Below are 72,089 nucleotides of genomic sequence, written 5' to 3'. Positions count from 1 at the left end.
CCACACTCTACTGCATCTGCCCACTCACCAAACTTGTCCAAGTCATTCTGCATTCTCATAGCACCCCCTTCACAGTTCACACTGCCACCCAGCTTTGTTCTCATCTGCAAATTTGCTAATGTTACTTTTAATTCCTTCATCTAATTCATTAATTTATATTGTAAATAGCAGCGATCCCAGCGCTGAGCCTTGCGGTACCCCACTAGTCACTGCCTGCCATTCTGAAAGGGACTCATTAATCCCTACTCTTTGTTTCCTGTGTGCCAACCAGTTTTCTACCCTACCCCCAATACCATGTGCACTAATTTTGCCCACAAATCTCCTGTGTGGGACCTTATCAATGGCTTTCTGAAAGTCCAGGTACACGACATCCACTGGCTCTCCCTTGCCCATTCACTTGTTATATCCTCAAAAATTTGTCATGCATGATTTCCCCTTCGTAAATCCATGCTGACTTGGACCGATCCTGTTACTACTATCTAAATGCACTGCTATTACATCTTTGATAATCGACTCCAGCATCTTCCCCACCACCGATGTCAGGCTAACTGGCCTATAATTCCCTGCTTTGTCTCTCCCTCCTTTCTTGAAAAGTGGGATAACATAAGCTACCCTCCGACAGATGGGACGACAGATTGGGACGACAGATGGCACAATGGGCTAAGTGTTCGGCTGGCGACGGGAAGGTAGCCGGTTCGAATCCCGCTTGGAGTGCATACTGTCGTTGTGTCCTTGGGCAAGACACTTCATCCACCTTTGCCTGTGTGTGAATGTGTGTGAGTGATTGATGGTGGTCGGAGGGGCCGTAGGCGCAGAATGGCAGCCACGCTTCCGTCAGTCTGCCCCAGGGCAGCTGTGGCTACAGAAGTAGCTTACCACCACCGAGTGTGACTGAGGAGTGAATGAATAATGCGATGTAAAGCGCCTTGAGTATTAGAAAGGCGCTATATAAATCCCATCCATTATTATTATTATTACCCTCCGTAATCCACTGGAACTGATCCGTACAAACTCTGTGCAGACAGCACTTGTAGTCAGGATTGAACCTGGGTCTCTGGTACAGTAAGGCAGCAGCTCTACCGCTGCGCCAACATGCCGCCCCTAGTAAGGAAGGCAAACGCAATGCTAGCATTTATATTCAGAGGACTAGAATACAAAAACAGGGATGCAACACTGAGGCTTTATAAGGTGTTGGTCCGACCGCATTTGGAGTATTGTGAACAATTTTGGGCCCCGTATCTGAGGAAGAATGGCTGGCATCCAGGGGAGGTTTACGAGAATTATCCCAGGAATGAATGGTTTAACCAACATATGATGAGCATTTAATGGCACTGGGCCTCTACTCGCTGGAGTTTAGAAGGATGAGAAGGCACCTCGTTGAAACTTACCAAATAGTGACAGGCCTGGATAGAGTGAACGTGGATTGGATGCTTCCACCAGTGGGAGAGTCCAGGATACAAGGACATTCCTTTAGATGAAGAGGAATTTCTTTCGTCAGAGGGTGGTGAATCTGTGGAATTCATTGCCACAGAAGGCTGTGGAGGCAAAGAATAGATATTTTTAAGGCAGAGATAGATAAATTCTTGATTAGAACGGGTGTCAGAGGTTATGGGGCGAAGGCAGGGGAATGGGGTTCTAGAATATTTTGAGGGAAAGAGATCAGCCACGATTGAATGATGGAGTAGACTTGATGGGCCAAATGGCCAGATTCTGCTCCTATCACTTATGAACTAATGAGCAACATGTGCGCTGGCTATTTGGTACAGTATTTAGAAAGTTGCATTCCCAGATGCACTGTAAGAAAAATAAAGACCTGTAAAGACCTGTACATGTGTAGGAAGGAACTGCAGATGCTGGTTTAAACCAATGGTAGACGCAAAAAGCTGACGTAACTCAGCGGGTCAGGCAGCATTTCTGGAGAAAAGGAATGGGTGACCTTTTGGGTCGAGATCCTCCTTTATACTGAGGGTCAGGGGAAAGGGAGGCGATAGATATAGCCGGTGATATGGAGAGATGCAGGAAACATGTTCCTGATGTTGGGAGAATCCAGAACCAGGGGCCACAGTTTAAGAATAAGGGGTCGGCCATTTAGAATTAAAATGAGTGGGGATCTCATAGAAATATATCAAATTCATAAAGGATTGGACAGGCTAGATGCGGGAAAAATATTCCCCATGTTTGGGGAGTCCAAAAGCAGGGGTCATAGATTAAGAACTTCGGAATGAGATGAAGAAAATTAGTTTCACCCAGAGAGTTGTGAGTCTGTGGAATTCTCTGCCACATAAGGCAGTGGAGGCCGATTCACTGGATGTTTTCAAGAGGGAGTTAGATTTAGCTTTTAGGGCTAAAGGAATCAAGGGATATGGGGGAAAAGCAGGAACGGGGTACTGATTTTAGCTGATCAGCCATGATCATATTGAAGGCGGTGCGGGCTCGAAGGGCCGAGTTTTTCTATGAATGGGTGATGCTTCAGTGTGAAGAAGGGTGTCGATCTGAAATACAACTTTAGTGAAAATTATACGGTGAGTACAAACGCCTCTAATTCCTTAGACGGTTTAGGAATTTCAGCACATCCCAAACACCTCCTACGCATGATTCTACACATGCGTCATAGAAAGCATTTTATCTCGACCTGAAACGTCACCCATTCCTTCTCTCCAGAGTTGCTGCCTGTCCCTACTTTCTCCAGTATTTTGTGTTTATCACCAGCATGATATTTGACTCAGCACTGAAATTTGACAAACAAGTCAATGCCGTGGTAAAAGCTAGCTTCTTTCAGCTTCGGACGATAGCTAAAATAAAACGATTCCTCCACTTTGATGACCTCGAAAAGATCACCCACACAGTTATCTCCTCCCGCCTAGATTACTGCAACTCTCTTTACACAGGCATCAGCCAATCTTCCCTGTCCCGCCTGCAACTGGTCCAAAACGCCGCAGCGAGACTCCTGACGGGTACCCGAAAAAGGGACCACATCACCCCGATCCTGGCCTCTCTCCACTGGCTCCCTGTGCGGTTCCGTATACATTTCAAGACCCTCCTCTATGTCTACAAAGCCCTCAATGGGCTTGCCCCCTCCTACATTAAAAGTCTTCTCACCCACCACTCCACCTCCAGGTCCCTCAGATCGGCCAACTTGGGGTTGCTGAATATCCCACGGTCTAGGCATAAGCCTAGGGACGACCGCGCCTTTGTGGTTGCAGCCCCTAGACTGTGGAACAGCATCCCCCTTCCCATCAGAACTGCCCCCTCCATCGACTCCTTTAAGTCAAGACTAAAAACTTATCTATACTCCCAAGTCTTTCCTGACGTCCACTGAGCGAGGGCTACATGTATATATGTATGTAGCTTGTTTGTCTATACTATTCTTATAACAAATGTAAAGCACTTTGGCCAACGAGAGTTGTTTTTTAAATGTGCTATATAAATAAATGTGACTTGACTTGACTTGAGCAACTTGTCCTGGACGTTCCATGGCCAAAAAGCAGGCCGACACCTCTTCTTACTTAAAAGGCTTAGGATAATTGGTTGTTGCATTTAGTTTAGTTTAGTTTAGAGATACAGCGCGGAAGCAAGCTCTTCTTCCCACTGAATCCGCGCCAACCAGCGATCACCGTACACTAGCATTATCCTGCGTACACTAGAAACACTGCAGAGGTGGAGTTTGCACGTTCTCCTTGTGACTGTGCAGGCCTCCTCCGGGTGCTCCGGTTTCCTCCCACATCCCAAAGACGTGCAAGTTTGTGGGATAATTGGCCTGCGTAAATTGCCTCTAGGTTGTAGGGAGTGGATGAGAAAGTGGGATTATGTAGAACCAGTGTGAATAGGTAATCTATAGTCAGCATGAACCTGGTGGGCAGAAGGGCCTGTTTCCATTCTGCATCTCTAACATAAACTAAACAAGAACTTTATCAACTCTAAGTCATCCTGGCACTAAAGAAATTCAAATTCTTTCTCTTTGCACTGATCCCTGCTGCAATCTGTAAGGATTCAATGGCGCAGCATTGGAGTTGTGGCCTAACAGCGCCAGAGACCCGGGTTCGATCCGGAATACGGGTGCTTTGTGTACAGAGTTTGTACATTCACCCTGTGACTGCGTGACGTTTCTCCGGGTGCTCCCGTGTCCTCCCACACTCCAAAAACGTACGGGGTGGTGAATCTGTTGAGTTCATTGCCACAGAAGGTTGTGGAGGTCATCAAAGGATATTCTTTAGGCACAGATAAATAGATTCTTGATTAGTGCAGGTGTTATTTAAGACTGAGGTGAGAAAAAACATTTTCACCCAGAGAGTTGTGAATTTGTGGAATTCCCTGCCACAGAGGGCAGTGGAGGCCAAGTCACTGGATGGATTTAAGAGAGAGTTAGATAGAGCTCTAGGGGCTAGTGGAGTCAAGGGATATGGGGAGAAGGCAGGCACGGGTTATTGATAGGGGACGATCAGCCATGATCACAATGAATGGCAGTGCTGGCTCGAAGGGCCGAATGGCCTCCTCCTGCACCTATTTTCTATGTTTCTATGTTTCTATGTCAGGGGTTATGGGATGAAGGCAGGAGAATGGGGTTAGGAGGAAGATAGACCAGCCATGGTTGAATGGTGGAGTAGACTTGATGGGCCAAATGGCCTGATTCTGCTCCTTTCATTTATGAACTTATGACGGTTTGCAGGTTAATTAGCTTCGGTAAAGATTGTAAATTGTCCCTAGTGTGCTTGCGTACAGAATGATCAATGGGCCGAATGGCCTGTTTCTGCACTATATCTCTAAAGTCTAATGCTTCAAAAACCCATTTGACCCAGAAGCTGTCCCTGACCAGCAGGTTATCTTGTGCTGCACTGACCACATCTCCTGAGCGATCACAGTTCACAGCCCCCAAGAACAAACACTTTGGACATTTATCTTGGACCTCTGGTGACATCAGCAAGCAGCAATCTCTGGCAATCCCTTGCAATCTTTAGGCCAGGTATTGCCAAACTGTTTGCTTAACTCACTTTTAAAAGAGGTCAGGTCAAGTGTGAATGGTGAAGGGTCTTTCACCGGGTTTAATCTCAGCTTCACAGAACACCAAAACCTCTAAGAGAGTCACTGGGACATAGAGTGATACAGTGTGGAAACAGGCCCATCGGCCCAACGTGTCCACACCGGCCAACATGTCCCATTTACACGAGTCCCACCTGCCTGCAATTGGGCCATTAACCCTCCAAACTTGTCCTATCCATGTACCTGTCTAACTGTTTAGTTTAGTTTAGTTTAGAGATACAGCGCGGAAACAGGTCCTTCGGCTCACCGAGTCCACACTGACCAGCGATCCCCGCACGTTAACACTATCCTACACACATTAGGGACAATTTACACATACCAAGTACACAAACCCAAGCCAATTAACCTACAAACCTCTGCGTCTTTGGAATGTGGGAGGAAACTGACGATTTCAGAGGAAACCCACGGGGTCATGGGGAAAATGTACAAAATCTGTACAGACAGCACCCGTAGTCGGGATCGAAATCGAATCTCTGGCGCTGCAAGCGCTGTAAAGCAGCAACTCTACCGCTGCGCCATCGTGCCGCCCTAAAACGTTTCTTAAATGTTGGGATAGTCCCAGCCTTAACTACCTCCTCTGGCAGCTTGTTCGATACATCCACCACCCTTTGTGTGAAAAAGTTACCCCTCAGATTCCAATTAAATGTTTTCCCCTTCACCTTAAACCTATGTCCTCTGGTGCTTGATTCACCTACATTAGGCAAGAGACTCTGTGCATCGACCTGATCTATTCCTTTCATGATTTTATACACCTCTCTAAGACCAGCCCTCACCCTCTTGCGCTCCAAGGAATGGAGTCCCAGCCCACTCAACCCTACAGCTCAGACCCTCTAGTCCTGGCAACATCCTCGTAAATCTCCTCTGTACCCTCTCTTCTTTTCATTTCTTTAAAGACATTGCATGGAAACAGGCCCTTCGGCCCATTGTCCACTGACCCCCGATTCACATTTTCTATGTCCATGTAACCATATAACCATATAACAATTACAGCACGGAAACAGGCCATCTCGGCGCTTCAAGTCCGTGCCGAACACTTATTTTCCCCTAGTCCCATCTTCCTGCACTCAGACCATAACCCTCTATTCCTTTCCCGTCCATATACCTATCCAATTTATTTTTAAATGATAAAATCGAACCTGCCTCCACTACTTCCACTGGAAGCTCATTCCACACAGCCACCACTCTCTGAGTAAAGAAGTTCCCCCTCATGTTACCCCTAAACTTCTGTCCCTTAATCCCATTTATGTCATCCCACTTATTAATTTCCTACAATTTACTGAGGCCAATTAATCCACAAATCCGTACATATATCCCCAACAACTCTCACCAGCTTCTACAGGTGCGCTGTAGAAAGCATTTTATCGATATGTATCAAAGCTTAGTTTGGGAACAGCTCCATCCAAGACTGCCAGAGAATTGTGGATGCAACCCAGACCATCACACAAACTAAACTCCCTTCCATTGACTCAATTTACAGCTCACGTTGCCTCAGCAAGGCCAGTAGCATAATCAAGGACGAGTCGCACCCTGGCCACTCACTCCTCTCCCTTCTCCCCTCGAGCAAAAGGTATAGGAGTGTGAAAACGCACACCTCCAGATTCAAGGGCAGTTTCTTCCCAGCTGTTATCAGGCCACTGAACCACCCTACTACAACCAGAGAGCAGTGCTGAACAACTATCGACATCATTGGAGACTCACGGACTATCTATTTTTGATTGGACTTTACTGGTTTATTCTTGCACTGAACGTTATTCATGTTATTCCCCTTATCACGTATCTGTACGCTGTGAATAGCTCGATTCATTGAGCTGATAGTAAGCATGCAGGTACAGCAGGCAGTGAAGAAAGCTAATGGCATGTTGGTCTTCATAGCGAGAGGATTTGAGTTTAGGAGCAAGGAGGTCCTACTGCAGTTGTACGGGGCCCTGGTGAGATCGCACCTGGAGTATTGTGTGCAGTTTTGGTCTCCTAATTTGAGGAAGGACATTTTGCTATTGAGGAAGTGCAGAGTAGGTTCACCAGGTTAATTCCTCGACTGGGCTTGTATTCCCCGGAATTTAGAAGAATGAGAGGGAATCTTATAGAAACATATAACATTCCTAAGGGATTGGACAGGCTAGATGCAGAATTGTTTTTCCCGATGTTGGGGGAGTCCAGAACCAGGGGTCACAGTTTAAGAAAAAGAGGGAGGCCATTTAGAACTGAAATGAGGAAAATCTTTTTCACCCAGAGAGTTGTGAATCTGTGGAATTCTCTGCTACAGAAGGCAGTGGAGGCTAATTCACTGGATGTTTTCAAGAGAGAGTTAGATTTAGCTATTTTCTATGTTTCTATGTTTCTATGATTGTATTCATATGTTGTCTTTCCACTAACTGGTTAGCATGCAACAGAATCTTTTCACTGTACCTCAGTAGAACTGAAACTGAAACGGAACTATTAGAAACAGAAAAATAGGTGCAGGTGTAGGCCATTTGGCCCCCTCGAGCCAGCACCGCCATTCAATATGATCATAGCTGACCATCTAAAATCAGTACCCCGTTCCTGCTTTTCCCCCATATCCCTTGATTCCGTTAGCCCTAAGAGCTAAATCTAACTCTCTCACGGTGACTATCCAAGGCCATCAAGGACTGACAGACACATAAGGAGTCGCTGGGGAAACGTTCGCTGTCTATGTCCTGCTATTGCACACTGTGACTGGCATTAAACCCCTTAAGCTGTGTCAATATGAACGTTGCATTGTACTGTCGACATAACTCAATCTGTTTTACAAGAGGTCGAGACACCCCAGAGACGCATTGAACTAGTTTTAGCAAATTGATCTGCATTCCACTCTGTGACCTGTGGCAGCTTGATGGCATTGTAATGCATCTTAGAACATTTCATGATTAAAATATAATTCAGAGGTGGGGAGTGGGGGAGGGAGGGGGGGGGGGGGGGGGGGGGGGGGGGGGGGGGGGGGAGGTGTAGGGGGGGGGGGGGAAGGGGGGGGGATTAGAAGCAAAATAATCATTCATGTGAATCTCCATTCTATTTAAATGAACAGATTGTTTAAAATAAACGTATTAATTTATGATCCTCTACACAAATGTCCTCATTCTTTCACTGCCTTTATACCAGAACAGAACAGAGCATAGAACAGTACAGCATGGGAACAGGCCCTTCGGCCCACAATGTCAGTGCCGAGCATGATTAAACATGACCGAAACTAAACTCTGACTGCAAGTAATCCATATTTGGGCAACACGGTGGCGCAGCGGTAAAGTTGTTGCTTCACAGCGCCAGAGAACCGGGTTCGATCCTGACCATGGGTGCTGCATGTACACAGTTTGTACGTTCTCCCTGTGACTTGCCTGGGTTTTCTCCAGGAGCTCTGGTTTCCTCCCACTTAATCACAGACGCACAGGTTTGTTGAGTACTTGGCTTGGTAAAATTGTGAATTGTGTGTGTGTGTGTGTGGGGTAGTGTTAGTGTACGGAGATTGCTGGTCGGCATGGACTAAGTGGGCCGAAGGGCCTGTTTCCACGCTGTATCTCTAAACTAAACTAAAGATACACACAAAAAGCTGGAGTAACTCAGGCTGCCAGGCAGCATCTCTGTAGAGAAGGAATGGGTGACGTTTCGGGCCGAGACCCTTCTTCAGAAATAAACAAAATATTTCTCCACAATTCGTTGCATTTTCTTGCGGTCTTAGATGGAGCTGTTCCCAAACCAAGCTGTGATGCATCCCGATAAAATGCTTTCTATGGCACATCTGTAGAAGTTGGTAGGAGGTATGTGGGACGTGCTGAATAAGGAATTAGAGGCATTATTACTAAACGTGTAATTTTCACTGAAGTTGTATTTCACTGTATTAGAATGGTTCAATGGCACTTTATCGTCAGATATGCTGAGGTACATTGACATTCCTTCTTTGCATACTGTACGGTAAAAATATTATAATACTAAGCATAATCATAGACTTTAGACTTCAGAGATACATCCTGGCAACAGGTCCTTCGGCCCACCGGGTCTGTGCCAACCATTATGTTCTAAAGACATGCGGGTTTATAAGTTAAGTGGCCTCTGTAAATTGCCACTAGTGTGTAGGGAGTGGATGCAAAAGTGCGTACTGGTGATCTAAGGTTGGCGTGGACATGGTGGACAGAGGGGCCATGTTTCCATGCTGTATCTCTAAACTAAACCAAAGATAACATTGATACTGGAGATACAAGGAACTGCAGATGCTGGATTCTTCAGTAAAACAAACAAAGTGCTGGAGTAACTCAATGGGCCAAGCTGCATCTGTGGAGGATATGGATAGGTGACGTTTTGGGCTAGACTGTCTGAAGAGGGATCCCGGCCAAAATATTGCTTGCTACATTGATTCTGCCTGACCCGTTGAGTTACTCCAGCACTTTGCATTAACTCTCTATTTCCAAATAGATTAGCAGTATTGCATAGTTTAGTTTAGTTTAGAGATACAGCGCGGAAATAGGCCCTTCGGCCTGCACCGAGTCCGCACCGACCAGCGATCCCCGCACATTAACAACACCCCACACACACTAGGGACAATTTACATTTACACCAAGCCAATTAACCTACAAACCTGTACACCTTTGGAGTGTGGGAGGAAACCAAAGATCTTGGAAAAAACCCAAGCAGGTCACGGGGAGAACGAACAAACTCAGTACAGACAGCGCCCCTAGTCAGGATTAAACCCGGGTCTCTGGTGCTGTGAGGCAGCAACTCTATCGCTGTGCCACCGTGCCGCCCCCTATTGCTCTGGGAATCGTTTCCCTACCACCTTCGAGGTCCCACATCCTGTTGTCAAGTAACAAGGTTTTAAAATAAAATGAAATACTTCAGTTTGTAGAAAATGTACGCACCTAATTCCTTCAAAGAGAGCATTCAAATCCAGTATTGCCCCAAAGTCTCCATCTCCCTTTTGTGGTGGCACAGTGGCGCAGCTGGTAGAGTTGCTGCCTTACTGAGCCAGAGATCCTGACCTAGGGTCCTGTCTGTGTGGAGTTTGCACATTCTCCCTGTGACTGCCTAGGTTTTCTCTCGAAGGTCTGGTAATAGGAGCAGAACTAGGCCATTCAGCCCATCAAATCTACTCCACCATTTAATCATGGCTGATCTATCTTTCCCTCCTAACCCCATTCTCCTGCCTTCTCCCCATAACCTCTGACACCCGTACTAATTAAGAATCTATAAATCTCTGCCTTAAACATATCCATTGACGGCATCCACAGCCTTCTGTGGCAATGAATTCCACAGATTCTCCACCATCTGACTAGATAAATGACTCCTCATCTCCTTCCAAAAGGCATGTCCTTTATTCTGAGGCTATGACCGCTGGTCCTAGACTCTCCCATTAGTGGAAGCATCCTCTCCACACCCACTCTATCCAGGCCTTTCACTATTCGGTAAATTTCAAAGAGGTGTCCCCTCATCCTTCTAAACTCCAAGAGTACAGACTCACCAACTGCCCACCCATCCTCAGATATGGGGCTCAAAACTGCTCACAATACTCCAAACGTGGTCTGACCAGTGCCTTATAAATCCTCAGCATTACATCCCTGTTTTAATATTCTTGACCTTTCCAAATGCTCGCATTGGGTTTGCCTTCCTTACTACCGGTTAGACTTGCAAGTTAACATTTTGGGAATCCTGCATCAGCACTCACAAGTCCTTTTGCACCTCTGCTTTCCGAATTCTCTCCCCATTTATTAAATAGTCTACGTCTTTATTCCTACCACCAAAATGCACGACTCCACACTCTGCTATGCTGTATTCCATCTGCCACTTGTTTGCCCACTCTTTCAACCTGTCCATGTACTTATGCAGGTTTCCTGCCACATCCCAAAGACGTGCGGGTTTGTAGGTTACTTGGCCTTTGTAAAATTGCCCCAAGTGTGTACAGGGTGGATGTGAAAGTGGGATAGCAAAGAACCAGTGTGAATGGGTTGGTGAGGACTCGGTGGACCGACGGGCTTGTTTCCACACGATATCTTTCAATATCCTTCATGCACTGCTCAATCTCATTTAAAAAATATAATCAGTTTTTCATTTTATAGAATGTAATTACTTTATTGTCTAAGTTATTAACAGTTTTATGGCTGACATCTCCTTGTCATAAAATTACTCCTTGTCATAAACAGCATATCAATTTCCAGACTCCCATAGCCTCATCTTTACCAGTTCAGTTTAGTTTATTGTCACAGTGAAAAGCTTTTATTGCGTGCTGCCCAGTCAGCAGAAAGGCCAGACGTGATTACAATTGAGCCATTCACAGTATATAGATACATGATGAGGGAATAACGTTTAGTGCAAGGTAAAGCCAGCAAAGTCTGGTGAAGGATAGTCCGAGGTTCATCAATGAGGTAGATTGCAGTTCAGGACTGCTCTCTGGCTGTGGTATTGTTTTTGTGATTTTTTACATTATAGTTTAGTAATAACTATAATAAAAAATTACAACATCAATACCACAACCAGAGAGCGTACCGTTAAGTACGCAACAAAAAACAAGAGAGGTAAGGGCAGAACAGTAGCGCAGTGGTAGAGTTGCTGCCCTACAGAGCTAAGGACCTGGGCTCCATTCCTCTCTGCTTGTGGTACGATAACTTAGTGGTGGGCTGATAGCATAGATGTTCAGTCCCTTAGCTAACCAAACTCCAAACTCCAAACTCCAAACTCCAAACTCCAAACTCCAAACTCCCAACTCCCAACTCCAAACTCCAAACTCCCAACTCCCTCTCCCTCTCCCTCTCCCTCTCCCTCTCCCTCTCCCTCTCCCTCTCCCCTCTCCCTCTCCCTCTCCCTCTCCCTCTCCCTCTCCCTCTCCCTCTCCCTCTCCCTCTACTCCCATCTCCCTCTCGCTCTCCCTCTCCCTCTCTCCCGCTCTCCCTCTCTCCCTCTCCCCTCTCTCTCTCTCCCCTGTGCTAGAAACTGCAATGGCAATGGAAGTGAAGTGAAAGCTCAATCAGCTGTTTGGCTTGGCCTGCTCTGTGCTTAAAACTGCAAAGGCAATGGAAGTGAAATGAAAATGCAACCATCTGTTTGGCTTGGCCTGCCCTGTGCTTGAAACTGCAATGGAAATGGAAATGCAATTACCTGTTTGGCCTGTCCTGTGCTTGAAATGAAATGAAATGGAAATGAAATGAGATTTAACCTGCCTGAAACCACTAATTTTGGCTTACAAGGCCCATATTAGCTGTGAAACCAGTCCCTTTTGCCCAAAATGCCCGTATTATCACAGGAGGAGCATTTTGGCCCAAAAGGCCATTGCCAGGCCAAGAATAGTCCAGAAAAAGTGCCTCCGCTTTTTTGTTTAAGTGCCCCTTCGGCCCATCAGGCCTGTACTAGCCCAGGAGGAGTCCCTTCGGCCCATCAATAAGTATTCCCCCTGCAAGTATTATACCTCACCCCAGTATTTTTCTCCCTCCGCTTCATTGGCTCCCTGTGAGATCCAGGCCAGGATAGACTTTCCTCCTTCATTGCTGTGATCTGCAGAAAAAGATGAAAAATGTCTAAAATTGATTCTCCATCCTCTCCCCCTTCTCTCTCACAGAGTCTCTCACCTGTTTTGGGCAGAATTCCTGGCGGTTTCTGAGCTGCCAGCCCACCAGGCCTGAGTGACTGAGCTGCCAGCCCACCAGGCCTGAGTGACTGAGCTGCCAGCCCAAGAATCCATTCGGCCCACAATGTCCATACAAGCCCTCTGGGAACCAGTCCCTTCGGCCAACAACACCCATACTAGCGCTCCAGAAAGTGCCCCCCCCCCCCTACCCCGCCACTAGCCACCAATATTCGAATTGGTGGAGAGATGGAATATTGCGTTGGGGGACCAGCCCTCCCGTGTAAACATGGGACCCAACGGGTCCTACTAAGTAGTATAAATTTATGTGATGATGTATAGTGGGTGTCCCTGCAAGTTCTTGATGAAAAATATCAAATTGCTTTGTCAATTTGTGTCAAATCATCCAGACGATGCAGGATAGATATGGATGAAAAAAAATTACATTCTCCAGTGACCTTTTAGGTGAAAGGCAGCCAAGCACTTTCTGCTCAGGGTGTCGAAGACACAGGTTTTCATACATAATTCAAAACAATACATTGAATGTAACGACATGCATGAATTCCAAACGCTCAACACCCACTGCGTAGAGCAGTCCCCTAAATTATGCTCCGACAAGTCACTTAGTTCAAAGCCTCTAATTGCATGCAGAAATTATGTCACTTTCATGCCTTGTCCAACACCCACCAGGAGCTGGGTTGACACTCATCTCCTACAGAATCATTACAGGCATCAGAGAGAGAGAGAGAAAGGGAGAGAGGAGATGGTTTACTCCCCTGCGGTTGAGCTGGATTTCATCCAAGGTTTGCGAGGAGAAGCTTCTTCCTTTTAAACCATGTCATTGAGCCGTGGAGCCGTACAGCGCAGAAACAGGCCCGTCGGCCCAACATGCCCTTGCCGACCAAGTCGTCCCATCAACGCTAATATGGGGCGGCATGATGGGGTTGCTGCCTTACAGCGCCAGAGACGCCAGCGATATAAGGTCATGAGAGGAATAGATCGGGGGTGAAATGCACAGAGCCTCTTGCCCAGAGTATGGGAATCGAGGACCAGAGGACATAGGCTTAAGGTGAAGGGGAAAAGATTTAAGAGTAGCATTTACACACAAAGGGTGGTGGGTGTATGGAACAAGCTGCCAGGTGAGGTTGTTGAGGCAGGGACTATCCCAACATTTAAGATACAGTTAGACAGGTACATGGATTGGACAGGTTTGGAGGGATATGGACTAAACGCAAGCAGGTGGGACTAATGTAGCTGGGACATGATGGCTGGTGTGGGCAAGTATGGCCAAAGGGCTTGTTTCCACAAGGTGCTCCGGTTTCCTTCCACATCCCAAGGACGTTCATGTTTGTGGTTTAATTGTTCTCTGTAAATCGCCCCTGGTATGTCGGGAGCGGATATATAAAGAATGTGAACAGGTGATCGATCGATGGTTGGCGTGGAATCGATGGGCCGAAGGGCCCATTCCCACGCTGCATCTCTAAACTCAACTAAGGGAGGCACAGAGATCAGCTACTTTAAGGAGATACTTCAGTCAATGACCCTATCAAAAGGACGTTTTTGATCATTAACTTGAGACATTAATTCTTCAGACTTAGTACCTGACCTAGAGAGATTGCTGTTTTATTTAAGGTTGTCAGCAGTTGCAATATTTTAATTTGCTACGATGTGCTCAGGAACGAGCTTTGAATCGATGATCTTCTCAATCGTTCTTAGAAAGCGGCACAATAGCGCAGCGGTAGTGTTGCTGCCTCACAGCGTCAGAGATGCAGGTTCGATCCTGACTATGGGTGCAGTCTGTGCGGAGTTTGTACCTTCTCCTCGTGACCTCGTGGGTTTTCTCCGGGTGCTCCGGTTTCCTCCCACATCCCAAAGACGTGCAGGTTGTGGTTTATTGGTTTCTGTAAATTGGCCCTCGTGTGCGGCATAGAACTGGTGACCAACATTTGTGCAAGGTCAAATCTTTGAATCACACCAAGAAACATAGAAACATAGAAATTAGGTGCAGGAGTAGGCCATTCGGCCCTTCGAGCCTGCACCGCCATTCAATATGATCATGGCTGATCATCCAACTCAGTATCCCATACCTGCCTTCTCTCCATACCCTCTGATCCCCTTAGCCACAAGGGCCACATCTAACTCCCTCTTAAATATAGCCAATGAACTGGCCTCGACTACCCTCTGTGGCAGGGAGTTCCAGAGATTCACCACTCTCTGTGTGAAAAAAGTTCTTCTCATCTCGGTTTTAAAGGATTTCCCCCTTATCCTTAAGCTGTGACCCCTTGTCCTGGACTTCCCCAACATCGGGAGCAATCTTCCTGCATCTAGCCTGTCCAACCCCTTAAGAATTTTGTAAGTTTCTATAAGATCCCCTCTCAATCTCCTAAATTCTAGAGAGTATAAACCAAGTCTATCCAGTCTTTCTTCATAAGACAGTCCTGACATCCCAGGAATCAGTCTGGTGAACCTTCTCTGCACTCCCTCTATGGCAATAATGTCCTTCCTCTGATTTGGAGACCAAAACTGTACGCAATACTCCAGGTGTGGTCTCACCAAGACCCTGTACAACTGCAGTAGAACCTCCCTGCTCCTATACTCAAATCCTTTTGCTATGAAAGCTAACATACCATTCGTTTTCTTCACTGCCTGCTGCACCTGCATGCCCACTTTCAATGACTGGTGTACCATGACACCCAGGTCTCGCTGCATCTCCCCTTTTCCTAGTCGGCCACCATTTAGATAATAGTCTGCTTTCCTGTTTTTGCCACCAAAATGGATAACCTCACATTTATCCACATTATACTGCATCTGCCAAACATTTGCCCACTCACCCAGCCTATCCAAGTCACCTTGCAGTCTCCTAGCATCCTCCTCACAGCTAACACTGCCCCCCAGCTTCGTGTCATCCGCAAACTTGGAGATATTGCCTTCAATTCCCTCATCCAGATCATTAATATATATTGTAAATGGCTGGGGTCCCAGCACTGAGCCTTGCGGTACCCCACTAGTCACTGCCTGCCATTGTGAAAAGGACCCGTTTACTCCTACTCTTTGCTTCCTGTTTGCCAGCCAGTTCTCTATCCACATCAATACTGAACCCCCAATGCCGTGTGCTTTAAGTTTGTAAACTAATCTCTTATGTGGGACAAGAAGTGTGGAGTGCATTGTTATACCCACATTGCCGTTCAGTAAGACCGATAATAAGGGCATAACTTCTGGGTAAACATTCCTTCTTTAAGGTTGAACAATAGCCAAGATATGCAGATTTGTAGATTAATTGGCTTCTGTAAAATTGTCCTTGTAGTGTACGGATGATTGCTAGTCATAAGTGATAGGAGAATAATGAGGCCATCAAGTCCACTCTGCCATTCAATCATGGCTGATCTATCTCTCCCTCCTAACCCCTTTCTCCTGCCTTCTCCCCATAACTCCTGACACCCGTACTAATCAGGAATCTATCTGACTGGATCTGAAGGATGAGGGGGTAATCTTATAGAAATATATAAAATTATAAAAATACTGGACAGGCTAGATGCAGGAACAATGTTCCCAATGTGGGGCGAGTCCAGAACCAGGGGCCACAGTCTTTGAATAAAGGGGAGACCATTTAGAAACATAGAAAATAGGTGCAGGAGTAGGCCATTCGGCCCTTCAAGCCTGCACCGCTCGACTGGATTTAGGATTGAGGTGAGAAAAAAAAATGTAACCACAGTTGTGAATTTGTGGAATTCCCTGCCCCAGAGGGCAGTGGAGGCCAAATCACTGGATGGATTTAAGAGAGAGTTAGATAGAGCTCTAAGGGCTGGTGGAATCAAGGGATATGGGGAGAAGGCAGGCACGAGTTATTGATTAGGGATTATCAGCCATAATCACAATGAATGGTAATGCTGGCTCGGAGGGCTGAATGGCCGCCTCCTGCATCTATTTTCTATGTTTCTATCTATTCTTGCCTTAAAAATATTCACTGACTTGGCCTCCACAGTCTTCTTTCTGTGCCAAAGAATTTCACAGATTCACCACCCTCTGACTGAAGGATCAGTGTGGACTAGGTGGGCCGAAGGGCCTGTTTCTTCGCTGTGTCTCTAAACTCTAAACTATACAAAGGCACCACCACTGCCAACACATAAAGCTTTGCTGTGGATCAAAAACATCCACAAAGGATGTGAACAGGGAATATGCAATAAAAGTCCTTTGAAATGTTTGTACGGATCGCAGTTTTGTTTGGGAACAGTTTAGTTTGTTGGCTGCACATCAAAAGTAGGAAGAATTTCTTTCTGGACTGGGAATTGAATTTGTATAAGTAGAAGACTTATTTCCAAAGAGAGCGTGTGTAGGTGCCAGACATACAAATTATAGATTATGTTCTCTCGGCATCATTGCAAACTGCAAAACAATACCGAAGATAGACGCAAAAAGCTGCAGAAACAGCGGGACAGGCAGAATCTCTGGACAGATGGAATGGGTGACGTTTCGGGTCGAGACCCTTCCTCTGACTGAACAAAAACAATACCTTTGTGTTTCACATTTGGATTTGCGCAATGCAGTGACGAGGACTTTGTTGTCACTTGTACCCAGATGCAGTGAAGGGGGGCACTGTGGCACAGCGGTAGAGTTGCTGCCTTACAGCGCTTACAGTGCCAGAGACCCCAGTTCAATCCTGGCTATGGGTGCTTGCCTGTACGGAGATTATACGTTCTCCCGCGAGACCGTGTTGGTTTTCTCCAAGATTTTCGGTTGCCTCACAAACTCAAAAGACATACAGGTTAGTAGGCTAATTAGTACAATTCTATATTGTTCCTAGTACAAAGGAATAGTACAAAGGAAAGTTCCGAGTACAAAGATAGTACAAAGTATGAAGTATAAAGTATCCTTTATTGTCTACCTTGCAGTCATAACAAAAAAAAAATTGCATACCTTGCAGTCATAACAAAAAAATAAAATAACAGAACACACACTTAACACAGTTTAACATCCACCACAGTGAGTCTACCAGGCACCGCCTCATTGTGATGGAGGCAAAAGTCTTAAAGTCCTTGTCTCTTCCCTCCTTGTTCTCCCGCTGCGTTGAGGCGATCCAGGCTTCCGATGTTGGGCCACCCGCTGGGTGACGGTAAGTCCCGCGGCCGAATCTGAGCTCCGTGAATGGGACAGTTCAAACTCCGAGGCCCGGGGATGATGAAGCTGCCACCCTCCAGTCCAGCGGACGAAGCTGTTGTTGCGGGAGCTCCGGAGAACAGGTCACCAACCTGGGACCTGCGAGCTCCCGACGTTGTCGTCCACTGGGCCCGCGGCCGAGTCCACTGGGCCCGCGGCCGAAGCCTCCGAGTCTCCGAAGTCGGGCCGCCGCCGCAGCGCCACCACAGCCCCGAAGTCGGCCAGCTTCGCGATGGCGAGTAAGTCCTGGCTCTGCCTCCGGAGCCTCGAGGTCCATCCCAGTTGGAGGCCGCCAGCTCCGCGATTAAGCCTCAGCGCAGACGGATACGGAGATGGGGATACGACAAAGAAAAGGTTGCATCCCCCCGAAGGAAGAGACTAAAAGCAAGTTTCTCCCGCCCCCTACACATACTCAAACAAAAAATAAACCAAACACACATCTAACAAGACAAAATAAAACAAGAAAAAGGAAAAGACAGACGGACTGCAAGCGAGTCGCAGCTGCTTGGGCAGTGCCACCACTTGCGGTCATCAGTGTTAGTTTTGTTTTGTTTAGTTTAGAAATACAGCATGGAAACAAGCATTTTGGCCCACCTAGTCAGCACGACCAGCGATCCCCGCACATTAAAACTATCCTACACACACACTAGGGACAATTTACAATTATACCAAGCCAATTAACCCACAGACCTGTACGTCTTTGGAGTGTGGAAGGAAACTGGAGCTCCCGGTGAGAACCCACGCAGGTCACGGGGAGAACCATATAACCATATAACCATATAACAATTACAGCACGGAAACAGGCCATCTCGACCCTTCTAGTCCGTGCCGAACACGTATTCTCCCCTAGTCCCATATATCTGCGCTCAGACCATAACCCTCCATTCCTTTCCCGTCCATATAACTATCCAATTTATTTTTAAATGATAAAAACGAACCTGCCTCCACCACCTTCTCTGGAAGCTCATTCCACACAGCCACCACTCTCTGAGTAAAGAAGTTCCCCCTCATGTTACCCCTAAACTTCAGTCCCTTAATTCTCAAGTCATGTCCCCTTGTTTGAAACTTCCCTACTCTCAATGGGAAAAGCTTATCCACGTCAACTCTGTCTATACCCTCATCATTTTAAAGACCTCTATCAAGTCCCCCCTTAACCTTCTGCGCTCCAAAGAATAAAGCCCTAACTTGTTCAACCTTTCTCTGTAACTTAGTTGCTGAAACCCAGGCAACATTCCATTCTAGTAAATCTCCTCTGTACTCTCTCTATTTTCTTGACATCCTTCCTATAATTAGGCGACCAAAATTGTACCCCATACTCCAGAATTGGCCTCACCAATGCCTTGTACAATTTTAACATTACATCCCAACTTCTATACTCAATGCTCTGATTTATAAAGGCCAGCACACCAAAAGCTTTCTTTACCACCCTATCTACATGAGATTCCACTTTCAGGGAACTGTGCACGGTTCGGTTTCAAGCCCTTTGGAATTTGGAACGTACAAACAAACTCCGTAGGGACAACACCCCTAGTCAGGTTTGATCCGGGGTCTCTGTCGCTGTAAGGCAGCAACTCTACCGCTGCGCCACGGTGCCGCCCATATTCGGGGATCGCTGGTCGGTGCGGACTGGGTGGGCTGAAGGGTTGTACCTAAGCGAATCTCTCAACAAATCTAAACTAAGAATGCTCACACCCTTTTCTGGATCACTCTGTCACTTTGGCGATCCAAGTATCCGTGCCCTGCTTCACACCGTTGATTGTTGCTAATTATTGCCAGCTCCTCCAGTGGCCTGAAGCTGCGGACTTGGATCCAGCCCACACTCTGGGTTCTGTTCCTGCCGTGCCAATTCATTAAATACACTGCGCGCTATTTTAGCAGCAGAACAGATGGAAGGCACATCTGACAAGAAAACAGGAAGCAACTTGCCAATCCTGCACATCGAGAGGGCAAAGAAGCAAGCCTTCACTCAGCCTGTCGAACTGGAAGTCTTGAATTAATTCTGGACTATCCCCCAAAGGAAAATCGTTTTCACCCAGAGAGTTGTGAATCTGTGGAATTCTCTGCCAAAGAAGGTAGTTGAGGCCAGTTCATTGGCTATATTTAAGTTAGATATGGCCCTTGTGGCTAAAGGGATCAGGGGGTATGGAGAGAAGGCAGGTACAGGATACTGAGTTGGATGATCAGCCATGATCATATTGAATGGCGGTGCAGGCTCGAAGGGCCGAATGGCCTACTCCTGCACCTATTTTCTATGTTTCTTTGTCTATGTTCTTGCCTCCAAAGTGGATAACCTGACATTTATCCTCACTATACTGCATCTGCCATGCATCTGCCCACTCACCCAACCTGTCCCAGTCATTCTGCATTCTCATAGCATCCCCTTCACAGTTCACACTGCCACCCAGCTTTGTTCTCATCTGCAAATTTGCTAATGTTACTTTTAATTCCTTCATCTACTTCATTAATCAGCCATGGTCATATGGAATGGTGGTGCTGGCTCAAAGGGCCGAATGGCCTTCTCCTGCATCTGTTTTCTATGTTTCCATGTTTCCAACCTCCAGATTCTCCTTGTCAATGGCTCTTTGAACAAAAGGTTAACGGTATATATCAGCAATATAGAACAATGGGTTCAGGAACAGAACTTGTGTTGATGCTCCAACCCCATTATTTTACCTTTGTTTACTTTGTCTTAGAGATACAGTGCGGAAACAGGCCCTTCGGCCCATCGAGCCCGCACCGACCAGTGATCCCCGCACATTAACACTATTCCACACACACCAAGGACAATTATACAATTTTACTGAAGATAATTAACTAAATAACCTGCACATCTTCGGATTGTGGGAGGAAACCAGAGCACCCAAAGAAAACCCACGTGGTCACAGGGAGAACGTGAAACAGTGTACTGAGTCCATAGGCAATAGTCGTCAGATTTTGGATTCATTTTACACAGGATTCATATCCCTCTAATGCCTGCATATCCATGGGCCTAACTAAAAGCCCCTTAAATACTACTATTGTATCTGCTAGCATTGAATTCCAAAGGGCTTGAAACCAGACCCAGCACCAATGAAAGGTGGAGCCCACAATGGTCCATTGATGGCTGTGGAAGAGGTGCTAAAGAAAGGATAATATGGATGCAAACAGTGGAACTGGGGTGGGGGGTGGGCATAGAGAGACTGAATGCAGGGGAAATTCAAAATGAGAGAAAGCAACCTAATTTTCCTTTTCGTTTCCTGGGATTGTAAGCTGCACAGGCGCAATATGAGGTGCCTCTCCTCCAATTTGCGTTGGGCCTCACTCTGACAGTGGAGGAGGCCCAGGTCAGTGTGGGAATGGGAGGGAGGAGAACTTGGTCAAAGCAGGCCTACCTTGAGGAGTCACTGAAAGTAAGCATGCAGGTACAGCAGGCAGTGAAGAAAGCGAATGGCATGTTGGCCTTCATAACAAGAGGAAATGATTATAGGAGCAAAGTCCTTTTGCAGTTGTACAGGGCCCTAGTGTGACCACACCTGGAGTACTGTGTGTAGTTTTGGTCTCCAAATTTGAGGAAGGACATTCTCCTTCAAGGTGCACAAGGTGAATTCCCGGGATGGCGGGACTGTCATATAGAATGGAGCGGATGGGCTTGTATACACAGGCCACAATATTTAATATGTAAAAGAACATGTGATTCTGTTCCATTCTGTTTGTAGTTTGTTTGGTTGTTTGTTTGTTTGTCTTTTTGCACAAAGTCCGCGAGCATTGCCACTTTTCATTTCACTGCACATCTCGTATGTGTATGTGACGAATAAACTTGACTTGACTTGACTTGAGATGGATAGGTCTCGATATCCCGCAGCTCTGCTCTTGCTCCTCCTCCCCCCAATCGTAACAAAGTCCCCCTTGTCCTCACCTTCCATCCCATCAGCCTTCGCATACAGCACGTAATCCTCCAACATTTTTGCCACCTCCAACGGGATCCCACCACTGGCCACATCTTCCCATCTCCACCCCTTTCTGCTTTCCACAAAGACCGTTGCCTCCCCATCTCCTTGGTGAACTTGTCCCTTCCCACCCAAACTACCCCCTCCCCAGGTACTTTCCCCAGCAACCGCAGGAGATGCAACACCTGTCCCTTTACCTCCCCCCTCGACTCCATCTAAGGACCCCGACAGTCTTTTCAGGTGAGGCAGAGGTTCACTTGCACCTCCTTACAACTTCTGTACATCGGCGAGACCAAGCGCAGGCTCGGCGATCATTTCGCTGAACACCTCCGCTCAGTCTGCCTAAACCTACCTGATCTCCCGGTTGCTCAGCACTTCAACACTCCCTCCCATTCCCACACTGACCTTTCTGTCCCGGGCCTCCTCCATTGTCAGAGTGAGGCCCAGCGCAAATTGGAGGAGCAGCACCTCATATTTCGCTTGGGCAGCTTACACAGTGGTATGAACATTGACTTCTCTAACTTCAAATAGCCCTTGCTTTCCCTCTCTCTCTATCCCCTCCCCCTTCCCCTTCGTCCCACCAGTCTTACTGTCTCCGACTACATTTTATCTCTGTCCCGCCCACTCCCGACCTCAGTCTGAAGAAGGGTCTCGACCCGAAACGTCACCCGTTAATTCTCTCCAGTGATGCTGCCTGTCCCGCTGAGTTACTCCAGCATACTTTGTGTCTACCTTCGATTTAAGCCAGCATCTGCAGTTCTTTCCTACACATCGATAGATTCTTGATTAGTGCGGGTGTCAGAGGTTATGGGGAGAAGGCAGGAGAATGTGGTTGACAGGGAGAGATAGATCAGCCATGATTGAATGGGGCAGTAGATTGGATGGGACGAACGGCCTAATTCTGCTCCTGTTACTTATGAACGCTTCTTCCAGTTTGGCGTCCTGTACTCAGTACGTGCGATGTGGTCTCTGCATTTGGGTGAAGCAAACAGCGACTGGGCGACTGTTTCGTGTAACATCTCCCATTCACGGGTAGCGTTTAGCTTCCCCGTATCCTGTCACTTCAATTCTCCGTCCCCTTTTCATTCTGGCTTCTCACTGACCTCTTACACTGTTTCTGTGAAGTTCAACGTTATCACATGGAACAACACCTCTACTTCTGACAAGGCGTGATTCAGCCTTAGGGGACTTACAGCTGAGTTCAATCATTGCAGATAACCCATCCTTTACATCACCAGGTCCCACAGTGCAGAGTTTTTGCAGGAGGTCACTTCATGAATGTCATTTGCTTCTCCTAAAGGTTCTAGGAGCAGAATTAGGCCATTCGGCCCATCGAGCCTGCTCCGCCATTCAATCATGGCTGATCTATCTTTCAACCTCTCAACCCCATTCTCCTGCCTTCTCCCCATAACCCCTCACACCTGTACTATGTAACTAATAACTACCTCATCCAGCAGCTCGTTCCATACACCCACCACCTTCAGTGTGAAAATGTTACCGTTCAGGTTCCTAATAATTTGCTTGCGATGCGGTCTCTGCAGCAAGTAGTAATTGTAATTGTATTATCTGAATGGTGGCCGATTAGGAAAAGGGGAGATGCAACGAGACCTGGGTGTCATGGTACACCAGTCATTGAAAGTAGGCATGCAGGTGCAGCAGGCAGTGAAGAAAGCGAATGGTATGTTAGCATTCATAGCAAAAGGATTTGAGTATAGGAGCAGGGAGGTTCTACTGCAGTTGTACAGGGTCTTGGTGAGACCACACCTGGAGTATTGCGTACAGTTTTGGTCTCCTAATCTGAGAAAAGACATTCTTACCATAGAGGGAGTACAGAGAAGGTTCACCAGACGGATTCCTGGGATGTCAGGACTTTCATATGAAGAAAGATTGGATAGACTTGGTTTATACTCGCTAGAATTTAGAAGATTGAGGGGGGATCTTATAGAAACTTACAAAATTCTTAAAGGGTTGGACAGGCTAGATGCAGGAAGGTTGTTCCCGATGTTGGGGAAGTCCAGAACAAGGGGTCACAGTTTAAGGATAAGGCGGAAATCTTTTAGGACTGAGATGAGAAAAACATTTTTCACACAGAGAGTTGTGAATCTCTGGAATTCTCTGCCACAGAAGGTAGTTGAGGCCAGTTCATTGGGTATATTTAAGAGGCAGTTAGATGTGGCCCTTGTGGCTAAAGGGATCAGGGGGTATGGAGAGAAGGCAGGTACAGGATACTGAGTTGGATGATCAGCCATGATCATATTGAATGGCGGTGCAGGCTCGAAGGGCCGAATGGCCTACTCCTGCACCTATTTTCTATGTCTATGCTTCTATGTTTCTAATGTCTCTTCCAAACTTACCGTTTTCAGTCTCTTTCACCCTAAACCACTTACAGTAGTTTAGTTTAGTTTGGAAAAACAGCGTGGAAACAGGCCCCACCGAGTCACGCCAACCAATAATAATCGACTCCAGTATCGATGTCAGGCTAACTGGTCTATAATTCCCTGTTTTCTCTCTCCCTCCTTTCTTAAAAAGTGCAGTTACATTGGCTACCCTCCAATCCACAGGAACTGATCCAGAATCAAGAGAACATTGGAAAATGATCACCAATGCATCCACGATTTCTTGGGCCACCTCCTTGAGTAATCTGGCATGCAGACCATCAGGCCCTGGGGGTTTAACTGTCTTCAGTCCCAAGAGTTTACCTGACACCATATTCTGATATATTGATTCCCTTCCGTTCATCCCTCCGACTAGATCCTCGGTCTCCTAGTATTTCTGGGAGATTATTTGTCCTCCTTAGAGAAGCCAGAACCAAAGTACTCGTTTAACTGTTCTGCCATTTCCTTGTTTCCCATTATAAATGCACCTGTCTCTGATTGTAAGGGACCTACATTCGTCTTCACTAATCTTTTCATTTTTACATAACTATAGAAACTTTTAGTCAGTTTTTATATTCCCCGCAAGATTTCTTTCATGCTCTATTCTCCCCCCCTCTTAATTAATCCCTTTGTCCTCCTCTGTGGAGTTCAAAATTTCTCCTAGTCCTCCAGTTTGCTGCTTCCTCCGGCCAATTTATATGCCTCTTCCTTGGATTTAACACTATCCTTGATTTCCCTCGTCAGCCACGGTTTAGCCGCTTTCCCAGTTTATGTTTTCGCCAGACAGGGATGAACAATTTCTGGAGTTCATCCATGTGGTCTTTAAATCTTTGCCATTGCATCTCCACTGTCAACCCTCTAAGTATAATTTGCCCGTCTATCCTAGCCAATTCCCGTCTCATACCTTCAAAGTCTTCTTTATTCAAATTCAGGACCATAGTTTCTGAATTAACCATGTGATTCTCCATCCTAATGCAAAATTCCACCATATTATGGTCACTGTTGGCCAAGGGGCCTTGCACAACAAGATCGCTAATATTCCTTCCACATTATGATATACCCAGTCTAGGATGGCTCGTCCTCTAGTCGGCTCTTCTACATATTGGTTTGAAAACCATCCCGTCTACATTCTAGGAAATCCTCCTCCTTAGCGCTGTTGCCAATTTGGTTGGCCCAATCTATATGTAGATTAAAGTCATATGTAGATTAAAGTAATTAACGTCTATATGTAGATCAACTGCTGTACCTTTGCTACACACAACCCTAATTTCCTGTTTGATGCTATCCCCAACCTCCCTACTGCTTTATGGTGGTCTGTATACAAATCCAACAAGCGGTTTCTGCCCGTGGCTATTTCGCAGTTCAACCCATACTGATTCTACAGCATCCAAGCTAATGTCTCTCCTTGCTATTGCATTAATCTCCTCTTTCACCAGCAATGCTACCCCACCTCCTCTTCCTTTTCTGTCCATCTCTCCTGAATATCGAATACCCCTGCATGTTTATCTCCCAGCCTTGGTCACACTGAAACCATGTCTCCATAATTCCAACCCAATCATATGCCTTAACTACTAACTATGCATTCAATTCAAAGAAATTTCTCCTCATCTCCTTCCAAAAGGACATCCGCCTTGACTTGTTCCTTGCCCTCTGTGGCAATTAATTCCACAGATTTACCACCCGACTCGGAATCTGAGGGGCAACCATTGCACACACAGATGGGTGTATAGAATGAACTGCCAGAGGGGGATATTGAGGCAGGTGCTATAACAGCATTTAAAAGACATTTGTACAAGTACAAGGAGTGGAAACGTTTAGAGTGACATGGGCAGGTGGGACTAGTGTAGATGGGGCATCTTGGTCGGTGTGGGCAAGCTGGGTTGAAGATGCTGCATGCTCCATCCAAGACCGCAGGAAATTGTAGCGAATTGTGGATGCAGCCCAGACCATCACACAAACCAACCTCCCTTCCTTTGACTCCATTTATACCTCACGCTGCCTCGGCAAGACCAGCAGCATAATCAAGGACGAGTTGCACCCTGGCCACTTCCTCTTCTCCCCTCCCCCATCAGGCATGAGGTACAGAAGTGTGAAAACCCACACCTCCAGATCCAGGGACAGTTTTTTCCCAGCTGTTATCAGGCAACTGAATCATCCTACCACAAGCAGAGAGCAGTGCTGAACTACTATCTACCTCTTTGGTGACCCTTGCACAATCTTTGATCGGACTTTACTGGCACTAAACGTTATTCCTTTATCATGTATCTGTACACTGTAAATGACTCAATTGTAATCATGTATTGTCTTTCTGCTGACTGGATAGCACGCAACAAAAGCTTTTCACTGTTACCTCAGTGTACATGACGATAAACTAAACTGAACTGAACTGAATGACTCAATGAGATGCGTGGGGCAGGTTTTGTTACCCAGAGAGTGGTGGGTGCGGTGTGGGAGTAGATACGACAGTGACATTTAACAGGCACATGGATATGCAGGGAATGGATGATCGAGTTCACGAAAATGTTACAAAAAGTCCATTGAACATTTTTACCACATGTGGATACAGGCGGCTCCCTCGCTGCCCCCCCCCCACCCCCCTACCCCCCCCCTTCAGTCTCGGCGGCCCCACATTGCCGGTTCCCCCCCTCCTTTGATATAGGTGCCCCCCCACTGGGATAGCTCTCTACGTCCAGCATGGTCCGGACCTACTCGATGAATGGCAGGGCTCTGGGGGTGTTGTAGAGCAGAGGGATCTAGGAGCGCAGGTAGAAAATGCTTGCAAAAAAATCAAGTTCACATCAGCGGTGATTATGTTTTATGGCAGAGCAGACTTGAGGAGTGTGCGGTGTCTATTCCACTTCCTGCTTCTAATGGCCTGATTAGTTTCCTTTCAAAGTGGGTGCACGGTGGCGTGGCGGTAGAGTTGCTGCCTTACAGCGCCAGAGAATCGGGTTCGATCCTGACCACGGGTGCTGTCTGTACGGAGTTTTTACGTTCTCCCCGAGACCGCCTGGGTTTACTCCGGGTGCGCCAACTTGATCCCACACTCCAAAAAATTACAAGTTTGTAGGTTAATGGGGCTTTGGTAAAAATTGTAAATTGTGTAGGATAGTTCTGGTGTACGCGGTGATTGTTAGTCGACGCGGACATGATGGGCCGAAGGGCCTGTTTCCACACTGTGTCTCTAAAGTCTAAAGATTTCAGTTTAGTTTATTGTCACGTGTAGCGAGGCACAGTGAAAAGCTTTTGTTGCGTGCTAACCGGTCAGCAGAAAGACAATACATGATTACAATCGATAAGGGAATAACGTTTTGTGCAAGGTAAAGCCAGCAAAGTCCGGTCAAAGATAGTCCGAGGGACACCAAAGAGGTAGATAGTGGCACCAGGTGGAAGAGGGCTCTGCCCGAGCCAGCTGCCTGCCACTTTTCCGAAGATACGTCCGAGCCTGTGCGGCTTTAGGAAGGGACTACACGCTGTCCATGGGCGCCCTGGTGGATATCTGGGACCTAGGGGATGCATCCTTGGCAAGAATTGTAATATAGTTGTATAACAGTATATTTAGTTTAAGTATATAACAACAGTATTTAAGATAATTGGGTGATTTTGTATTATGGTGGTGGGTTTGTTTGATATTGTTTTGTATTGTATATACTATTGCAAAAATTAATGACATTTTTTTTGTTAAAAAAAATAAGTGGTAGTTAGTAGTTCAGGACCACGCTCTAGTTTGTTGGTAGGATGATTCAGTTGCTTGATAACCTGGGTTCAGCCGCTGCGTCCGCTGGACTGGAGGGCGGCAGCTTCGACCACCCCGGGCCGCGGTGTTTGAGCCGGCCCGTTTGCGGGGTTCGGTGAGCCGCGGGACTGTTTGTGCCATCGCCCGGTGGGGAATCGCCTCAGCGCAGAGGGAGAAGAGGAGGGAAGAGACTGCAGCCCTAAAGATTTTTGCCTCCACCACAGTGAGAAGGTGCTTGGTGGACTCACTGTGGTGGATGTTAATTTGTGTTTATTGTTGTTTATTATTGTATGATTGTATGTATGACTGCAGGCACGAAATTTCGTTCAGACCGTAAGGTCTGAATGACAATAAAGGTATTCAATTCAACAGCTGGGAAGAAACTGTCCCTGAACCTGGTGGTGTGCGTCTTCACACTTCTATACCTTTTGCCCGATGCAGGCTCCGCAGCCCATTGTGTTGGTTTATTTCATAATTAACGTTGCAAATCTCTTTCATTTACCAGATGGACAGAAGACGGCTTTGGTTTGGAGTTTTGGAAATTAGTTGGTTGCTGACACAAACTGTGCAGCTTTCCCTCGGTTCTGCGCGAGAGGCACCGCCTAGATCACGTATTAAATCTCCACGGTGGGACTTGAACCCAGACTTTAAGTGACGTATGATTAATGGTTTGTTAATGTTGCTAATGCTACATAATGAAAAATCAATTAAACGAAAATAGATGTAAATAATGTTGAAATGGCAAAATGATTTAATGGAATATATGCACGGTAATGGAGAGAGTTTAATCTTAGATTAATTAAACCTACAATGGGGGTTTAGAATTCATTTCTCTTAAATCTTCCGAGCAGTCAATGCTGCTTTAAACTGTGTACTCATCAAATATTATCTCCAACTGTAGATGCACCATTGTTGTGCCAAAACTGGTCAGAGGAGGTTTCTGCCTTTCCTCCATGAAGAACCTTATTATGCCCCTGTCCCACTTAGGAAACCTGAACGGAAACCTCTGGAGACTTTGCGCCCCACCCAAGGTTTCCATGCGGTTCCCGGAGGTTGCAGGTGGTTGCCCGAGGTTGCAGGTAGTGGAAGCAGGTAGGGAGACTGACACAAAACCTCCAGGAACCTCCCGCAACCGCACGGAAACCTTGGGTGGGGCGCAAAGTCTCCAGAGGTTTCCGTTCAGGTTTCCTAAGTGGGTCAGGGTTATTATCCCCAACATGAGGGCAGCATGGTGGCACAGCGGTAGAGTTGCTGCCTCATAGCGCCAAAGTCCCAGGTTCGATCCTGGCTACGGCTTCTGTCTGTACGTAGTTTGTACGTTCTTCCCGTGACCTGCGTGGGTTTTCTCCGATTTTCGTCCCATATTTCAAAGACGTGCAAGTTTGTGGGTTAATTGGCCTCTGTAAATTGTCCCTTGGGTGTACGAGTGTACAGGTGGCCACTGGTCGGCATGGACTTAGTGGACAGGGCTTATTTCCACGCTCTATCTCTAAACTACAGTAGACTAAAGTAAAGTAAACTAAACTAAACTAATCTTGTGGTGGGAACGGACAAGTAACACTTTGAGTCGGGATTCTTCTTCCGATTGGTTGTAGAAGAGGGGACAGGAGAGCTGGAAAAGAGAGGTGGGGGCAGGACAAAGCCTGGTAAGCGATGGGTAGATAGAAACATAGACAATAGGTGCAGGAGTAGGCCCTTCGCCCCTTCGAGCCAGCACCGCCATTCAATGTGATCATGGCTGATCATCCCCAATCAGTACCCCGTTCCTGCCTTCTCCCCATATCCCCTGACTCCACTATCTTTAAGAGCCCTATTTAGCTCTTTCTTGAAAGCATCCAGAGAACCTACCTCCACCGCCCTCAGAAGATTCCACAGACTCACCACTCTCTATGAGAAATATGATCATGGCTGTTCATCTAAAATCTGTACCCCATTCCTGCTTTTTCCCCATATTCCTTGATTCCTTTAGCCCTATGAGCTCTATTTAACTCTCTCTTGAAAATATCCAGTGAATTGGCCTCCACTGCTTTCGGTGCTTTTCCCCCATATATCTTGATTCCCGTAGCCCTGAGAGCTAAATCTAACTCTCTCTTGGAAACATCATACAGGTGGAGGGGTGTGTGGATTGGCAGTTAGGTGGAGCCATAGTGTGATAGAGTGTGGAAACAGGCCCTACTGCCCAACCGGCCCATCCTTCCACACCAGCCAACATGTTGCATCTACACTATTCACAACTTCCTGCGTTTGGTCTATATCCCTCTAAACATGTCCTGTCCATGTACCTGCCTAAATGTTTCTTAAATGTTCCGATAGTATCTGCCTCAACTACCTCCTCGGGCATATTATTCCATACACCCACCGCCCTTTGTGTGAACCCCTCAGGTTCCTATTAAATCTTAAACCTATGTCCTCTGGTCCTCGATTCCCCCACTCTGGGCAAGAGACCCGATCTAGTCCTCTCATGATTTTGCACACCTCTATGAGATCACCCCTCATCCTCCTGCACTCCAAGGAATAGAGTCCCAGCCTGCTCAACCCCTCCCCATAGCTCAGGCCCTCGAGTCCTGGCAACATCCTAGTAAACCTTCTCTGCGCCCTTTCCGAGTGAGTGACGAAGGAGACAAGCGGGTGCCAGATAAGGAGTGAAATGTAAAGCCAGAGGGAGCACTGCTTCCAGCACTGTTTACCAATCCGACAGCCCTGTCTCTCTGAGTATGGAATCTTAATCAAGAGCAAAATCACAAAGGCCATGAATGGATTCCATGGAATGAAGCTGTCTACATTGGCAGAAACTGTAGGTGGGAGAATGAAGGTGAAATATCCAGCAGAAAGTGAGCAGTGAATAGTCAGGGATATGTTCCACCAGGGAAAACGGTGGAGCATCCTGTTGTTGATGCTGCTAATTCAATCGTAGAATTCAAAAGAGAGCTGGTTAAGTTTGCAAAAGGAAAATGTTTGCAGAGCATTGCATTTAAAGGTGGCACGGTGGCGCAGCGGTAGAGTTGCTGCCTCACAGCGCCAGAGACCCGGGTTCCATCCTGACTACGGCTGCCATCCGTACGGAGTTTGTACGTTCTCCCCGTGACCTGCGTGGGTTTTCTCCGGGTGCTCTGAATTTCCTCCCACACTCCAAAGACGTGCAGGTTTGTAGGTTAATTGGCTTCTGTAAATTGTCCATAGGATGTCCTAGTGTACGTGTGAACACTGGTTGGCATGGACTCGGTGGACTAAGGTCCAATTTCCATGCTTTATCTTTAAACTAAACTAAACTAAATTAAACTAAACTAAAACTAAGTCTTGTGGTGGTAATGGACGTGACCTTTTTAGGTTTTCTCCGGGGGCATCGGTTTCCTCTCGCACTCCAAAGACGCACAGGTTTGTAGGTAGCTTCTGTAAATTGTCCCTGCGGTGTGCAGGGTAGAACTAGTGTACAGGGTGATTGCTGGTCAGCGTAGACTCGGTGGGCCGAAGGGCCTGTTTCCACTCCGTATCTCCAAATTAAACTGAAGATGGAGAAGCGCTGTCGGGTACAGACGGGTGCTGTCTGTATGGAGTTTGTAGGTTCTCCCTGTGTCCGAGTGGGTATTCCTCTGGGTGCTCTGTGTTCCTTCCACATTCCAAAGAGGTACAAGTTTGTAGGTTAACTGGTTTCTGTAAATTGTAAATTGTCCCTAGTTTAGAATTAGATTTTAGATTCCTTTATTGTCATTCAGACCTTTCGGTCTGAACGGAATTATGTTGCCTGCAGTCATACACAGAATCAATAATAACAAAACATACAATAAACTCTAATTAAACATCCACCACAGTGAGTTCACCAAGCACATCCTCGCTGTGATGGAGGCAAAGTCTTAGTCTCTGTCTCTTCCGTCCTTGTTCTCCCTCTGCGCTGAGGTGATCGATCCAGGCCGGAGATGCCGCTCTCCAGTCCAGCGGACCTCCGTGGTGATGTCGCCGCCGCTGAAAGCCGGAACGCCGTCTCCGCTCCGAGACGGCCCAACACAGCATCAGCTCCAGGTCCCGCAGTCGCTGCTCCAGGCCGCTGCCCCAGCTCCAGGCCGCTGCCCCGGCTCCAGGTCGCCGCCCCAGCTCCAGGTCCCGCAGTCTCAGCTCCAGGCCGCTGCCCCAGCTCCGGGTCCCGCAGTCTCCGCTACGGGCCGCTGCCCCAGCTCCAGGCCGCTGCCCCGGCTCCAGGCCGCTGCCCCAGCTCCGGGTCCCACATTTTCCGCTCCAGGCCGCCGCCCCAGCTCCGGGCAGCCGCCCCAGCTCCAGGCCGCTGCCCCAGCTCCGGGTCCCGCAGTCTCCGCTCCGGGCCACTGCCCCAGCTCCGGGCAGCCGCCCCAGCTCCAGGCCGCTGCCCCAGCTCCGGGTCCCGCAGTCTCAGCTCCGAGCCCTGCTGCATCAGCTCCAGGCCGCCGCCGAAAGCCAGAACGCCGCACCAGCAAGTCGGGCCACCGCTGCCTCAGCCCCGAAGACGGCCAGCCTCTCGTTGGTTAGTCCTAGCTGGCTCTGCCTCCGGAGCCTCGGGGTCAGTCGCAGGCTGGAGGCCGCCAGCTCCGCCATTAGGCCTCAGCGCAGACGGAGGCAGAGAAGGGGGATACAACACGAAAAAGTCACATTCCCCCGAAGGAAAAGACAGAGAACATGTTTCACCCCCCCCCCCCCCCTAACACAACCCAACAAACTAAAACTTAACCAAAACAAGACAAAAAAAACAACAGAAAAAAGTAAAGACAGACGGACTGCAGGCGAGCCGCAGCTGTTAACAGCGTCGCCACTTCCGGATAGTGTGTAGGTTAGTGCTAGTGTACGTGGTGATTGCTGGTCACACACCATCCTGGCCACACATTCATCTACCCGCTACCTTCAGGTAGAAGGTACAGGTGCCTGAAGACTGCAACGACCAGGTTCAGGAATAGCTACTTCCCCACAGCCATCAGGCTATTAAACTTGGCTTGGACAAAACTCTGAACATTAATAGCCCATTATCTGTTATTTGCACTTTATCAGTATATTTATTCATGTGAGTATATATTTATACAATGGTATATGGACACACTTATCTGTTTTGTAGTCAATGCCTACTATGTTCTGTTGTGCTGAAGCAAAACAAGAATTTCATTGTCCTATCAGGGACACATGACAATAAACTCTCTTGAATCTTGGTCAGCTGGGACTCAATGGGCCTGTTTGCGCACTGTATCTCCAAACTAAAGTAAAGCTTTGGGGGAGAGGGTAAGGGAGGGGGTTAGGAATTAGTATAGATTCAAGGGACTTGGTAAAAGTGGCCTGGCTATAGAAAGGAAGTCATTAAGTTGGAACGGGAGCAGAAAGGTGCAAAAGGGCCAGGAAGTGAGCGGGTAAGATTATCTCTGACCCCTCTCACCCTGGCTACAAACTCTTTGAATCACTTCCCTCTGGAAGGCGACTCCGGACTGCAAAGCTGCCACAACCAGACATAAAAACAGCTTTTTTTTCCACGAGTAGTACCTCTACTCAATAACCAAAAATCTGTAGCCGCCTTTTGCTCTGGTATTTTATTTAATTCACATGTTTAATCGATAATGTTTTATTATTAATGTTTAACGTTTTATGTGTCATTCCTAACTGTCACTGTATGCCATGTTGTCACTTGCAAGCGGAGCACCAAGACAAATTCCTTGTATGTGAATACTTGGCCAATTAACTTATTCATTCATTCAAGAGAATGACTAGAATGTTGGCTGGGCTTGAGTTATATGGAGAGATTGGATAGGCTGGGACTGTTTTCTCTGAGTGTTGGATTCTGGAGGGGTGACCTTACTGAGGTGCACAGGATCATGGGTAAAATGAACATTCGCACTCATTCACAGTGGAGGCCAAGTCACTGGATGGATTTAAGAGTTAGATAGAGCTCAAAGGGCTAGTGGAGTCAAGGGATATGGGGAGAAGGCAGGCATGGGTTATTGCTATGGGACGATCACCCATGATCACAATGAATGGCGGTGCTGGCTCGAAGGGCCGAATGGCCTCCTCCTGCACCTATTTTCTATGTTTCTATTTCCCCCAGGGTAGAGCATGCTAAAACTAGAGGGCATCAGCTTGAGGTGAGAGGGGAGAGATTTAACAAAGATCTCAGCAGTAACTTTTCACTGCATATCTTGAATGAGCTGCCTGAGGAAGCTATACAAGTGGATACAATTATGATTTTTAAAAGTCATTTGGACAGATGTATGGAGGCATTGTAGCTCCATACAATCTCTGTGCGATCGGTACACAATGAAGGGCAGCTCTTTGTAAACTGACAATGGGGCATAAATGGGGCCAAGTGTGGCTTGATTGATAGTTTGTTAATGGGGCTTCATGCCACACCACCAAAGATCAATGGTGTCCAAAGATGTACATAGTATTGCTGTGTCACTTTGAACAATATACCCATGAGAGAAGAGTACACTTTTAGATGAATTAATCTTACCAACCGATAATCTAGGTTTAGAATTCATTTCTCCTAAATCTGGACAATTAGTGTTGGCTCGATCCCAATGCCTGACATAGATATTTGGCATCTGATTTCACAAGCAGGATGCAGGTCTTGTCAAATAAAAGACACAAAGTTTAGTTTACTTTAGAGATACCGAGCGGAAACAGGCCATTCGGCCCACCGGATCCACGCTGACCAGCGATCTCTGCATATTAACACTATCATACACCCACTTGGGACAAGTTTTTCACATTTGCCAAACCAATTAGTCTAGATGTCAGCTGATTTACATCGGTGAGACCAAGCGTAGGTTGGGCGACCGTTTCGCCGAACACCTCCGCTCAGTCCGCAAAAACCTACCTGAACTCCCGGTGGCTCAGCACTTCAACTCCCCCTCCCATTCCCAATCCGACCTCTCTGTCCTAGGTCTCCTCCATTGCCAGAGTGAGCAACAGCGGAAATTGGAGGAACAGCACCTCATATTCCGTCTGGGGACCTTGCGTCCGTATGGCATTAACATTGAATTCTCCCAATGTTGCTAGCCCCTGCTGTCTCCTCCCCTTCCTTAACCCTCTAGCTGTCTCCTCCCACCCTCCCATCCGCCCGCCCTCGGGCTCCTCCCCCTCCTCCCCTTTTCCTTCTTTCTCCCACCCCCCATCAGTCTGAAGAAGGGTTTCGGCCCGAAACGTCGCCTATTTCCTTCGCTCCATAGATGCTGCTGCACCCGCTGAGTTTCCCCAGCAATTTTGTGTACCTTCGATATTCCAGCATCTGCAGTTCCCTTTTGAACAATTAGCCTACATACCTGTGCATCTTTGGAGTGTGGGAGGAAACCGAAGATCCCGGAGAAAACCCACACAGGTCACGGGGAGAACGTACAAACTCCATACAGACAGCACCCATAGTCGGGATCGAACCTGGGTCTCCGGCGCTGCATTGGCTGTCAGGCAGCAACTCTCTACCACTGCGCCACCGTGCCGTTTAACTCAGCAGGTCAGGCAGCACTTCTGGAGAATATGGATAGGTGATGTTTCAGGTCGAGACCCATCTGCAGGTCTTGAACCCAGTTTCATTTAATTTAGTTTAGTTTAGTTTAGATATACAGCACAGAAACAGGCCCTTCAACCCACCGAGTCAGCACACACTAACTCTATCCGACACACACTAGGGACAATTTACAATTATACCAAACCAGTTAACCTGGAAACCTGCACGTCTTAGGAGTCTGGGAGGAAACTGGAGGAACCGGAGAAAACCTACACAGTCACAAACTCATAAATGCGGCCTCACCACCATCTTATATAACTGCAACTTGACCTCCTAACTTCTGTAGTCGATGCTCTGACTGATGTCAGGATGGCTTAGACTTGGTTCCGTGCTGTATCTCTAAACTAGGTACAGGATACTGAGTTGGATGATCAGCCATGATCATATTGAATGGCGGTGCAGGCTCGAAGGGCCGAATGGCCTACTCCTGCACCTATTTTCTATGTTTCTATGTTTCTAAACTTGCAACTCTCACTAAACGGTGTACATCTCAGCCTACAACAACATTGTTGTGGTGGCACTGTGGCGCAGCGGTAGAGTTCCTGCCTTACAGCGCTTGCAGCACAGGAGACCCGGGTTCGATCCCGACTACAGGTGCTGTCTGTACGGAGTTTGTACGTTGCCCCGTGACATGCGTGGGTTTTCTCTGAGATCTTTGGTTTCCTCCCACACTCCAAAGACATACAGGTTTGTAGGTTAATTGGCTTTGATATAAATAGAAATTATGCCGACTGGGTGTAGGATAGTGTTAGTGTGCGGGGATTGCTGGTCGGTGTGAACTCAGTGGGCCGAAGGGCCTGTTTCCATGCTGTATCTCTACACTAAACTAAGCTAAACTCAACCGCTGTACAAAGATTTACAGTGATGTTGCCAGGACTAGAGGGTGTGAGCTATAGGGATGTTTGAGTAGGCTGGGACTCTTTTCCTTGTAGTGCACGAGGATGAGGGGTGACCTTATAGAGTAGCAATGTTACAACATTTTGAGATTTTAAAAATCAAGTCTGTAATTTATCCCATCAGATAAAGCATAAAAATAAGTTTAATTTGACACCTAATTCACTTTCATATCTCAAGTATTTAAAAAGTTATGGCCATTTTCATACTCCGAAATGAGCATCTTGTTCCCTATTGATTTTCTATGGACATAACAAAAAAGCTGTGATCGTGAACAGTCAAAAGCCCATAACTTTCTTAAAAATTGAGAGAACTGAATGAAATTTTCAGTTATCATAGATTGAAGCATTCTGAAACAAATATAAAATAATCTTACTTGGATGACCTGAAATTAAAGCATATAATTAGTTAGTTACCTAATTGTAGCTAATTTCAGACTTCAATTACTAGATCTAAACATCTATCCATTTCTTAATAAATGATTAACATTTTTAAATAGCCTAAATGTCCAACTAATATTCACAAATAATTCACAATAAAACATGATTTTTAAATCTCATTTACATTAATTTATAGGCCAAATGGAAGGAATTCAGTGTTCAATTGCTGTAAATAAATGCCCATTTAAATCAGCTTTCCAGTGGGTCCCTGTGGAACGCGCTGGTTTAGAACGTTCACATTGCGGTAGTTTTGTGCCCCCAAATGCCCAGAAAAATACTGCGGGATATAATGGGCCCAAAATGAGCTACTCGCAATATTAAACTTTGTATAAAGGGATCTTTAGAAGCCCTTTTTAATGTAAAAATATACAGCCTACCTTCAATTATTTGCTCTCTGAGACCCTGCGGTTGCTGGTGGTCGCGGGTTTAGAGATTGATTTTTAAACTACTATAACTATTATACGAGGCCTTTAAAACTAATAATAGCTTTTGCGACGGGGTCTTCCAGCGATTTTTCGTTAATAATTAACTAGGCTGAACATCTTCGATTTGAACAGCCTAGAGAAAATCGCGTTTTAAACCCGCCCCCCTCTAAACGGCGCCAAAATCGCGCACACCCGCAGCGGCAGATTTTCAACGACGCTTCAGGTAGGCTTTGCAACATACCTATATAGAGGTGTCTAAGATCATGAGGAATAGATCGGGTAGATGCACAGAGTGTCTTGCCCAGAGAAGGGGAATCGAGGACCAGAGGACATAGGTTTAAGGTGAAGGGGAAAGATTTAATAGTAATCTGAGGGGTAACTTTATCACACAGAGATGGGTGGGTGTATGGAACCAGCTGCCAGAGGAGGTTGTTGAGGCTTGAATTGTCCCAACATTTAAGAAACAGTCAGACAGGTACATGGATAGGACAGGTTTGGAGGGATATGGACCAAATGTGGGCAGAGCCCTCTTCCGCCTGGCGCCGTGACTCGTGGATGGCCAGCTTGGCCAGGCCGAAAAAAAATGAAAATATGGAGAGATTAGTGTGAACGGGTCCTTGATGTTCAAATGGACTCCGAGGGCCTGTTTCCATGCTATGACTGTATGAAGGGGCAATGTTTTATGGCCGATTAACATGCCAGCCCGACTTTAGGATGTGTAATGAAAGCAGAGGGTTTAGGTTAGGTAAGGGGGAGGTGCAGCGAGACCTGGGTGTCCTTGTACACCAGTCACTGAAAGTTGGCGTGCAGGTACAGCAGGCAGTGAAGAAAGCTAATGGAATGTTGGCCTTCATAACAAGAGGATTTCAGTATAGGAGTAGAGAGGTTCTTCTGCAGTTGTACAGGGCTCTGGTAAGACCACAACTGGAGTACTGCGTACAGTTTTGGTCTCCTAACTTGAGGAAGGACATCCTTGTGATTGAGGCAGTGCAGCATAGGTTCACGAGATTGATCCCTGGGATGTCGGGACTGTCATATGAGGAAACATTGATAAAGACTAGGCTTGTATTCACTGGAGTTTAGAAGGATGAGGAGGGATCTTATAGAAACGTATAAAATTATAAAAGGACTGGACAAGCTCGATGCAGGAAAAATGTTCCCAATGTTGGGCGAGTCCAGAACTAGGGGTCACAGTTTTAGAATAAAGGAGAGGCCATTTAAGACTGAAGTGAGAAAAAACGTTTTCACCCAGAGAGTTGTGAATTTGTGGAATTCCCTGCCACAGAGGGCAGTGGAGGCCAAATCACTGAATGGATTTAAGAGAGAGCTAGATAGAGCTCTAGGGGCTAGTGGAGTCAAGGGATATGGGGAGAAGGCAGGCACGGGTTATTGATAGGAGACGATCAGTCATGATCACAATGAATGGCGGTGCTGGCTCGAATGGGCCGAATGGCCTCCTCCTGTACTTATTTTCCAGAGCACCCGGAGGAAACCCATGCAGTCATTGACTGAAGGGTGTTTGGATTTGTACGACAGCAACACTACCCGCTGCGCCGTGCCGTCTCTGGCAAACGTAGACAGTGGGAGGCAGAGTGATGCAACTGGTAGAGCTGCTGCCTCAGAGGGCCAGAGCCCCGGGTTTGATCCTGGCCCCACGATCTGACTGTGTGGAGTTTGCACGTTCCTCCTGTGACCGCGTGGGCTCCCTCCGGGTGCTCCGGTTTCCTCCCACGACCCAAAGGCGAGACGGGTAGCCTGCAGGTTAATGGGCCTCAGTAATCTCCCTCGAGTGTAGTGATTGGATGGGAAAGTGGGATAACATACAGGTAGCTTAGTTTAGTTCAAAGGTTCAAAGGTTCAAAGGTTGATTTATTGTCACATACACCTAGATGTAGTGAAATTCCTTTTGCCAATGCAGCACATAAAAAAGAATACAAACATAACAATAATAAATAGCTTTAACATAAAAACATCCCCCCACAATGGTTCCCATTATGGGGGAAGGCACAAAGTCCAGTCCCATCCCCAATGTCCACCCATAGTCGGGCCTATTGAGGCCTCCACAGTTGCCTCTACGGAGGCCCGATGTTCCAGGCCGTCCTCGCCGGGTGATGATGTTCCGGCGTCGGGAGAGTCCTCTCAGCGGCATGGGAACCCTGGAACGGCCGCCTCCCTACTCGAGACCGTGGCTTCCGGAGCCGACAAGGCCGCGCCGAATGGAGCTCAACTGGTGATCTCGTCACGAGATCCCAGGCTCCCAGTTTAGTATTGTTTAGAGATACAGCACAGAAACAGGGCCCCTGGCCCTCCGTGTTTGCGCCGACCAGCAATCCCCATACACTAGCACAATCCTACACACTAGGGACAATTTATAGAGGCCAATTAACCTACAAACGTCGACATCTTTAGAATGTGGGAGGAAACCGGAGCACCTGAAGAAAACTCAGGTGGTCAGGGGGGGAACATACAAACATTTTACAGACAGCACCCGTAGTAAGGACTGAACCAGGTTCGGGTGCTGTAAGGCCACCCCTGTGCCAAATATAATTCTCAGCATTGTAGCGCATCAGTTCCATAGACAGACTGCAATGTCCGCAATGGGGTAGAAGTGAATCGCTCAATGTTATAGTTGCATCAGCGAAACGAGGTACCTTCCCCTGCAAGTGCAGAAGATGCAACACCTGGCCTTATACCTCCTCCCCCGACACTGTCCAGGAACCGACAGTCCTTTCAGGTAATAGCCCTGTCCCACGGTACGAGTTCATTCCAAGGGCTCTCCCGAGTTTAAAAAAAATCAAACTCGTGGTAAGCACGGAGAATGAACGTAGCGGGTACGTCGGAGCTCGGGGACGTCTCTTAGCGGCTCGTGACGCTAACGGCAGGTACTCGGGAAGACTCGCTAATGGCAGGTAAGCACGGGAAGATTTTTCAACATGTTGAAAAATGTCCACGAGAGCCCCGAGTACCGACGAGTGGCCATTACCGTAAATCTCCGAGTTCGAATCTGGGCAAACTCGGGAGAGCTCTTTGAATGAACTCGTACCGTGGGACAGGGTTTTTTGGCAGAGGTTCACTTGCACCTCCTCCAACCTCATCTACTGTACCCGTTGTTCCAGATGTGGACTCTTATACATCGACGAGACCAAACGTGGACTGGGCGATCATTTCACCTACGCTCAGTCTGCCTGGACCGACCTGATCTCCCGGTTGCTAAACACTTTAATTCTCCTTCCCATTCCCACACTGACCATTCTGTCCTGGGCCTCCTCAATTGTCAGAGTGAGGCTAATCGCAAATTGGACGAACAGCATCTCATATTTCGCTTGGGCAGCTTACAGCCCAGTGGTGTGAATATTGATTTCTCTAACTTCAAGTAACCCCTGCACTCCCTCTCTCTCCATCCCTCCCCCACCCAAGTCGCACCAGGTTCCCGTTCTCACCGAGCAAGCAGCCGAAAATGGCCTGTCCCCTTTATCATTGTTAGTTTTTTGTATATCTTTCATTCATTTGTTCTATGTGAGGAAATACTTTTTCACCCAGAGAGTAGTGAATCTGTGGAATTCTCTGCCACAGTAGGCAGTGGAGGCCAATTCACTTGATGTATTCAAGAGAGAGTTAGATAGAGATATTAATGCCCCTGTTCCACTTTAGGAAACCTGAATGGAAACCTCTGGAGACTTTGCGCCCCACCCAAGGTTTCCGTGCGTTTCCCGGAGGTTGCAGGTGGTTGCTGGAGGTTGCAGGTAGTGGAAGCAAGTAGGGAGACTGACAAAAACCTCCGGGAACCTCCGGGAACCGCACGGAAACCTTGGGCGGGGCGCAAAGTCTCCAGAGGTTTCCGTTCAGGTTTCCTAAGTGGGACAGGGGCATTAGGCTAACGGAATTAAAGAGATTTGGGGGAAAAGGAGGAACGGGATACAGATTTTGGATGATCAGCCATGATCATATTGAATGGCGGTGCTGGCTCGAAGAGCCGAATGGCCTACTCCTACACCTAGTTTCGATGTTTCTATTTTTCTACCTTTGGTTTAAACCAGCAGCTGCAGTTTCTTCCTACACAGTTGAACTGAACTGGTGCTCTCTTTGTGGTATCACTTGGAAAGAATGGGAGGCAAGCGCAGGCAACACAACAGATCCAATTTTAATTTAAAATAGCAGGCGCAGGTGGTGAACTGAATTTATAAACTATTGCACTTGACATTTTCTCTATGATTCTCAAGTGGCTGTAATTTACCATGCCTTGTTAAACGATACAGAAACCCCATTAAACTGTCTTTGCAGATACTTCTGATTATAGTGCATAAGATAGTTTATGAGGGATGAAGGCTGCAGCCATCTGTTACCATGGCGATGCAATAAAATTGGCAGAGACAGGAACAACATATTTAGTGCAAGATAAACACAATCAATGCTGTACGAATTTGTCACGATGGGAGATCTTGGTCAGATACATAGACAATGGGTGCAGGACGAGGCCATTCGGCCCATCGAGCCAGAACCCCCATTCGATGTGATCGTGGCTGATCATCCACAATCGGTAACCTTTTCCTGCCTTTTCCCCATATCCCCTGATTCCGCTAGCCCTAAGAGCTCTAACTAACTCCTTTTTGAATGCACCCAGTGAATTGGCCTCCACTACCTTCTGTGGCAGAGAATTCCACAAATTCACTACTCTCCGTGTGATAATGTTTTTCCTCATCTCAGTTCTAAATGGCCTACCTCTTATTCTTAAACTATGGCCCCTGGTTCTGGACTCCCCCAACATTGGGAACATGTTTCCTGCATCGAGTGTGTCCAATCCCTTAATAATTTTACATGTTTCTATTAGACCCCCTCCCATCTAAATTCCAGTGAATACAAGCCCAGTCACCCCATTCTTTCATCATATAACAGTCCTGCCATCCCGAGAATCAGGCACGGAACTCGCTATCAAAACATGGAGGGGACCAGGGGACACAATTTTTTGACGGCCGCACGTGCATGCGCACACTCACACACACACGCGCGCGAGGCTTCGGAGGCTCAATCCAGCGCTAAATGCAGCTCAACTCTGCCTGTCTCGCTGGGTTAACTACAGCCCTGTCTGGACTGATGGGACACCAGCGCTGCTTCTCCCCGCTGGCCATATTTCCCGCAAGCCCGGGCAGATTAACCTGGCGGGACAGGCAGAGTTGAGCTGGGTTTAGCGCTACTTCTCTGCGCTGGCTGTGGGCCTGGGGGCACAGCTCGCGTCTGACTCCCGACCTCTCTGGCCACCTGTGGGGGGGTGCGGGGGGGCACTCGGGTGGGGAGGGGACAGTGCCGGGATCGATCCTGGCTGCGGATGAGGCGCAGGTCTGTGCCACGTCTCCCTCCTCCAATCACCACACTCTATCCTCATTCCCACCCGCCCCACTCCTCCAATCATCGCGCTGAATCATTATGTCCCGCCCCCATTGCCTGCTGACCGATGTCTCTCTTGTCCAATCGGCGCCCTCGATCAGCAGTCCCACCTCCACTGTCTCGCAGAGAGCGGAGATTTTAAAATCCGGATGACAAAAACTTGGGGGGGATGTCTCCCACCTGTCAAAACATGGGGGGGTGTGTCCCCTCTGGCCCCCCTAGGGTTTTCCGCCCCTGCCGGGAATTAACCTAATGAACCTACGCTGTACTCCCTCAATTGCAAGATTTAAAAAAAAAATTAGGCAGCTACCTCCATGACCTCTGGTTTCTCTTTGGAAAGTCTCCAGCTTTGGAACTCGATCATTGTCATTCCACAACAGGGAAGGTGACAGCCGATTTGGAATCTGTTTCTCTTGGTCATTCAGTTGCCTCGGAGTTTAATTAGCACTTAAGGGTGCTGAAAGATAATTGGTATCATTGAGAAAATAGAGCACGTCTCATTCAGCCTTAAGTACCATCAACAAGATTCTGTCACTTGAAAAAAAATGGAGAATCTCTTTAAAAAGTTATTTTGCACGCAATCAGCGTTCCTTCTTGGAAACGCTCTTCAAAAGGATAAAAAAAACGATGAGGTTTTTTCTGCTGACTTTCCCAAATGAAGGATGTCCTAAAGGCCCTGTCCGACCTGACGATTGTTTCGGCGACTGCCAGCGTCATATCAGGTCGCCAAGAGATTTTGAATATTTCAAAATCCAGCGGTGACGAAAGAAATGTTGCGACACTTGAAAAAACACCGTGTTTCACTACATTATCACGCCGCGTCATCATGCCGCGTCACGCCACTAATCTGTTGGTGAATCATGCCGGCAGTCGCCAAAAAAATGGCCAAGTGGGACAGGCCCTTTAGACACATATCAACTGACAAACAAAGCATTTTAGTTGGCATGGTCTTTGTCAATAGGATATTGTCCACTATAACCTCAAATAAGCTCTGAACTACAATAGACTGTTATTGTTATTATTGCACTATTATTGGTTGTTTTTTGTGTGTTCGTGTGTGTATATTCCAGAGGGCTAGTATGGACATTGTGGGCTGAATGGATTCTTGGGCTGGCAGCTCAGTCACTGAGACCACTCACACTCACATACACACACACTCTCACACACACACTCACACTCATGCACTCACAAACCCTCACACACACATACACACTCACACTCACACTCACAAACACATACACACACACACACACACACTCACACTCACAAACACATACACACACATACATACACACACAGATACTCACACACACTCACAACCACCATCATACACACATACACTCACAAACACATACACACACATACACTCACAAACACATACACACACACATACAGCCACGCACACACTCAGAAACACACACACTCACAAACAAATACACAGACACTCTTGACTCACACACCATATATATGGCAGTAAACCTTCTTGAATACTCACACGGCTGAGCGCGGCCTCTCCACATTGGGGCTTCCGCAGTCAGCGGCACTTCCGCAATCAGCGTGACCGCTGCACTTACCGGAAATTACGCAATCAGCGTGACCTGTCCACTAAGCGGAAGTCACAAAATGAGCGTGACTTTTGAAGCAAACACAGTCGGACCGAATAAAGCATTTATTCGCGGTGATTGACAGGCGAGAGGATCTCAAGGTTTTTTAAACACTCATAACGTTTTTTATTTATCATCGATGGGAAAAATCCTCGGGGCCTGCTCAGCGGAGGAGGGCTGTGAGTAAGATGGCCAAAACAATATTTACACATGTGTGTATTTGTGAGTATGTGTATGTATACACACACTGAATTTTTTTCTCTCTCTCGTTTATTACATTGCTTACAGTGTACTATGTTTACATATTCTGTTGTGCTGCTGCAAGTAAAGGGGCTGTCCCACTTAGGCGTCCTGATTGAGTTTAGAAGAGTTCAGGAGGGTTGGCCGACTAGGAAAAGGGGAGATGCAGCGAGACCTGGGTGTCATGGTACACCAGTTATTGAAAGTAGGCATGCAGGTGCAGCAGGCAGTGAAGAAAGCGAATGGTATGTTAGCTTTCATAGCAAAAGGATTTGAGTATAGGAGCAGGGAGGTTCTACTGCAGTTGTACAGGGTCTTGGTGAGACCACACCTGGAGTATTGCGTACAGTTTTGGTCTCCAAATCTGAGGAAGGACATTATTGCCATAGAGGGAGTGCAGAGAAGGTTCACCAGACTGATTCCTGGGATGTCAGGACTGTCTTATGAAGAAAGACTGGATAGACTTGGTTTATACTCTCTAGAATTTAGGAGATTGAGAGGGGATCTTATAGAAACTTATAAAATTCTTAAGGGGTTGGACAGGCTAGATGCAGGAAGATTGCTCCCGATGTTGGGGAAGTCCAGGACAAGGGGTCACAGCTTAAGGATAAGGGGGAAATCCTTTAAAACCGAGATGAGAAGAACTTTTTTCACACAGAGAGTGGTGAATCTCTGGAACTCTCTGCCACAGAGGGTAGTCGAGGCCAGTTCATTGGCTATATTTAAGAAGGAGTTAGATGTGGCCCTTGTGGCTAAAGGGATCAGGGGGTATGGAGAGAAGGCAGGTACAGGATACTGAGTTGGATGATCAGCCATGATCATATTGAATGGCGGTGCAGGCTCGAAGGGCCGAATGGCCTACTCCTGCACTTATTTTCTATGTTTCTATGTTTCTATGTTTCGACCTCCTTCGACTATGTTGAAGACCAGCTTCGACTAGCTACGACTAACTTCGGGAAAATTGGACACCGAATAGTGGAGAGTGAAGACGACCTCCTTCGATCTCCTTCGACCTCCCTTCGACTATGTTGAATATCTATGACTACCTTCGACTACCTTCGATTACCTTCGACTACCCTCAATTACCTACGACTAACATGCCGACCTACTACCACCTACTATGACTTACTACGACTAAACCTACTAGTAAAAATCGATTTTTTCCATGGCGACCTTTGTTTACTTGCGGGCATTTTTTAACATATTGAAAAAAGCACCGCGACCTAGCTGAGGCCTCGAGTACGCGGGGACAAAGACCTCATACGACCTTGTGTCGACCATGCTGCGAGTATGAGTCGAGGGCAAACTCTCCAGAACTCGCGGCTTAGGTCGCCCAAGTGGGACAGCCCCTTAAGAATTGCATTGCTCTATCTGGGACATCTGACGATAAAACACTCTTGACTCTTGACTCTTGAGTTGGGATGTCATGTTAGATTTGGAGGAAGGGACTGCAGATGCTGGTTTACACCGAGGATAGACACATTCCTGGACTGACATGTGATGAAAGAATGGATCGACTGGGCTTTTATTCATGTGGAATTTTAGAAGGATGAGAGGTAATCTTAAAGAAACATATAACATTCTTAAGGGATTGGACCGACTAGATGCAGGAAAAATGTTCTCCATGTTGGGAGAATCCAGAACCAGGAGTCACAGTTTTAGAATAAGGGGTGGGACATTTAGGTCTGAGAAGAGGAAAAACTCTTTCACCCAGAGAGTTGTGAATTTGTGGAATTCTCTGCCACAGAATGCAGTGGAGGCCAATTCATTGGATGTTTTGAAGAAAGAGTTAGATATGGCTCTTAGCGCTAACGGAATCAAGGGATATGTGGAGAAAGCAGGAACGGGATACTGATTTTGGATGATCAGCCATGAACATATTGAATGGCGGTGCTGGCTGGAAAGGCCGAATGGCCGATTCTCTATGTTTCTATGTTTCTAAAATGCTGGAGTAACTCAGCGTGTCAGGAAGCATCTTGGGGAAAAAGGAAATAGGATGACATTTCGGGCCATCTTCAGACTGAGACTCGGGGGAGAGGGAAATGAGAGATATGAAAAGGTATGTAGAAAATTTGAATGAACGGAATGCAAAAGGACAAATCAAAGCCAGCAGTGATGATCAAAGAAAGGTGGAGCCCACAATGGTCCATTGTTTGCTGTGGAGAAGGTGATAACGAGTGAATATAAACAGTGAAACTCAGCAGAACGACAGTGAAACGAGTTAGACAATTATCCGCATACACTGTGGACGGGTTTTATTGTAATCATGTATAGTCTTTTCTTTGACTGGATATCACACAACAAAAAGCTTCACACTGTACCTCGGTACGAGACAATAATAAACTAAACGCAACTAAACTCAACGATAAACATTCACCAGGGTGTCACCAGGACTGGTAAGAATGTGTTGGCTCTGGAGAGGGTCCAGAGGACGTTTACAGGATTGATTCAAGGAATGAGTGGGTTAGCATATGATCAGCATTTGACAGCACTGGGCCTCTACTCGCTGGAGTTTAGAAGGTTGTGGGGGGGAACCTCATTGAAACTTACAGAATAATGAAAGGCATGGATAGAGTGGATGTGGAAAGGTCATAGCCTCAGAATTAAAGGCTGCTATTTTAGAAAGGAGGTGAGGAGGAACATCTTTAGTTAGAGGGTAGTTAATCTGTGGGAACTCATTGCCACAGAGGGCTGCAGAGGCTAAAAGAGTGGATATTATTAAGGCAGAGATAGACAAATTCTTCTTTAGAACGTGTTGTCAAGGGTTGTGGGGAGAAGGCAGGAAAATGGGATTAGGAGGCAGAGATCAGCCATGATTGAATAGCAGAGTAGACTCGATGGGCTGAATGATCTAAGTCTCCTCCAATAACTTTCGAACGTGAACTTGTGACTCAAGTGCTTGAATTTTAAGGAAAGATTGAATAGGTTTGGACTTTTTCCCCTAGAGAGTAGTTTGACTGGTGACCCTTACAGAGGTCTATTAAATCATCAACTTTATAGGTAAGGTTTAGGTTCATTATTGTTCAAGTTCAAGTTCAAGTGAGTTTATTGTCATGTGTCCCTGATAGGACAATGAAATTCTTGCTTTGCTTCAGCACAACAGAACATAGTAGGCATGACTACAGAACATATCAGTGTGTCCATATACCATAATATAAATAAATACACACATGAATAAATAAACTGATAAAGTGCAAATAACAGATAATAGGTTATTAATAATCAGAGTTTTGTCCGAGCCAGGTTTAATAGCCTGATGGCTGTGGGGAAGTAGCTATTCCTGAACCTGGTTGTTGCAGTCTTCAGGCTCCTGTACCTTCTACCTGAAGGTAGCAGGGAGATGAGTGTGTGGCCAGGATGGTGTGGGTCTTTGATGATACTGCCAGCCTTTTTGAGGCAGCGACTGCGATAAATCCCCTCGATTGTCATATACTGCATACATATACTCATGTTTAGTGCAAGATAAAGTCCAGTAAAGTCCGTACAAAGATAGTCCGAGGGATTCCAATGAGGTCGATGATAGTTCAGGACTGCTCTCTAGTTGTAGGTAGGATGGTTCAGTTGCCTGATAACAGCTGAGCTCACTGCATGGCAATGATTGTCGATGTCAGAAATAAAATCAAAATATATTCATTAAAATCATATTGCCTCCAGACGACTTCAGTTTAGTAGAGGCTCCAGTCAGTTTCACGGCCAGATATCGCATAGAGGCAGTGGTGACTCTAGTTCTACTGATAGAGAGACAAGTGCACAAACCATGTTGATCAATAGAATCTGTATGGAGGTCCCAAAACTGTGCAAATAGGCATTTGGAGAAATATGCCCCTGTCCCACTTAGGAAACCTGAACGGAAACCTCTGGAGACTTTGTGCCCCACCCAAGGTTCCCGTGAGGTTCCCGGAGGTTTTTGTCAGCCTCCCTACCTGCTTCTACTACCTGCAACCTCCGGCAACAACCTGCAACCTCCGGGATCCGCACGGAAACCTCGGGTGGGGCGCAAAGTCTCCAGAGGTTTCCGTTCAGGTTTCCCAAGTGGGACAGGGGCAATACATAAAGCTGGAGTAACTCTGTAACTTTGCGACAGAAGGCTGTGGAGGCAGTCAGTGGATATTTTTAAGGAAGAAATAGATAGATTCTTGATTGGCATGGGTAACAGAGGTTATGGGGAGAAGGCAGGTGAATGTGGTTAGGCAGGAGAGATAGGTCAGCCATGATTGAATGGCGGAGTAGACTTGATGGGCTGAATGGTCTAAATCTACTCCTATCACTTGTAACCTTATGACCTTACAAAATCATATTACAATTGCTCCACACTCTTAAATCTGTATTCCTACTGCAACATTTCTTACTTAAACTATAATCTTCTTGAACCCCTGTTCGGTCTTCCAGTATTCAGTATTCAGTATTTATTTAATATCATTTTCACTGAGTACTTGCACACACAGAGGAAACGAAAAAACGTTACTTGATCAGTTTCCATTCAGTGTAGTTAATAAAAAAAGGATAAATACAAAGGGCTTTGAAAACAAATTAAAATGACCATGTCTAAAACAAAAAGTAGGCCTAAAATTTACAATAGAATAAAAGCAGACATTCCGACCGACAGTGGCTTTACTTTGCCTAGCTGTCAAAGTATGGACGAGGTTGAATGTGTTTGTGAACGTTTGCTGGCTTGACCTTGCACTAAACATTATTCCTTTATCATGATCATATCGAAGGGCCGAATGGCCTACTCCTGCACCTATTTTTTGTTTTTTTTTGTTTTTGTTTTTTTTGTTTATTTTATTAGAAGTTAATACAATACAAAACAATACAGTGGCACCTAATTTTATGTATAACTATGTCATACCGTAATCCATTCCATGTACAACCTCTAGTTTTATGTTATGAGAAGGAAGTAAGCAAGACAAGAAAAAGAAAACAATAGAAAGGGGAAAGAGTGGAAAAATAGATGGTAGAGAGTAGAAAAATGTGAAGTGTGGATATAAAAAATAAAAAGAAAAAAAGAAAAGAAAAAAGAAAAGGTGGAAAGTAGAAATAGAAGAGAAGGCCCCTTAAAAGAGAATTTTTCAAATCTATATTCGGAGATGTAGATCTATCCACGTCATGAACTGAAATCAGCAATCCTTATGGTACCACTGCATCACATGATTCCAAAAAGTCGATGAAAGGAGACCAACTCCTTAAGAATTGGTCATATTTATCTATCAGTCGGAGTCTCATTTCTTCAAGGCGTGCTATGTCCATCATATTCCTAATCCACATTTTAACAGTTGGTATGGTTGTATTTTTCCAAAATTTAAGTATCAATTTTCTATTGTCTATTGAGTAAATGTACAAATTGTCCCTCGTGTTTGCGGGGTAATGTTAATGTGTGGGGATCGCAGGTCGGCACGATCTCGGTGGGCCGAGGGGAAATGTTTCCCCGCTGTATCTCTAAACTAAACCAATCTAAAAACGCAAAAGGTCTGAGGAACGTTGTTTAAAAATGCATTCTTCCTGCGACTAAATGGAATTAAATTATTTTTTACCATTCCCACACAAAACTAATGAAAGCATATTGAACGGCCACTAATTATAGTGCAAGGAATGCGTCCTGTTTTTGAGCTCTCAGCCTTGTGTGATTTTTATTTTAGCGTTGGTATTTAATGAGTGACTGGATACAATATTGAAGCAACACCATCATGTTAAGAGCGGACCCATAGGACCTTCTAATCTATAACCGAGTGTGTAATCTTGCTTCTCTATTGAGGGCTGTTAAGAGGTCCATTAATCTGTGGTTTTAGCGCGATTCATTTACTGGGTGTTCTGTGATAGGCATATCAATCCTATTAGTTTTGGTGTATGCATTCGAAGCTGGCAGGAAAATGCAATCAGTGCTGAGACTTGAGACCTGTGGTGCTTGGAGAGTGCAAGAGCTCGGGCACATTGCTGGAGGAGATGGCGTGTTGAACGGCATCCGGAATTACGTTTGTATTGAGCTTTGCAAACGTGCTAAGATTCCAGCGTTCGCTTGGTTCTTTGGTAGCACTGACGGGCGCCACGGTGGCGCAGTGGTAGAGCTGCTGCCTTACAGCGCCGGAGACCCGGGTTCGATCCTGACCATGGGCGCTGTATGTACATAATTTGTACGTTCTCCCCGTGACCTGCGTGGGTTTTCTCCGGGATCTCCGGTTTCCTCCCACACTCCAAAGACGTACAGGTATGCAGGTTAATTGGCTTCAGTAAAAAATTGTAAATTGTTCCTGGTGTGTAAGATTGGTAACTTTTAAATCTCTCCCTGCACGGGAGACCCGACCTTTTCTTTGTCGGGTCTCCGTTGTCGTTGGGGCTGCAACGAGGAGCGGCCTCCAACAGGAAGACCGGGGGCTGTGGTGCCGACTACTCACCTCACCGTCGCGGAGCTGGCCGAGTCCAGAGTGGGTGGAGCTGTGGTGGACGCTGCTGCGACCCGACCCCCGGAGATTCGGTGGCTGCAACTGCGGGTTTGGCGGACGGCGGCACCGGGAGCCCGCGGGTCCCTGGAGGGAGACCGCTTTTCAGGGCTCCCGCAACGGCGACTTCTCCCGCCCGAGTTGCGGGGTTGAAGAGCTCCTGGAGCGGGGCCTTACATCATCGCCCCGCGCGGCTTGGAATGGCTGCGGGGCTCTGCGAGCGCCCGCCGGGGGCTCTAACACCAAGAACCCGGTGTGCGACCTTGCATCACCCGGCGTGGCTTTAATGGCCGCGGGACAATCGCCATCGCCCGCCGGGGGCTTTGACTTTGACTCTGACATCGGGGGGGAGAGTGCAGTGGAGAGATAAGTTTTTTTGGCCTTCCATCACAGCAATGTGATGGATGTTTATGTAAATTATGTTGTGTCTTGGGTCTATTTGTTTGTAATGTATGGCTGCAGAAACGACATTTCGTTTGGACCTCAAGGGGTCCAAATGACAATAAATTGAATTGTATTGTATTGTATTGTAAGATAGTGTTGGTGTACAGGGTGATCGCTGGTCGGCGCAGAGTCTCGAAAGTAAAAAGATGTTATGCAAACACTAACCGCAGCAACTGTGATCTTCCATGGACTTTGTTTTAAAGCTTTTCACTGTACCTCTGTACACGTGACAATAAACAAAACTGAACTGAAACTTGACTGAAAAATCACCGCTGGTGGCTGCAGAGCAGTTTTAACTGGGACAACAGGATAATTCCCGGGGTGGCGGGACTGACATATGATGAAGGAATGGATCGACTGGACTTATATTCGCTGGAATTTAGAAGGATGAGAGGATATCTTGAAGAAACATATAAAATTCTTCAGTGATTGGACAGGCTAGATGCAGGAAAAATGCTCCCGATGTTGGGGGAGTCCAGAACCAGGGTCACAGTTTAAGAATAAGGGTTTGGCCATTTAGGACTGAGATGACGAATAACCTTTTCACACAGAAAGTTGTAAATCTGTGGAATTCTCTGGCACAGACGGCAGTGGAGACCAATTCACTGGATGTTTTCAAGAGAGAGTTAGATGGAGCTCTTTGGGCTAATGGAATCAAGGGATATGGGAGAAAGCAGGAACGGGGTACTGATTTTGGATATTCAGCCATATTGAATGACGGTGCTGGATCGAAAGACCGAATGACCTACTCCCGCACCTATTTTCTATGTTTCTATGTAACACTTAGTTATTATTTGTCCTGTATTCCAAGGAATAGAGTCCCAGCCTTCTCAACTTCCCCCTACAGCTCAGGTCCTCCAGTCCTGGCAACATCCTCGTAAATCTTCTCTGCATCCTTTCCGACTTAACGTCCTCTAAACATTTTCCGTATCTTCATGGAGATCGCATGTGGGGTGGGAGATTGCAACCTTCACGTGGTCCGCCCTGTTTCGACTAATGCAATCAACTCGACATGCACATTCAAATAAGATCAAATAGAACAAGTTGTCCGACAGCTTTAGGCTGTGCACGTCATACGCAAGAAGAAGCATGTAGAGGTAGGAAGTCATGGAGCCATAGAGTCATAGAGTGATACAGCATAGAAACAGGCCCTTCGGCCCAACGCCCACAGTGGCCAACAACGTCCCAGCTACACTAGTCCCACCTGCCCACGTTTTACCCCTATCCCTCCAAACCTGTTCCATCAGGCTTGTGTCTGATTATTCTGTTTGAATGAGTGGGACTCGGTGTATAAGATCTCGAGACTCTGCGCCGACCAGCGATCACCCTGTACACCAACACTATCTTACACACCAGGAACAATTTACAATTGGACAGGTACATGGATAGAATAAGTTTAGAAGGATATGGAAGATATGCGAGAAGGTAGGGCTCATGTCAATGGGGCATGTTTAATTTAGTTTAGTTCAGAGATACAGCACGGAAACAGGCCCTTCGGCCCACTGAGTCTGCGCTGACCAGCGATCCCTGCACACTAACACTATCCTTCACACACCATGGACAATTTACAATTTTACCAGGCCAATTAACCTACAAACTTGTACATCTTTGGAGTGTGAGAGCAAACTGGAGATCCTGGAGAAAACCCACGCAGGTCACGGGGAGAACGTACAAACTCCGTACAGACAGCATCATGCCCCACCCTCCCTTTTGTTGGTTGGCATGAACATAGTGGGCTGAAGGGCCTGTTTCCACGCTGTATAATACTATGACTCCATGATTTGTATGAGTCAGTCCGGGCCACTTCTTCCCCTTGTGCCTCTCCTCCTCTCGCCAGTGTACTTTGACTTGGAAGCAAAGATTGTGGACTCACTCTCAGTTCAGTTTAGTTTATTGTCACGTGTACCGAGGTACAGTGAAAAGCCTTTGTTGCATGCTATCCAGTCAGCTGAAAGACAATACATGATTACAATCGATCCATTTACAGTGTATAGATACACGATAAGGGAATAACGTTAGTGCAAGGTAAAGCCAGCAAAGTCCAATCGAGGATAGTCCGACAGACATCAAAGAGGTAGAACCAGTAGTTCAGCACTGCTCTCTGGTTGTGGTAGGCAGGGCCGGCCTTAGGAAGTGCGGGGCCCAATTGGGAACAATTTTGGCGAGACCCAGGTTCCCAGCCAAGGTCGGTGGAATCATAGAAATACAAATAAAGTCTATTATAGACTTTATATCTCTATGGTAGAATGGAAAGTAATCAAAATGTGCACTTAAAAAGTGCCTGCGAGTTAATGGACCAAACAGATCTAAGCGACATTTTAATATAAAATTGCATACATGTAAGCCTACAAGTAACAAACAAAATGTACATACTTACAATACCACTTGTTTTAGTGACTGAAATTTAAAAAAAGTAATTTAATTAAATAGATCCTGGAAAACCAATAACCATAGGTGAAAAACCAGTCCAGGCATTAAATTTTGGGCTTCAGCCCCATCCTACCCTTTGGGCTTCTACCCCATCCTAAATTAGTTGTGTGTGTCAGTTGTCTGTGCGTGATGTGTGTGTGGGAGGGAAGGAGAGAAGGGTGGGTGGGAGGGAAAGAAGGGAGGGAGGGAGGGAGGGAGAGAAGGGAGAGAAGGGAGAGAAGGGAGGGAGGGAAGGGAGGGAGAGAAGGGAGAGAGGGAGGAAGGGAAGGGAGGGAGGGAGGGAGAGAGGGAGGGAGGGAGGGAGAGAGGAGGAGGGAGGGAGGAGAGAGGGAGGGAGGAAGAGAAGGGAGGGAGAGAAGGGAGGGAGGGAGAGAAGGGAGGGAGGCAGGGAGAGACGGGAGGGAGGGAGGGAGAGACGGGAGGGAGAGAAGGGAGGGAGGAAGAGAAGGGAGGGAGAGAAGGGAGGGAGAGGGCCGGCGGCAGGAGTGGATGCCGGGTTCCGGGCGGACGGGTGTGAGCTGAGGCCGATGTTTGTAAACGTTGCTCAAACCCCCGGCCCTGGTGGTAGGATGGTTCAGTTGCCTGATGACAGCTGGGAAGAAACTGTCCCTGAATCTGGAGGTGTGCATTTTCACACTTCTGTACCGTTTGCCTGATGGGACAGGGGAGAAGAGGGAGTGTGGCCAGGGTACGACTCATCCTTGATTATGCTGCTGGCCTCATGCTCTGACACTAAATAGCTGCAGATTCTCCAGCCCATCTTTGGCTCTCCGCGTTCGACTGTCAAGACTCAACCTTGATATTTAAAGAAAGAAATTGCGAGATTTAATCTTCACCAATCGATCAAGCTATTTTCCCCTGAAATTGCTCAATAAATGCAATGGTCATCAGGAACTGGAGGCTTGGTCTTTTATAATGGTGAGATATTAGAGAGATTACAAGGTCATTTACTCACACAATACGTGTGGAGATACAGAGGTCGAACATGCCAAATATTACATGTTTCCACTAGTGGGAGAGTCTAGGACTAGAGGTCATAGCTTCAGAATTAAAGGACATTCTTTTAGGAAGGAGATGAGGAGAAATTTCTTCAGCCAGAAGGTGGTGAATCTGTGGAATTCTTTGCCACAGAAGGCTGTGGAGGCCAAGTCATTGGGCACTTTTAAGGCAGAGATAGATAGATTCTTTACTAGCACGAGTGTCAGAGGTTCTGGGGAGAAGGCAGGAGAATGGGGATAGGAGGGAGAGATAGATCATCCATGATTGAATGCGGAGTAGACGTGTTGGGCCGAATGGCCTAATTCTACTGCTATTCCTTATGTCCTTGTTCCCCGTTTCTTATGCCCTAAAAGGGTCGGCATGGTGGCACAGGGGTAGAGTTGCTGCCTTACAGCTCTAGAGACCCGGGTTCAAACCTGACTACGGGTGCTTATCTGTATGGAGTTTGTACGTTCTCCCTGCGACTGTGTGGGTTTTCTCCGGGTGTTCTGCTTTCCTCCACATCCCAAAGACATGTAGGTTTGTAGCTTAATTGGCTTCTGTAAAATTGCAAATTATCCATAATGTGTAGGATGGATGCTAGTGTACACAGGGATCACCGGTCGGTGTGGGCTAGGTAGGCCGAAGGGCCTGTTTCCATGCTGTCTCTCTACGTCTAAAGTATGTGTTCAAAGAGTAGGACCAGACCAAATGGTCCAAATTTCAAAGTGATCTATGTGTGGACTCAGTGGGCTATAGGCAGGCTGAGCAGGCTGGGACTCTATTACTTGGAGTGCAAGAGGATGAGGAGTGATCTTATAGATGTGTATAAGATCATGAGAGGAATAGATCGGGTAGATGCACATAGTCTCTTGCCCAGAGGAGGTGAATTGAGGACCAGAGGACACAGGTTTAAGGTGAAGGAGAAAATGCTTCATAGAAATCCGAGGGGTAACTTTCTCACACAGAGGGTAGTGGGTGTATGGAACGAGCTGCCAGAGGAGGTAGTTGAGGCAGGGACTATCGCAATGTTTAAGAAACAGGTAAACAAGTACATGGATAGGACAGGTTTGGCGGGAAACGGTGCAAGGTGGGACTAGTGTAGCTGGGACATGTTGGCCGGTGTGGGCAAGTTGGGCCCAAGGGCCTGTTTCCACTCTGTATCACGCTATGACTATGACTTGCATATGAAGAAAGACTGGATAGACTCGGCTTGTACTCGCTAGAATTTAGAAGATTGAGGGGGAATCTTATAGAAACTTACAAAATTCTTAAGGGGTTGGACAGTCTAGATGCAGGAAGATTGTTCCCGGTGTTGGGGAAGTCCAGAACAAGGGGTTACAGTTTAAGGATAAGGGGGAAGTCTTTTAGGACCGAGATGAGAAAAACATTTTTCACACAGAGAGTGGTGAATCTGTGGAATTTTCTGCCACAGAAAGTAGTTGAGGCCAGTTCATTGGCTATATTTAAGAGGGAGTTAGATGTGGCCCTTGTGGCTAAGGGGGTCAGGGGGTATGGAGAGAAGGCAGGTACGGGATACTGAGTTGGATGATCAGCAATGATCATATTGAATGGTGGTGCAGGCTCGAAGGGCCGAATGGCCTACTCCTGTACCTATTTTCTATGTTTCTATGTTTCTATGACAAATGCAAGTTGTAGTCTTCGATTTGATTTCAGATCTCCAGAACAAAGAGATTTTCAGTGCTGCCGTTGAGGTGCTGTTGATTGACATAATAATGGGTCACACTAACAGTTGCTGAAGCCCGGGGAGAGCTATGAATAGTGGCGGAGGTACTTACTCACCTTTCCATTGTTTATGTGCTCTCTCTATAGGAAGCAACATTGCCAGCATGCCGCTCTGTTCACTCAACGCTAAATTTATCTTTAATTACTCTCACAAAATTATAACAAGTGATTAAACGCAGGGCTGATTTGAATAAGAAAGGCTTCCTTTGCCTGTGTGGGTGGCAAGTTGACCAACCTAATTGCGAATTAAAGTTGGCATTATTTCTCAGCTCACCTGTGTGTGTATGTATGCGCACACCTCCAGATTCAGGGACGCTTTCTTCCCAGCCGTGATCAGGCAACTGAATCGTCCTACCACAACCAGAGAACGGTCATGAAACATAGAAAGTCTGATCAAAGATAGTCCGAGGCTCTCCAAAAACATAGAAACATAGAAAATAGGTGCAGGAGTAGGCCATTCGGCCCTTCGTACCTGCACCGCCATTCAATATGATCATGGCTGATCATCCAACTCAGTATCCTGTACCTGCCTTCTCTCCATACCCCCTGATCCCTTTAGCCACAAGGGCCTCATCTAACTCCCTCTTAAATATAGCCAATGAACTGGCCTCAACTACATTCTGTGGCAGAGAATTCCAGAGATTCACCACTCTCTGTGTGAAAAATGTTTTTCTCATCTCAGTCCTAAAAGACTTCCCCTTTATCCTTAAACCGTGACCCCTTGTCCTGGACTTCCCCAACAGCGGGAACAATCTTCCTGCATCTAGCCTGTCCAACCCCTTAAGAATTTTGTACGTTTCTATAAGATCCCCCCTCAATCTTCTAAATTCTGGCGAGTTTAGAAGATGAATCACTATCTACCTTGTCCGTTGGTGACCCTCGGACTTTGCCGGCTTTACCTTGCACTGAACGTTATTCTCCTTTCATGTATCTACACGCTGTCAATGGCTCGATTGTTATTATGTATTGTCTTTCTGCTGACTGGATTTATCACGCTGCAAAAACTGTTCATTGTACACGTGACAATGAACTAGACTGTATTATTCTGCAAACAGGAAGCATGGTGTCGGGTTGAATCACAGCCTGGTGTGGGAACAGCTCTGCCCAAGACTGCAAGGAACCGCAAGAGAGTTGTGGATGTCGCCCAGTCCATCACACAGACCTGATCCCACCATTGACTCCATCCACACATCACGCTGTATCGGAAAAGCAACCAACATAATCAAAGACTCGTCCCACCTGGTCATAAGGTCCTACGATTCCAAGTGATAGGAGTAGAATTAGGCCATTCGGCCCATCTAGTCTACTTCACCATTCAATCATGGCTGATCTATCTCTCCCTCCTAACCCCATTCTCCTGTCTTCTCCCCACAACTTCTGTGATCCGGCCATTCCTTCTTCTCCCTGCTCCTATCCGGGCAGAAGGTACAGACTCTTGCACCACCAGACTCAGGAACAGCTAACGTGTCCCCTCTGTTATCAATCTTCTGAATGGTCCATCCATAAGCTCGGGTACAGTGCGACTCTCCTGCACCTCATTGCGGACATTGGATATTCTCAATGGAACTGTTGCATTACAATGCTGACAACTATATTCTGAATTCCCTTTTGCTCTATGTATCGTAGTTAAGTTTGACTTGATTGTATCTATGTTTAGTATTATCTGATCTGCTTTTCACTCTACCACGGTACAACCTAAAACAAAACCTAAAGTAGCTTCAGGGCCTGAGCTATAGGGAGAGGTTGAGCAGACTAGGACCCGATTCCTTGCAGCGCAGGAGGATGAGGGGTGATCTTACAGAGACTCTGCACAGACTTTTGCCCAAAGTAGGGGAACCAAGAACCAGCGGACATAGTTTTAAGGTGAAGGGGGAAAGATTTAATGGGAACCTGAGAGGTACATTTTTACACCAAGGGTGGTGGGTGTGTGGAGCAAGCTGCTGGCGAAGGTATTTGTGGCTGGGACTATCCCAACATTTAAGAAATATTTAGATAGGTACATGGATAGGGTAGGTTTAGAAGGATATGGGACAACCGCAGGCAGGTGGAACTAGTGTAGATTGGGCATGTTGGTTAGCATGGGCATGATGGGCCGAAGGACCTGTTTCTTCGCTCACTGTCTAAATGACTCTGACTATGAAAAGGAAGATCTGGAATGATTTAGGACATTTGGTGGTGCAGCTGGTAGAGCCGCTGCCCCATTGTGCCAGACCTACGTTTAACCCTGATGCCGAGTGCTGTCTATGTGGAGTTTGCACATTCTCCCCGTGACCACATGGGTTTCCTTTGGATACTCCGGTTTCTGTCCCTAGCGTGCAGGGAGGTGCCGTGAATGAAGCATGAAACAGAACTGGAGTAAAGGGGTGATCAGTGTGGACTCAATGAGCCGAATTAATTCATGCTAAAATCCCCAAATCAATCGACCAACCAATCAATCAATCAATCAATCAATCACTCAATCAAAAGATCTATCAATCCATCAAACGATCTATCGATCTATTGATCAATCGACCAATCGATCAATCAATCAACCGATCAATTGACGGATCCATTCATCCATCCATATATCTATCTATCTGTAGGGGGGGGGGGGAGAGGAAACGGCAAGAACATAGAGTGACCCGGCGAGGGGGGGGGCACTGAGAGAACAAAGAAGGCCCCAGGTAACGAGGGGGGGACCTATGTGTCTTTGTCGGCGTGGCGCCTCTTTGTGTGCTTTGTGTGTTGTACGCAAAGCAAAGAATTTGACTGTATGTGACAATAAAGTATCATTGGGGCATTGAGATCATTTTTAATTAGTAATCTTCTCAGTGTACAAGCGGGTTCCCCTACTTTTTCCAAAATAGTGATGTAGAATATCTTTCACTGGAGGGTTATTGCTTAAATTTCTCATCTGTGGCATGTTCAATATACGAAGCTACCTGTGACGGCACAACATACCTTCAGTGTTCAGATTCAGTACTGGTCTGGAGTTTGCCCCTGATGGCGGTACAAGAGATGCTGGAATCTGGTGCAAAACGCATAATATGGTCAGGCAGCATCTGTGGAGGGAATTACTTTTCTACATATCACCTGTCCATTTGAGCGGCACGGTGGCGCATTGGTGGAGTTGCCGGAGAACCAGGTTCGATCCTGACCACGGGGGCTGTCTGTACGGAGTTTGTACGTTCTCCCCGTGACCTGCGTGGGCTTTCTCCTAGACTTACGGGTTTGTAGGATAATTGACTTGGTATAAATGCAAGTTGTCCCAAGTGTGTGCAGGATAGTGTTAGTGTGTGTCGGCCCGGACTCAAAGGGAGAAGGGAGTGATTTAAGAAGGATCTTAGGGGCAACATTTTCACTCAGGGGGTAGTTCTCTGCCACAGAAGGTAGTTGAGGCCAGTTCATTGGCTATATTTAAGAGGGAGTTAGATGTGGCCCTTGTGGCTAAAGGGATTAGGGGGTATGGAGAGAAGGCAGGGATGGGATACTGAGTTGGATGATCAGCCATGATCATATCGAATGGCGGTGCAGGCTCGAAGGGCCGAATGGCCTACTCCTGCACCTATTTTCTATGTTTCTATGTAGTCTGTATCTGGAACGAGCTGCCAGAGGAAGCTCCAGAAGCAATAGAAACGGATGCAATTATGATTTTTAAAAGACAGGTTGACAGATACTGTATATGGATAGGAAGGGTTTAAAGGGATATGGTCCAAATGCAGGCAAATGGGACTAGCCCAGATGCCAGGTTGGTCCGCATGAACAAGGTGGGTCTACCTCTAAACCAAACTAAACTAATCTAAATTCCCTCCACAGATGTTGCCTGACCCACTGCTTTCCTCCAGCACGTTGTTTTATTTTGCATGTGCCCTGGGATCCCGGGAGCGGGACTTTAAGCTAACAAAAGCCTGACTCGGAACCGAAATGGCCGCTGCTAATCCATAGATGATATCCATTATTAAATAGCAGTTATCAATAATGTAACATATCCATCCCCTGGCACCCTCTGTACTTTGGAGAGCTGAGCGACCTCGGAGTTCAACCTTAAAGCAAGTCTTAGGGATTTCTGATTGCAGCCACGGGGGATATAGACTCAGGTGACCCATGCTAGAACATTAGCAAGAGGTGAAATTAAGGCCTCGGTTCCTGAAGTTTCATTTTCAAAGCATCAGTCCCGTGGGTATCTCTTCAGTGTTTCATCCAACGATTCTATTAGGAAGCTTCAACGTAATGGCCCAACTGCTCCCATGATAATCCAGTAAAGTTAGTTACTGAGTTACTGAGGAGGTGTTCTGTTTACCTGGGCACTTTTGCTGTGATTGTGGTATCCCATGAATATTGTCTTCTTCATCTCCAAGTAACCCTTGCTTTCCCTCTCTCTCCATCCCTCCCCATCCTTGTTCTCTGACAGTAGATACGTTCATGTATGTACATGTACATACCCCTTTTTTTAATCTCTGTATGATTAAATTTCCCCTGAATAAGGGGATTAATAAAGTATTTATCTATCTATCTATCTATCTATCTATCTATCTATCTAAATACATACAGAGTCTGTCCCCCCTGATTAAATTGTATCTCTGTATGCTCTGTTGTCACCTTCCCCAAGCTAACAATGATTTCGTTTTTTTTAGTTTAGAGATACAGCGCGGAAACGGGCCTTTTAGGCCCACCAGTTCCGCGCCGACCAGCGATCCCCGCACATTAACACTATCCTATACCCACTACGGGCAATTTGTTCTACATTTACCAAGCCAATTAACCAACACACCTGTCTTTCGAGTCTTTGGAGTGTGGGAGGAAACCGAAGATCTCGGAGAAAACCCACTCAGGTCACGGGAGAACGTACAAACTCCGTACAAACAGCACCTGCAGTCAGGATTGAACCCGGGTCTCCTGCGCTGCATTTGCTGTAAGGCAGCAACACTACCGTTGTGTCGCCGTGTCGCCCATATGATCTATTCTACATTTTCCATGAACAGCATCCCCTTTGATGTCTCATTTTCAAACCTTACCCTTCCTTATCTCTGTGTCCCCCCCCCCACTCATCTGGCGCTGAGTCTGAAGAAGGGTCTCGACTCGAAACATCACCCAATCCTTATCTCCAGAGATGCTGCCTGTTACTCCAGCATTTTATGTCTATCAGTGTAAACCAGCATCTGCAGTTCCTTCCTACACATTGCAGCATGTCCATCAATGTTAATAGCCACGAGCAGGATTAGCAGAGGTAAAACCTGTCTAATTGTTTATTAAACGTTGCGATAGTACCTGCTTGAACTACCTTCTAGTCATAGAGTCTTCCAGCGAAGAATCAGGCCATTCGGCCCACGTTGCACATGCCGACCAATATGCTGCATCTACACTCGTCCCATCTGACTGTGTTTGGCCCATATCCCTCTAAACTTGTTATATCCATGTACCTGCCTAAGGTTTTCATAAATGGTGCTATAGTCCTGCCTCAACTCCCTCCTCCGGCAGCTTATTCCGTACACCCACCACCCTTTGTGTGAAAAAGTTACCCCTCAGTTTCCTATTAAATCTTTTCCCCTTTCACCTTAAACCTATGTCCTCTCATTCTCCATTCCCTTATTGTGGGCAAAAAAATTCTGTGCATCTACCCAATCTACACCTCGGGCAAAAGGTACAGAAGTGTGAAAACGCACACCTCCAGATTAAGGGTCAGTATCTTCCCAGCTGTTATCAGGCAACTGAATCATCCTACCACAACCAGAGAGCAGTGCAGAATTACTATCTACCTAATCGGTGACCCTTGGACTATCTTTGATCGGACTTTACTGGCTTTACCTTGCACTAAACGTTATTCCCTGAACATGTATCTGTACACTGTGGATGGCTCGATTGCAATCATGTATTGTCTTTCCGCTGACTGGATAGCATGCAACTACAGCGTTTCACTGTACCTCGGTACACGTGACAGTAAACACAACTGAACAAACAGGTTACTGGTAACATTTTTCAGGCAGTATCAGGAAGCAGCCAACAGTCTCTTGAACGATTGGGCTTGTATACACTGGAATTTCCAAGGATGAGAGGGCATCTTATTGAAACATGTAAGATTATTAAGGGATTGGACACGCTAGAGGCAGGACAAATGTTCCCGATGTTGGAGGAGTCCAGAACCAGGGGCCACAGTTTAAGAATAAGGGGTCGGCCATTTAGAATGGAGATGAGGAAAAACGTTTTCACACAGTGAGTTGTGAATCTGTGCAATTCTCTGCCTCAGAAGGCAGTGGAGGCCAATTCTCTGGATGCTTTCAAGAGAGAGTTAGATAGATAGCAGAGTCAAGGGATATGGGGAGAAGGCAGGAACGGGGTACTGATTGTGGATGATCAGCCATGCTGGTAAGTGTGAGGTGCTACAATGAGGTGCTTGAGGAGTATAAAGAATGTAAAAAGAATCTTAAGAAAGAAATTAGAAAAGCTAAAAGAAGATATGAGGTTGCTTTGGCAAGTAAGGTGAAAGTAAATCCAAAGGGTTTCTACAGCTACATTAATAGCAAAAGGATAACGAGGGATAAAATTGGTCCATTAGAGAGTCAGAGTGGACAGCTATCTGCAGAGCCAAAAGAGATGGGAGAGATATTGAACAATTTCTTTTCTTCGGTATTCACCAAGGAGAAGGATATTGAATTATGTGAGGTAAGGGAAACAAGTAGAGTAGCTATGGATACTATGGGATTCAAAGAAAAAGAAGTACTGACACTTTTGAAAAATATAAAAGTGGATAAGTCTCCAGGTCCTGACAGGATATTCCCTAGGACATTGAGGGAAGTTAGTGTAGAAATAGCAGGGACTATGACAGAAATATTTCAAATGTCATTAGAAACGGGAATAGTGCCCGAGGATTGGCGTACTGCGCATGTTGTTCCATTGTTTAAAAAGGGTTCTAAGAGTAAACCTAGCAATTATAGACCTGTTAGTAAGTATGCAGATGATACTAAGATAGGTGGTGTTGTGGATAATAAAGTAGATTTCCAAAGTCTACAGAGAGATTTAGGCCATTTGGAAGAATGGGCTGAAAGATGGCAGATGGAGTTTAATGCTGATAAGTGTGAGGTGCTACATCTTGGCAGGACAAATCAAAATAGGCCGTACATGGTAAATGGTAGCGAATTGAGGAATGCAGTTGAACAGAGGGATCTAGGAATAACTATGCATAGTTCCCTGAAGGTGGAATCTCATGTAGATAGGGTGGTAAAGAAAGCTTTTGGTATGCTAGCCTTTATGAATCAGAGCATTGAGTATAGAAGTTGGGATGTAATGTTAATATTGTACAAGGCATTGGTGAGACCAATTCTGGAGTATGGTGTACAATTTTGGTCGCCCAATTATAGGAAGGATGTCAACAAAATAGAGAGAGTGCAGAGGAGATTTACTGGAATGTTGCCTGGGTTTCAGCAACTAAGTTACAGAGAAAGGTTGAATAAGTTAGGTCTTTATTCTCTGGAGCGCAGAAGGTTAAGGGGGGACTTGATAGAGGTCTTTAAAATGATGAGAGGGATAGACAGAGTTGACGTGGACAAGCTTTTCCCATTGAGAGTAGGGAAGATTCAAACAAGAGGACATGACTTCAGAATTAAGGGACAGAAGTTTAGGGGTAACATGAGGGGGAACTTCTTTACTCAGAGAGTGGTAGCTGTGTGGAATGAGCTTCCAGTGGAAGTGGTGGAGGCAGGTTCGATTTTATCATTTAAAAATAAATTGGATAGGTATATGGATGGGAAGGGAATGGAGGGTTATGGTCTGAGTGCGGGTAGATGGGACTAGGGGAAAATAATTGTTTGGCACGGACTTGTAGGGCCGAGATGGCCTGTTTCCGTGCTGTAATTGTTATATGGTTATATTATATGGTTATATGATCACAGTGAATGGTGGTGCTGGAATGGCCTACTCCTGCACCTATTGTCTATTGTCTATAGTCTATTAGTTCATTTATATCAACTTGTTCCTCCACCATATACAAAACCATGGCCACTCTACCGCGATCCCTCATACCCAACTTTCTGTCTGAAAAGAATGGGTCGTCATGATGATTTATTGTGTTCTGCACAAGTAACAGCAAGTAGGTGGGGACTAGTGTAGCTGGGACATGTTGGCCGGTGTGGGCAAGTTGGGCTGAAGGGCCTGTTTCCACACTGTATCACTCTATGACTCTATGATTCTAGTGAGACAGGCACACGCACGACAACACTCAGACAAACACTCAAAAATTAATACATGTAAATTATACATAAATTAGGCAAACATTTCTAAAAGAAAGAAGCCTGGGCAAACGCAATTGGTGAATAAAACAAATCCATGAACGTGCAAGAGGTAGACCATGGCGTTCCATTGCTAAGATTGGATTAGTGTTTTATGAGTTCCTTCATGAACCTGATAGTTATCGTAAAGTGGCATTCCTGAACCTAATGGTTTGGGACTTCAGATTTTTGCATCTCCTGCCCGATGGTAGCAGCCACATTTGGAATACTGTGTGCAAATTTGGGCTCCATAACTGAGGGAGGATGTGCTGGGTCTGGAGAGGGTCCAGAGGAGGTTTACATGAATAATCTCAGGAATGAATGGGTTAGCATATGATGAGCGCTTGACAGCATTGGGCCTCTACTCGCTGGAGTTTAGGAAGGTTGAGGGAGGGGACCTCATTGAAACTTACAGAATAATGAAAGGCATAGATAGAGTGGATGTGGAAAAGATGTTTCCACTGGTGGGAGGGTCTAGGACCAGAGGTCATAGCCTCAGAATTAAAGGGTGCTCTTTTAGAAAGGAGGTGAGGAGGAACTTTTTTCGTCACAAGCTAGTTAATCTGGGCTGTGGAGGCTAAGTCAGTGGATATTTTTAAGGCAGAGATGGACAAATTCTTGATTAGAACGGATTTCAAGGGTTATGGGGAGAGGGCAAGAGAATGGGATCAGGAGGCAGAGATCAGCCATGATTGAATGGCAGAGTGGACTCGATAGGCCGAATGGCCTAATTGTACTCCTAAGACTTGTGAGATGAGGTCCAGGGCTCGGATGGTGGGGATCCTTGATGATAGATACCACCTTCTAGATGCAGTGCTTCATGTAGATGCTTTCGATGGAGGGGAGGCCTGTGCCCGTGCAGGACCGGGCTGAGTCCACCGCGCTCTGCACCTTTTCCTGTTCATTGGAATAGGCGTATCAGACCACGATGCAACCAGTGTGTCTTTAAAAGGGCAAGAAAAGAGAATACTACCCCTCGGGCCCAGTGTAGTGAGAGGGCAGGATCCATGGGGGAAGCGATGTCAGAGGGGTTAATGCAAAGGTGCTGAAGCAAAGCAAGAATTTCATTGTCCTATACAGGGACACATGACAATAAATTCACTTGAACTTGAACTTGAACGTAATGAGAAAGTAGGGAGAATAAGAGGTGATTAGTGCAGGTTTACTGTAACTGGGCTGCTCAATGGTCAGCAGAGGCCTGATGGGCTGAAGGGTCTGTAGACCAACACAAAATGCTGGAGTAAGTCAGCGGGTCAGGCAACATCTCTGGAGAAAAGGAATACGTGATGTTTTGGATCGACCCTTCTTCCGACGTCTTCAGAGGTCTGTATCTGAATCTTTATGATTTTTTTTACTATAGTGTTACTATACAAGGGTATAGTTTTATAGTTTTGCTATACAAGGGTTTTGTGAATCGGATTAAAAATAGCGAAGCTGAGATCAAAACCGGGAAAGGCTTGAGGGACTGGAGTTTAGATTACTAGTTTATCGTGTAGCGAGGTACAGTGAAAAGCTTTTGTTGCGTGCTAACCAGTCAGCGGCAGGACCATACTTGATTACAATCGATCCGTTCACAGTGGATAGATACATGATAAAGGGAATGGTCCACTTCTATTCCGATGTCTTATATTATTAGATTAGATTAGAGATACAGCATGGAAACAGGCCCTTCATCCCACCGATGTCCGCGCCGACCAACGATCCCCGCACATTAACACTAGGGACAGTTTACATTTTAATACCAAGCCAATTAATCTACAAACCTGTACGTCTTTGGAGTGTGGGAGGAAACCGGGGATCCTGGAGAAAAACCCACGCAGTTCACGGGGAGAACGTACAAACTCCATCCAATACAATTCAATACAATACAATACAAATTTATTCGTCACATGCACCAACTAAGGTACAGTGAAATGAATTTGCCATGCAACGATACAACTGAAAAAAGAATACACAATACACAATAGAATTTAACATAAACATCCACCACAGCATTCTTCACTATGGCGGAAGGCAACAAAGTTCAGTCAGTCCTCCTCCCGTGTTCATTCGTGGTCGGGGCCATGAACCTTCCGTAGTCGCCATTACGGACGGACGGATGTACAGGCCCTCTCGTCGGGATGATCGAAACTCCAACGTCGGGACGGTCGAACACACTCCGCGGCTTTTTAAAAAAAAAATTATTTTTTAATTATGAAACTACTTTTATTCAAAAAATAAAAATAAACATAGAGTATTAACACAATCAAAGACTGCCTATGCTGACAGTTTACAAACAAATGATCGTCAAATTAATAACGTCAACGTCAACTGGATCCACGAAATGGCCGTTGAAGGTCGAGTGTTCCGTTTATCAACAAAACACTCGACCTTCATCGGCGACCAGTATTCATGGAAAGCCTCCAAAGTCCCCATGGACACCACGTGTTCCCTCTTACCACTTAAACAAAATTATCAAATTAAAATATTAACATTCTTATCGATAATATATTCAACCTCCTGTGGTGACCAGCGTGCACAGAAGACCTCCACAGTCCCCATGGACACCGCGTGTTCCTTTTCTAGGGACACGCGAGCTCGGACGTAACCCCGGAAAAGGGGCAGGCAGGCGACCGGTGTGTGGCCATCGACTGCCCGCTGCCTGGACCCGCGAATGGCCATCTTGGCCAGGCCCAGGAGCAGACCGACAGGGAGACCCACTCCTCCCTCCCATCCTTCCCCCCTCTGCCCATAGTGTTGGACTAAAATGCGGCTTGGAGTGCCCGAATCGGCCACTTTCATGTACAGACAAGCACCCGTGGTCAGGGTCGAACCCGGGTCTCTGGCGCTGCAGGGACAGTGATATTATGGAGATGTATAAAATTATGAGGGGAATGGATAAGGTGACTGCACAGTTTCCAGAGATTGAGATGGTTTTAAAATATGAGAGGGCGATAGATTTAGTGGGAACCTGAGGGGCAAACTACCGCTGAGCCACCGTGTCACCCACTATTCTTGTAGATGTACACTCACATCTTCCTCTGAAGCAATAAACTGGGAGTTATAGTGGCGGCTGTGATATAGTGGCAGTCGTTTATAGTTGGAGGAATGGGAGGGATGAATATGAATGAGCCAAGGGTAGATGGCCATAATATGAGACAGCTGCCTGCTTCCTGTAGCTGTCTGAAAAAATATTAACAGCAAATTTGACATCATTAAAAATAGTGTCACTGTGTCATCAGTGCCTAGTGCAGTCAACCTGTCAATGGGAGAGAAAGGAGACCTAACATCACACATTTGTCTTTTGCTCAGTCAGCAACAAGCAGCAGAATCATATGTCTAGGAAGGAACTGCAGATGCTGGTTTAAACCAAAGATAGACACAAAATACTGGCCATAGAACCATAGAGTGATACAGTGTGGAAACAGGCCATTGGTGGTGGAGCGACTCACTGTTGCAGCGGCCCCTACAGCCTGTCTGTCTTTTTTTATTTTTTGTCTAGTTAAATGTATTTAAATGTAGTTGTTTGTGTTTTTTAATAGTGCTTTTAACTGTGTATATGTGGGAGGCGGGGGGGGGGGGGGGGGGGGGGGAGGGGGAAACGTTTAAAAATCTCTTCCCTGAACGTGAGACCCGGCCTTTTTCCTGTCGTTTCTCCGTTGTCGTTGGGGCCTAGCACGGTGGAGCGGCCTCCAGCCTGAACGACCTGGAGGCTCCAGTCACGGAGCCTACGGAGCTGCGGACTTACCATCGTGGGGCTGGCCGGCATCGGAGCGTGGGGAGCGGTGGTGACTCGCTGTTGCGGCCCGACCACGTAGCTCGGAGGCTCCAGCTGCAACCGCAGGTCCGGTGGTCTGGGACATCGGGAGCTCGCGGGTCCGGGTGGAGAGACCGCTTTCCGGAGCTCCCGCAACGCGACTTCTCTAGCCCGTGTCGCGGGGCTGGAACGACCCGGAGCGGGGCCGTACATCGCCTGGCGCGGCTTCATGGCCGTGGGACATTCCAGCGCCCGCCGGGGGCTCCAACTTTGTGACATTTAGGCCGGGAGCTGGGGCGGTACATCGCCCGGCACGGCCTTAAATGGACATGGGACTTATCATCGCCCGCCTGGGGCTTGGACATCGGGAGAGAAATGGAAAACAGGGGAGAGAAAAGACTTTGCCTTCCATCACAGTGGGTTCACTTTGATGGATGTTTTTGTAAATTGAATTGTGTGTATGTCTGTAGGATATTGTCTTTGTTTGTATGGCTGTGGAAACGGAGTTTCGTTTGAGCCTCACTGAGGTTCAAATGACATAGAAACATAGAAACATAGAATTTAGGTGCAGGAGTAGGCCATTCAGCCCTTCGAGCCTGCACCGCCATTCAATATGATCATGGTTGATCATCCAACTCAGTATCCCGTACCTGCCTTCTCTACATACCCTCTGATCCCTTTAGCCACAAGGGCCACATCTAACTCCCTCTTAAATATAGCTAATGAACTGGCCTCGACTACCCTCTGTGGCAGAGAGTTCCAGAGATTCACCACTCTCTGTGTGAAAAAAGTTTTTCTCACCTCGGTTTTAAAGGATTTCCCCCTTATCCTTAAGCTGTGACCCCTTGTCCTGGACCTCCCCAACATCGGGAACAATCTTCCTGCATCTAGCCTGTCCAATCCCTTAAGAATTTTGTAAGTTTCTATAAGATCCCCTCTCAATCTCCTAAATTCTAGAGAGTACAAACCAAGTCTATCCAGTCTTTCTTCATATGAATGTCCTGACATCCCAGGAATCAGTCTGGTGAACCTTCTCTGCACTCCCTCTATGGCAATAATGTCCTTCCTCAGATTTGGAGACCAAAACTGTATGCAATACTCCAGGTGTGGTCTCACCAAGACCCTGTACAGCCCTAACTACCTCCTCTGGCAGCTTGTTCCATACACCCACTATCCTCTGTGTGAAAAAGTTACCCCTCGGATTCCTATTAAATCTTTTCCCCTTCACCTTGAACCTATGTCCTCTGGTCCTCGATTCCCCTACTCTGGGCAAAAGACTGTGTGCATCTACCCGATCTATTCATCTCATGATTTTGTACACCTCTATAAGATCACTCCTCATCCTCCTGCGCTCCATGCAATAGAGACCCAGCCTACTCAACCTCTCTCAATAGCTCACACCTTCCAGTCCTGACAACATCCTCATACATTTTTTATGAACCCTTCAAGTTTGACAATATCTTTCCTATAACATGAACGCAATATTCTAAATGAATAACTCAGTGGGACAGGCAGTATCTCTGGAGAGAAGAATCATGAGGGGAATAGATCGGGTAGATGCACAGAATCTCTTGCCGAGAGTAATAATATCTCGTGTAAGTTACTCCAAAGCTCCGTGCTTATCTGTAGCAGAAGAAACTATCTCACAGGAGGTCGACTTTACCTTTCACTTTCGAGATACAGCGTGGAAACGGGCCCTTCGGCCCACCGAGTCCGTGCCGAGCACCGGTCACCCACGCACACTACAACTATCCTGCACACTAGGGACACTTTACATTTTTTTTACCAAAGCCAATTTCAATAGACCTATGCCGCGGAAAATTTTACTTGCGGAAAATTTAACAACATGCTGAAAATGTTACCGCGACCTAGCTGATGCCGCAAGTAGGCGGGAACTTCCCTCGAGCATGAAAGAGAGTTCCAGCACCTCATACGACCTCCTAGGACCTCGTGTCGACCATGCTGCAAGTTTGAGTGACGGGAAAACTCTTCTAAACTCGCAGATTAGGTCGCCCAAGTGGGACAGGCCCTTTACCCTTTGACACCTGTAGAATATGTCCATCCCTGTTCGAAAAACGCCCTATTTACGTGGCCTCCACAGTCTTGTGTGTCAAAGAATTCCACAGATTCACCACCCTCTGACTAAAGAAATTCCTCCTCCTTCCTAAAAGACCGTCCTTTAATTCTGAGGCGATGACCTCTAGACTCTCCCACTAGTGGAAACATCCTCTCCACATCCACTCTATCCAAGCCTGTCACTATTCTGCATTTCAATGAGGTCCCCCCTTTCATTCTTCTAAACTCCAGCGAGTACAGGCCCAGTGCCGTCAAACGCTCATCATATGTTAACCCAATCATTCTTGGGCCAAAGGGCCTGCTTTCCTGCTGTATCTCTAAAGTAAAATTAAACTAAACTAAAATACAGATAGCAATAAAAGTTATTTTGCAATTATTATGCAATCTGGGCATCAAATGCTAGAAAGATCAGGTAAAATGTGGCAAATGCCCCTGAAGGTCATAGAAACATAGAAACATAGAAAATAGGTGCAGGAGTAGGCCATTCGGCCCTTCGAGCCTGCATCACCATTCAATATGATCATGGCTGATCATCCAACTCAGTATCCTGTACCTGCCTTCTCTCCATACCTCCTGATCCCTTTAGCCACAAGGGTCACATCTAACTCCCTCTTAAATATAGCCAATGAACTGGCCTCAACTACCTTCTGTGGCAGAGAATTCCAGAGATTCACCACTCTCTGTGTGAAAAATGTTTTTCTCATCTCGGTCCTAAAAGATTTCCCCCTTATCCTTAAACTGTGACCCCTTGTTCTGGACTTCCCCAACATCGGGAACATTTAGCATTCCTGCATCTAGCGTCCAAACCCTTAAGAATTTTGTAAGTTTCTATATGATCCCCCCACAATCTTTGAAATTATAGCGAGTACAAGCCGAGTCTATCCAGTCTTTCTTCATATGAAAGTCCTGACATCCCAGGAATCAGTCTGGTGAACCTTCTCTGTACTCCCTCTACGGCAAGAATGTCTTTCCTCAGATTAGGAGACCAAAACTGTACGCAATACTCCAGGTGTGGTCTCACCAAGGCCCTGTACAACTGCAGTAGAACCTTCCTGCTCTTATACTCAAATCCTTTTGTTATGAATGCTAACATACCATTCACTTTCTTCACTGCCTGCTGCACCTGCATTCCTACTTTCAATGACTTTCATGCCTCATGTATGTACCAGATGGGGTTCTAACAACAATCCAGTAGCTTTGTGGTAATCATTTTATGGTATTAATAGTAAGATTAAACGAGAACTTACCAGTTTGAAGTTTGATCTTTATTTTATGAGGAGTAACGTTGAGGGATTACGTGAAGACCCCGTCCGGTACGCATGCGTGTCAATCTTCAAAGCAGCGGTGCGAAATCACAGATAACAGTTATTGAACTGAACATAGTAAGATAAGAGAACCATAACACCAGTTGAACTTTATGATAGAGGGCTGGGAGCGGAGGGCACGTAATCCCTCAACGTTACTCCTCATAAAATAAAGATCAAACTTCAAACTGGTAAGTTTTCGTTTAATCTGACTATATTACTTCGGAGTCACGTGAGTGACTACGTGAAGATTTTAAAGCTCTGTGATTTCATGCCATGGAACCGAGTCCAGGCGTCATACACTGCATCAGTAGGCCAATGATGAGTGAACATTAAGAATCCATTCAGACATGACATAGATATAGACATGTTGATGCTATTAATGAATAATAGTGGCAATAGTAACCTCCCTCAACCTGGAGG

The sequence above is a fragment of the Amblyraja radiata genome, chromosome 1 (assembly GCF_010909765.2).
Source record: "Amblyraja radiata isolate CabotCenter1 chromosome 1, sAmbRad1.1.pri, whole genome shotgun sequence".
NCBI classification, from domain to species: Eukaryota; Metazoa; Chordata; class Chondrichthyes; order Rajiformes; family Rajidae; genus Amblyraja; species Amblyraja radiata.
The sequence above is the reverse complement of the archived record's forward strand: the minus strand, read 5'-3'. Positions refer to the sequence as shown.